Genomic DNA, 72,089 nt, shown 5'->3' with positions numbered 1-72,089 from the left:
AATATATTCAGTTTGCAACCTGATGGAGGTCTGTATAGACGGATTAATAGAACAAGTCCCACACACAGCTAGAAGCCCAATATTTTTTCAGAGGTAGATGCAGAAAAAAATATATTCAGTTTGCAACCTGATGGAGGTCAGTATAGATGGACTAATACAACAAGTCCCACACACAGCTAGAAGCCCAATATTTTTTCAGAGCTAGATGCAGAAAAAAATTATATTCAATTTGCAACCTGATGGAGATCAGTATAGATGGACTAATAGAATGATGCTATGCCCAAAAGATTTTACTTCACTAGGTGCAGAAAAAAAATTGGTATTCTATACACAGGTGGTATATCTTGCAACACAGATAGGCTACTCCACTGACTAACACACTCTGCAATAGGCCAAAAAGGATTAGCTTTGCTAGATTCAGCCAAATGCTGTGAAAAAAACTTGCACAGCACTGGCACAGACCTGCCTGGCAAAAACTGATAGGAACTGATGTAACCTAGTCCTGAAAAGGACTCCAATTACAATTAGTCTTTACTCCCACAACCTATCTATTTAAGAGCACAGACCTGCCTGATAAAAGTCATAGGAAATGCTGTAACCTAGTCCTTAAAAGGACTGCAATCACAACTATTCCCTACTCCCAAGCTATCTGTAGATTTGTGCGAAAATTGGCTTGAAATTAACAAGGTATAGCGCACACAGCAACAGCGGTGCCGTCTAACACGCAGCTGCAGCAGTGAGAAAATGGTGGCGACGGGGAAAATGGCTTGGTCTTATAGGGCAAGGACATGTGACATACACTGCCAATGACACATGCCCTTGCTTGTGTGAAAAAAAGCACTTCGCTCCGTGTGTGCGCTGCTGATAGGCTGACAGATTGCACCTCCCCACTGTAAATGCGGGAAAGAGAAAAAAAAAATGGAGATCTTCATTGTTCCTGCAGAGATCCATCCCCTGCCCCTCCCTCCACCCCGCTGTACACTCAAACTGCGTATTAACATTAATTTTCATCATTACTGAGAAAAAATCCAGTTATGATTTTGGTGCACGAACAGTTATCGAACATAACCTCGAACAGCCGAATTTTTCTCAAATTGTTAGTGTTCGCCGAACGGCTCGAACACCGCCCAAAACAGCTCGAATTTGAGATTGGCGAACAGTTCGAGTAGAACAACGCTCATCTCTACCCACAACAACATCCAAACAACTGCAGGCCTTACTTGCCTCTGTTAAGGTCAGTGTTCATGACTCCACAATAAGAAAGAGACTGGGCAAAAATGGCATGCATGGCAGAGTTCCAAGAAAAAAAACACTGCTGAGCAAAAAGAACATAAAGGCTTGTCTCAGTTTTGCCAGAAAACATCTTGGTGATCACCAAGACTTTTGGAAGAATACTCTGTGGACTGACAAGACAAAATTTGAACTTTTTGGAAGGTGTATGTGCCATTACATCTGGTGCAGAAGTAATACCTTTATCATGGAGGATCAGCCGCGTCCTGCTTGTGCTTTGGTAATCTGACCTGGTGTTGGTAAGGCTGTTTTTTTCTGTGATTTTTTTTTTAATTCTTGTCCTTTTCTGTGAGCTGTTTTTTATTTTAGCATAGAGACTCACAATTATGAGGACCCTTGGCTTTGGGTTGCGAGCTTGCGCATTTTGGCCAAAATATTGACCAATACCTCATGTAATGTATTTGTCTTATACATTATTTTTCATCTTTTTATTGCACATTTTTCATTTTTTACAGGATGCGGCCAGGCCCTTTATTGTTGGGTGGGTGAATTGGGCATCTGTCCTGTGTGGTGCACGTATATAGTGTCAGGCAGCCCGCTCGATTTAATATTATGGGCATCATTAATAGGCTGTAAGCCAGACACTGTCCACCACACCTATCTGTGTGACTGACGTACTACACAAGCTGCAGTTGTGTGCACTTCTAATACTGCACAGCCACTCGCATATCTGCCAATTCATGGAAGGGGTTGCTGTCGCATCAGTATTTTGCACCTGTGCTGCCCCCGCCTTTATCATGGGAGTCTGTCGCGTCCTGCTTGGTCTTTGATAATCTGACCTATTGTTGGTAAGGCTGTTTTTTTTCTGTGATATTTTTTTGAATTCTTATCCTTTTCTGTGAGCAGGCGTAGAAGTAACACAGCATTTCAGAAAAGGAACATCATACCAACAGTAAAATATGAGTGTGGTAGTGTGATAGTCTGGGGTTGTTTTGCTGCTTCAGGACCTGGAAGGTGTACTGTGGTAAATGGAACCATGAATTCTTCTGTCTACCAAAAAATCCTGAAGGAGAATGTCCGGCCATCTGTTTGTGACCTCAACCTGAAACGCACTTGAGTTATGCAGCAGGACAATGGTCCAAAACACACCATCAAGTCCACCTCTGAATGGCTTAAGAAAAACAAAATTAAGACTTTGGAGTGGCCTAGTCAAAGTCCTGATCTTAATCCAATTTTGCAAAGATGAGTGGGCCAGAATTCCTCCAGAGCTTTGAAAAAGACTCATTGCCAATTATCGCAAATGCTTGATTGCAGTTGTTGCTGCTAAGGGTGGCCCAACCAGTTATTAGGTTTAGGGGCAATAAATTTAATTTAAGTGTGACAAATATGCAAAAAAATAATAAATCAGGAAGGGGCAAACCCTTTTTCACACCACTGTACACAGCAACCTCATTATTTCCAGTTAAGCATTTTGTTAAGGGTAGGGGAGTTTTAAAATAACTCAACTTCCTTCCAAAATAAAAAAAAAGTGAAGAAGAATAAACACAGTGATACATGTTTTACTTCTTAACTCAATATTTCAATATTCCATTTTCACAACAGTACACCACATAACTATACTGTGATCTTTTGCAGCATTTTTAGGCAGTGTACCTACTTCCTAGCATTAATTTTTACCTGGTCTTTTTTGGCCAGAGGCAAGTCATATGTTTTAATCCAAAATTTGTAAATAAATTATTTCAGTAAATCAAGGCATGTAATTGTGCAGGCCTGTTTTAAAACACCTGCTTAAATTATCAAATTGGAGACACATGCTGTTCATTGATATTACTGGTAGGCTGTTGCTGAATTATCTTTTTTGTCCACTGTGAACAGTGCCTAGCATTTATTGTTCGTGTCATATTTTTATGGGGTTGGCTAAGTTGGTCAACAAAGTTTAGAAATTAATTAAACATTCTTGTGTCACAAATGTATGCTAAACCTCAATGTGGCACAGGCAAAGGACGTGGTAGGTCGATGGAGCAGAACCTAAGATAATGAATAAGAATATGCTAGCCGCTAGAAGCAGAGAGTGTAAAGCAGTATATGTTCCATCACTCAGCTCAATCACTGCAAAATGATGTAGCTACTGACAGCAACACCATCAACTGGAACCAATGTTCTGCCCAGTCCACCTCCTCCGCTGCCATAACACCTATTTCTGTTGTGTTTCATAGTCTCCTAACCCACAGCACTCTGGGGGCTATGAAAGATACGACATTTAAACAACTTCTTCCAATTGATTTTTTGGAAGATGACTAGTCAGCCTTTGTTCTTGGAAGATGTGGTGCAAGAGGAGATAGAGAACACAATTCTAATACCAAGATGTGTTTCAGTTTATGCAAGCAATAGTGGTAAGGAGTAAGGACACTCTCTGAGCCATTTGAAGTAACAACAAAATTTGTCAGTAAGGACTCCTGTGGAATCAACTATGTAATCCCTCTAATATTTATACTGGAAATAACATTCCCTAGCATACATGTGGGCATGGAGGGAGAGCAACAATTTGCACCTGTTCAGTGTCGGCCTGTGTCTGTTGGCAACTCTGAAGGTTCATGTTACATGCTGAAGGATTATGATGAGGAGAAGAAGTAGGAGAAAAAAGGTGATTATCAGCCAGTGGATGTGGCCAGGGGACATGGACTTGGAGCAGACAGGGAACAAGGCAGACAGAGTGAAGATGATGATGACTACTATGATGGCCATGACAACCTACCATCACAGTGGGTTGATGACACTGACACAACAGGGTCCTTGGTCATGCTGGGGAATATGACAAGCTGTATGCTGCAAAGCTTATGGGAAGACAGCCATATTGTCCTCCCATAAGGGCTAATTTTTAAAAGGCTTGGTGTAAACAAGTCATAAACTTTTGAAAACAGTACTCTTGATAAATCTACCATAAAAAGTAGATAATTTTTAAATGGCATGAGAAAAAGATTTCCAAATTGGTAATTGTGTCATCATTTTTTGTACTAGAAAAACTTTTTCACTCATAGTTGAGAAACCATAAATTCATCACATTCAAAACAGTGCGTATGTTTTTTCTTTGGAAAAAAGGACATCATTTTAGACTGGCTTCATGAAAAGCCTTTGTAATTGCCTAATAATTTTGTGATTAGAAACCTAGTTGCGGACCCTAAAAGGGATAATTTTTCACTCCTAGTTGGCCAACAATAACTTTTTAATGTTCAAAAAGTACACCTGTTTGTCTCCCTAATAGTGTTGAGCAATACCTTCCGATATCAGGAAATATCGGATCGGATTGGATCGGGCCGATACCCAAAAAGTATCGGATATCACCGATTCGGATACCGGAAACCAAAGCAAGTCAATGGGACACAAATATCGGAATGAAAATAAACCCTTTATTTCCTTGTAGGTTAATTCTACACGAAGGAAAACAACTAACAATTATGTAGAATGTATTGGGGGAGGTGGTTGCCCAAATCGATGGGAACAGTGCTCACAGTGAAACATGAAAAGCCTGCAATTCAGCAGCGGCATACACCGGTACCCGACAATTTATAACAGAAAGAATAGAGCTTCACACATAGATTAGATAGATAGAAACATGTCAGTCATATATATATGAAGTACAGTGACAGTGTTGCTTACTGAAATTGTCATTTAGTGTAAAGGATTTATTAAAAAAAATATTAATGTTTTCATGCACCGTCTCTTTAAAAAAGCCAGCCGGCAATTCAGCAGCGGTACCCGACAATTTAGAATAGAAAGAATAGAGAATCACACATAGATTAGATAGATAGAAACATGTCAGTCACATATATATGAAGTACAGTAACAATGTTGCTTACTGTACTTGTCATTTAGTGTAAAGGATTTATTTAAAAAAATATTAGTGCTTTCATGCACCGTCTCTTTAAAAAAGCCGGACGGCAATTCAGCAGCGGTACCCGACAATTTAGAATAGAAAGAATAGAGAATCACACATAGATTAGATAGATAGAAACATGTCAGTCACATATATAAGAAGTACAGTGATAGTGTTGATTACTGTACTTGTCATTTAGTGTTAAAATAAAGGATTTATTAAAAAAAAAATTGGCGTGGGGCTCCCCCCTAATTTTAGTCTTTAGCGGAGGTTAAGCAGACGGCTGGGGCAGATGTTTGAAGCCTGGGAAGGGGGTAATACCCACGGAGCTTCCCAGGCTACTAATATCAGCCCCCAGCTGAATACCTAGCCTTTACTAGCTATTAAAATGGGGGACCCCCCCAAAAAAAATGACGTGGGGTTCCCCCTATTTTAATAGCTAGCAAAGGCTAGGCAGACAGCTGGGGGCTGATATTAATAGCCCAGGAAGGGTGCCATGAATATTGGCCCCCTCCCAGGCTAGAAACACCAGCTGTCAGCCGCCCCAGAAATGGCACATCCATAGGATGCGCTAATTCTGGCACTTAGCCTCGCTCTTCCACGCTGCCCTGGTGCGGTGGCAGGGGGTAATAGTGGTGGGGTTCATGTCAGCGCAAGCTGCCATGAAGCCCAGGTTAGTAATGATGGGCGTCAATAAGACACCCCCATTACTAACCTACAAAGTGTTAAAAAGAAAAAACACACTACACCCAGAAAAAAATAATTTATTAGAAACAAAACACACCATTTTATTTAATTCTTAGTTTGCTAAAAAAAAATAGTTACCTGTCCACGTTCCTGCGCTGATCTCCCATGCACAGCTGTCACATCTGGAGATGGTGACAGCTGTGCATGGCTGCTGTAAGCTCACGCTGCCGGGAACACGTCCGCTCCCGGCAGCGGGAGCCACTGACTGAGGTCACCGGAGTGCATTCAGTCAGCGCAGCTCCGGAGACCTCCTTTACGGCACTGCTGTACCGTGGGAATTTCTCACGATACAGCAGGGCCGTAAAGGAGCTAACCGGAGCAGCGCTGCATGAACTCCGGCGAACCCGCTTATGCAGTGACGGGGCTGCTTTACGGCCCCGTCATTCTAGCGGCGGCAGCGGTTCAGAGCGGTCACATTCTGTGTGACTGCTCTAAACTGGAGATCTTCGTGGGACACTCGTGGACTACTACGGAGGGGTAATTATAAGGTTGTGGTTTATTATTTTATATTTTATTACAGGAGATCGATGGCTTCGGGGAATTAGGTGTCTAGGTGAGTATAGGTGTATTTTTTTATTTTTTACTTTATTTTAGGAGGCAATCGGCGGGGACAGGTAATATATTAACTAATTTATTGTAGGTAACCACTGGCCACCAATGACATGTATTTAAAATTTATTGGGGACCAAAAACAAAAAAAAATATATGGGGGCCTAAAAGAATAAAAGATGTATAGGGGCAAAAATAACATATGGGGCAGTTTAAATAGCAGGATCAGGCTGATGGGAACTACCGCTCCCATCGAGCTGATCCTGCTGGCACGAGTGGACGGGGGACAGACATAGGCCGATGGGAGTAGTAGTGTCACATCGGCCTATGTCTGCCTACACGCACACACCCCCCAGACATCGCACAGACACCGCGCACACCCGCACACACATGCAGACATCACACAGAAACCGCGCACACACCCGCAGACATCGCACAGACACCGCGCACACACCCGCAGACATCACACAGACACCGCGTACACACCCGCAGACATCGCACAGACACCGCGCACACACCCGCAGACATCGCACAGACACCGCGCACACACCGCACACACCCGCAGACATCGCACAGATACCGCACACACCTGCAGACATCACACAGACACAGCACACACACTAATCATGACGGGTGTGATGGTCTGCGAGGTGTGGCTGACCTGTGCGGCCGTGGGAAAGTTCATGTGAGTTCATGCAATGCAGTCAAGCATGAACTCACATGAACCCTCTGAGGGCATTGCGGCTACTTCAAATGAACAGCTGATCAGCATCACCTGATACCTCAGCTGTTCATTTGAAATAACCGGCGGGAAAGCGCAGCACAGAACGGGAAAGCCGGCGGTGAAGTCTTTTCACTGCCGGCATCCCCGCCAGGGTCCTTTGCTCCCCACTCCTTGGTGCTGCGCTCCCCGCCCTGTCCTAACTTATGATCGGGATGAGAGGTGGCGAGGGAGCGGAGGGGAAGCAGTATGGGGCTGTGTGATTGTTTAAAAGCCGGCGGCTTTTTACCGCCCGCCGGCTTTTAAACAATCAGGAGAATTCTCTCACGCTGGGATGGCATTCTGATGACAGGCTGGATCGCAGCTGAGCGCTGCCATCCAGCTTGTCATCCTTCAGAGACACTGCAGAGCGCAGGCATTATGGGAATTTCCGATTCCGGTATTCGATATTGTAAAAGTATCGGAATTAAGTATCGGAATTCCGATACCGCGAATATCGGCCGATACCCGATATTTCAGTATCGGAATGCTCAACACTACTCCCTAATTAATGGAGTAAATATTGGAAAGCTATCGCTCTTGATGCTACTCAAACAGGAACCGATTTTGCACACAATCATGTAAAAATGCCACACCTCTTCCATTTCCACTTCCTGTCTAAATAACAGCAAGAAATGCATCTGCCCCCAAAAAGGGATATTTTTTAAACCGTTTATACAATATAAATCATCTAAAAAACTCTGAAACTGCAGTGTGTGGTTAAATTGGTAGCTTGTTACCAAAATTTACCATCGGTTTTCCTCTAGCCAGTTAGATTGATGTCACCATTTCGTGACGCATCAGAGCTGTGGGTATAATGTCTTTTTGCATATCTTTTTACTTTGGCCATCACAGATCAGCGTTTCCTAGTGGTGCACAGTTCATATTACAGAGTCGTTTTCCATCTCCAGAGTCACAAGGTAAGTCTATCTCTCCTGTAGAGTGTAAGCTTTTAAGGTCAGCAAGCTCCTCTCTTTATCCTATAGTGTGTAAGCTTCTATGATCAGAGGGGGGTCATTGGGTTTCTCCTCTCCTTCATGTGCATTTTCTGAGAAATTACAAACTTTCTAATATTGAGATGCCGTCGTATTTATTCGCTGCAAAGCTAATGTTGGGGGAAAATTCGGCGAAGCCAGCAAATTAGAATTTCAAAATATCTGCTCATGTTTAGAAGTGACTCAACTATGCATGTAATCATAGGAACTAAAGTGCAACAAAATATCAGTAGGTGGTTTGGACATTTGGTTCAAATTTGAAATATTTTTTACTGTAGCAGAAGGCAGTTTTTGTGCTGAAAGGCCGGAGAGTGGAAGAATAATGAGTGTCTTCAGCTAATAGTGAAGTATGGTGGAAGTTGCTTGCAGGTTTGGGGCTGCACTTCAGCAAAAGGAGCTGAGAATTTGGTACATATTAATAGTGTTCTCTATGCTGAGAAATATAGGCAATCACTTATACATCATGCAGTCAGAGAAGTGTCTGATTAGCTCCATATTTATTCTATGGCAAGACAACTACCTAAACATACAGACAATATCATTAAATGGTTATTCCCACAATATTGATCATAGCTCCGTGGCTTAAAATTCTGAAATGAATAAAGCTGTCAAATGCAATTCCCAATGTGCTCACTTCGCCAAATAACACCCTCTGAAAGCCTGCATGTCAAAGACTTTTGCTTACATGGTTGCCCATGGATATGACTTGCTAGCGTGATGGGTTGTAGAAGGAGAGTTTGGTTAGTTTTGCACCTAGATTAAAATCTAAAGGAATGATATTTTTTTTAACCCCCCCCTCCTCATTCAGATTCTATAACAAAACTGGAATCTTTGTTAAGGAGGGAAGGAGGCTGCCTTAATTTCTATTTATATCTTTAAATGTGAAAACAAATTAATCTTCAAGTGCTATGGCACCTCCAGGGTGAGTGGAGCTCCAAGCCTCCAAGCACTTCACAATGCTGAAGCAAGATGAGGTCACCATGATGATAAGTCATCACTGAAGAGAACCACAGAAGAGAAGTAGCCACCAGAGCGGGGAGCAGGTAAGAGCTCATGTAGCAAAAGGTAAGGGTGGCTTTGATTGGAAACTGAGGATTATGGTGGCCTTTACTGGGTTAATGAGGGTTAAAGAGTGTGGGATACTGCAAGGGACAGTACTGAGGGGGGACAGTGTGGAGCTAATATGTAGAAGGAGCAGCAGGGAGGCTCAGTATGGAGAACAGGCAGCATGAGGGGCTCAGTAAGTAGAAAGGACAGCATGACAAGGGTCAGTATTCAGAAGTGGCAGCATGGGGGCATAGTATGGAGAAGGGACAAAATGAGGGGATCAGCATGATGAGAGGGCAGCATAGAGGGCTCAGTATGTAGAAGGGGCAGTAAGTTGGTGATCAGTGTGGAGAGGGGACAGTATGAAGGGCTCAATATGGAGAGGGGGCAGCAAGAAGGGCTCAGTATGGAGAAGTGTTAGCAGGGTGGGCTTAATATGGAAAAAGAGACAGCATGCAGAGTGATTAAGCAGAGGCAGTAGTATGGAGAAGGGCCATAATTGCAGGCTCAGTATAAATATGGGGCATCATGGGGGCTCAATATGGAGAAGGGGAAGCAATTAGGGCCCAGTATGGAGAGGGGGCAATGTGGAGGGCTCAGTGTGAAGAAGGAACAGGGTGGGGAAGCTCAGTGTAAAGAAGGGACAACATGGAATGCTCAAAATAAGAGGCAGAACTGGGACTCAGCATGTAGAATAGGAAGCATTGAAGCCTGAGTATGGAGAAGGGGAAACATGGGGGCTTAGTATGAAGAGAGGGCAGCATGTTGAGATGATTAAACATGGTGGACTCAGTATGGAGAAAATGCAGCATTGAGTCACAGTATGGATAATGGACAGCATGGGAATGCCAAAATTGAGAGAAAGCAGCAATGTAGGTTCAGTATGAAGAGGGGCAGAATGGGGGGAACAGTGTGAAGAGTTTGTTCAGTATGGAATGGGTGCAGTGTGGAGATCATAGATCATAAGTGAGGAAGGTAAAATTCATTAAGGAGGACTTTGTGGCAGTTTTAGTTTATAAAGAGGAAACGTGGCATTCATAAGGTGGACCATGTGGTGGTTAGAGTATATTAAGGGGATGCTGGTGCAGTTATAGCATATAAGGGTGAGGTTTGGTGGAAATATTTTATAGGAGTGGATACCGTGAAGTCAATATACCATAAAAGGGACAGTGTGGTGGTCACTTTTAGCACAGAAAACACAGAAGCAATAATTTATTCACAGCGTAAGGCTTATTTGGGGCACAGCGTTGGTGGATATTTTTATTCAGGTGGAATTATAATGACATAATTAATTTTAAGGTCACTTAGCTGTCATATTGTCAAGGTAAAATATATATATTATAGAAAATCAATTAGTTTCTTTTAATAGATTACCTAATCAGTGTGAATTAATAAAGAGATGATGGAATAATCTATGTGTATGTATGTATGCAAATGTGTATATGCACATGGATTATGTTAGTAGTTAATGAATATATAACTAACAGCTTCTATTCTTATTGTAGACATGAACAACTAAATGATTTCCTAAAAATGACGTATGCATGTGCATGGCTGATAACAGAGAGATTCATGTCGAATTCGTAAAAATGGCGCTGAGAAATGAACTCACCCCACCCATCAGAATTCCTAAGGCATTACTGAGGCCAAAAGATACATGGATGAGCAAATTGCAGCATGCCAAGTTATCAGAAAAGAGCAATAATTTTACTAATCCCACCTGGGAGTGGAATACTATATAACCCCATGTCTATGTAATAAAGTATGCCATTTTGCGTGGTTCAGTCTCTGAGTGAAGTTTTTTAACCAGATTAGCAGATTTGGATAATTATCTTCTCTGCATGCACTCAGACATCATTAATTTGGAGGAGAGCAGTTACCTAGTGTATCTTAAATTGGTGAAACCTTCACAATATAATTTCTCCAGCAAATTCCTGCCTTCTATTCAACTATTTTCAAATACAGTGGATATAAAAAGTCTCAAAAAATGCCACCCCTCAAAAAATGCCACATTTTTTGATGTAAAGAATTATACTAACTTTTCCACCTTTAATGTCACCTATAATCTGTACAATTCAATTGAAAAACAGACTGAAATATTTTCAGTTGGAAAAAGAAAAAATAAAGAACTAAAATAATATGCACACCCTTAAACAAATACCTTGTTGAAGTACCCTTTGAATTTATGGCGGCACTTAGTAATTTGGGTAGGAGTCCATCAGAATGGCACATCAAGAATTGACAATCTTAACAATTCTTCCTAGCTGTAGTGTTCCCAATCTGTCAGACTGCAAGGACATCTCCTGTATACCACCCCTTTTAGGTCTACCCACAATTGAATTCAGGTCCGGGCTTTGGCTGGGCCATTACTAAACTTTGATCTTCTTCTGACTAAGCCATTATTTTGTTGATTTGGAGATACTGTATGCTTACCATAAGAGCTTACACACTGTAGAAAAGAGATAGAGATGACCCCACTGATCATAAGAGCTTACACTCTACAGGAGAGAAAGGAGACCTCGTTCATCACTGAAACATAAACTTTACAGAAGAGCGAGATTTACCCATTGACTCTTGAGAGGAAAACAACACTGCAGTACAAATTGTGATCCACTGAGAACAGCTGATATCCACTGATATTTGATGGCCCAGGTACTGACGACCACTGTATGATAATCCATTAGATGTCACAGCTGCAGGGTGTTATGGGGAAGCCAGCATAGCCAAACAGAAAGCATTAGCTTGCTTTTGTCAAACTGCAAATAGAATCTTAATTATTTTTGAATTTGCGGGAGAACAGAAATTTCAGGAAATTCAACACAAACTCGATTTACTGAATAGTGATCTGCTCATCTCTACTGTTTATGGACCATGGCTTTTACTGTAAAATGAAACTAAGAAAATGTCTTGAAAATCATACTAGAACAGCTAAACTTTATATGGAAATTAAATTATGTTAGCTGTATACTAATTACTATGTAACATGATTTTAAATGTGACTGGCTATTTCTGAACACACAATCAAAAAAGAAACCGTGTGCTAGGACAAAATATAGTAATGCATATTACCAAAAAAGAATATTAAACGTTATTGAAATCTAATTATTAAAAAACACTGAAGCGTCTATTGTTTCAGCAATACAGACAAAGGCTAAAATTAGTGGGTGAGCCAAAGTTATCAGTATAGATCACGTGATACTATATTATATATAATAATATTCTGAAAGCAATATGTTTAAATATAAATACATAGTTAATAATATATAGACAAAGATACATACAGTCATGGCCAAAAGTATTGAGAATGAGACAAATAGTAATTTTTCCAAAGTTTACTGCTTCATTTTTTGTAATGGTAATTTGCATATTCTCCTGAATGTCAAAGAGTGATCAGCTTAACAGCAATTACTGTACTTGCAAAGTCAATATTTGCCCAGAAAATGAACTTTAACCCCCAAAACACATTTCAACATCATTGCAGTCCTGCCTTAAAAGGACCAGCTAACATCGTTTTAGTGATTGATCCATTAACACAGGTGTGGGTGTTGATGAGGACAGGGCTGGCGATCAATCAGTCATGATTAAGTAAGAATGACATCACTGGACACTTTAAAAGGAGGCTGGTTCTTGGTATCATTGTTTCTCTTCAGTTAACCATGGTTATCTCTAAAGAAACACGTGCAGCCATCATTGCACTGCACAAAAATTGCCTAACAGGGAAGAGTATCGCAGCTACAAAGATTGCACTTCAGTCAACAATCTATCGCATCATCAAGAACTTCAAGGAGAGAGCTTCCATTGTTGTCAAAAAGGCTCCAGGGCGCCCAAGAAAGACCAGCAAGCGCCAGGACCGTATCTTAAAACTGTTTCAGCTGCGGGATCGGACTACCAGCAGTGCCGAGCTTGCTCAGGAATGGCAGCAGGCTGGTGTGAGTGCTTCTGCGCGCACTGTGAGGCGGAGACTCTTTGAGCAAGGGCTGGTTTCAAGGAGGGCAGCAAAGAAGCCACTTCTCTCCAGAAAAAACATCAGGGACCGATTGATATTGTGCAAAAGGTACAGGGAGTGGACTGCTGAGGACTGGGGCAAAGTCATTTTCTCTGATGAATCCCCTTTTCGATTGTTTGGGACATCTGGAAAACAGCTTATTCGGAGAAGAAGAGGTGAGCGCTACCACCAGTCTTGTCTCATGCCAACTGTAAAGCATCCTGAAACCATTCATGTGTGGGGTTGCTTCTCAGCCAAGGGAATCGGCTCACTCACAGTCTTGCCTAAAAACACAGCCATGAATAAAGAATGGTACCAGAATGTCCTCCAAGAGCAACTTCTCCCAACCGTCCAAGAGCAGTTTGGCGCCCAACAATGCCTTTTTCAGCATGATGGAGCACCTTGTCATAAAGCAAAGGTGATAACTAAATGGCTCATGGAACAAAACATAGAGATTTGGGGTCCATGGCCTGGAAACTCCCCAGATCTTAATCCCATTGAGAATTTGTGGTCAATCATCAAGAGACGGGTGATCAAACGAAAACCAACAAATTCTGGCAAAATGCAAGCATTGATTATGCAAGAATGGACTGCTATCAGTCAGGATTTGGTCCAAAAGTTGATTGAGAGCATGCCAGGGAGAATTACAGAGGTCTTGAAGAAGAAGGGGCAACACTGCAAATATTGACTTGCTGCATTAACTCATTCTAACTGTCAATATAACCTATTGGTACTCATAATATGATTGCAATTATATTTCTGTATGTGATATAAACATCAGACAAACACTAATAAAAACCAGAGGCCAGCAAATCATGTGAAAATATAATTTTGGTGTCATTCTCAAAACTTTTGGCCATGACTGTACAGGAGTGTCTATAAAAATAAGTCAGCAATAAATTAGCCCATAATAATTATAAACAGTAATGAAAATAAATAGTCAATAACAGATGGGCTCAACCACCAAGTACTTGATGCGCGTTTCACTGTTGTTTTGTCAGGGGTGGTTGTTTCCCACAACAAAAAGTTAATTTTAAAGTTGGGATGCTTATGAAATATTTACCAATTTGGTAAATATCACAATTGGATGTGTTTGAAAAGAAATGTTCCTGTGCTGAGATAATCTTATAAATGTGCCCCTGCAATGTACTGGCGGTGTCTAACCATACAGGAACATGGTTTAATCATATCACAGCTCCTTGGCAGAGGAGGAAGCAAAAGAGGTTATACAGATAACACAACATGGGATCACAGCTGATTCTTTTTTGTGCGGAAAAATATTTCCCTGCCTGTTTTAAAACATGTTTTACCTCAAAGGAAGAATTATTTGCAATCCCATGCTGTAATATCTGTATACTCTTTTTCTTCCTCCCCTGCCCAGGAGCTGACCATGTTCCTGCATGGTCATACACAGCCATTAGACAGTACATGGCTGGGGCACATTTATAAGATCATCCAATTGTGGAAATCATTACTAATCCAAAATCTATTAATTAAAATGACTGATGTCTGATGTATAGATCATCTCTTTCTTCCCATGGACATAGGATTATGGGTGAGAGCATTCTAATTTTTTCTCTCTCTCTATGCCTAGTATATATTGCATAAGTTAGGCTGTACATGTGACCACTGTGACCAGACATAACATCAGCATTGTTTATTACTATTTAGTGTGCACTGACATGTTTGTTGGTTTGTTTGTCTTTTTGTCTTTTTTCTTTTGCTACTATAGTTGTACCTGGATATTGGTAATATTTGTTGATGTTTTTATTCTATAATAAAGGTAGTAATAAAGTAATAAAAAGTTAGACTTTAACAATCTTACTCAGTGCTAGTTAATCGATATTGTGAGATAAGGAGTGATTTTTGGGCAATCAATATTTGCTGTTTTTCTTGAATTTTGTTCATGGGTCAACCCCTTTAAAGAAGGAATGGCCAATTAAATAAGTGTAAGGTAATATAAACAGGTGAAAGTAATACAGACATCAGAGTGAACACTTACATACAATGGAAATATAACACATGGACACGGTGGATGCACAAAGGAGCATAGGGGAAGCTAATAGAAATGCTGATATATGCAGGAAAAAATGAAACAGTGGGCTGATCCAGTCAGTGGCTGGGTAGCAGCAGGCTAACCTAATCAGAATAGCAGACATAGTAGGGGAGGGATTCAGTCAGTGATACGACATTAGAGGTGGAAAAAGTTCTGAAATGATTCTTCTTGGTATGACTTTATTAACATTACAAAAAACTAGCATTTTAACAAGGCATGTAAACGTTTTCTTATCACTGCACACAGTATCCAGTTTGCCTATTCATCACTGCTACCCAGCGGTTAGCCAGTTGCCTGCTTTAAATTCCTGATTGCTTACATCTCTGCTGTTTAACATGTGTCTATACATCTGCTATTCCTGTGTGTAGCCACACTCCTGTCTGTTCTCCATCTGTTTATTCCTGCTCCATTTGTCTGTCTGCCCTCCTGCATATCCTGCTGTCCTGGTCCTCGTTGATCCATTTACTGACTGTTAAGACCCACTCTGCTGCACTGTTCATTGCTGTTCATCCTAACCTAAGGCTTAGAGAATGTTCCTCACCAGGTGAGCCCATAACAAAGTCCTTAAAACTGGATTCAAAAGTTAGGTTACTCAACCTTGTTGTTATTGAAAATAGAGGACTTACTGTATCTGGACTTGGTATGCCTCTTGCTATAAGCCAACAGGAGATAATGTAGTCTGTATATGACCTCTTAGTCAAAATGAACACACTGCATCAAACTCCTGCTGTTACACCTCTGGCTCTTCAACACTTGACACAGCCAACTGCTTATTTGGAACATTATTCTTGGTGAACATTCTTCTTGGGTAATATTTGCCTATGCCTGCCTGTTTTGATGGAGGTACTAAGAGATCCTTTGTGAACCAATGCACCATATATTTTGAACTTTGTTCCTAACAATTCTTTTCTAAGAGGTCATAAGTTGCATATAGTTTTTTTTTTTTTTCTGGGTATGCCTTGGCTTGCCTTCAATTTCCGAATACTCTTTTATGAATTGACCTGGAAAAATGACACTCTCCTGGCTATCTTTTTCACCTGCCTATCCAGTTGGATCAAAGAGAAACTATCTGGTAGTGATTTCCCATGGATAACCATCTGCCTATTACAACTTTCTGATTGCATACGTATCTGCCATCAACCATCTTCTGCAAGTCCTGATTGCCTTTCGTCTCTGCCATTAACCATTTGTCTAGTGCAAGTCTGAGATTTTCTATTTATCTATTCTTCCTGTTCTCCTGGCATTGCTTCTGTACTTTCTGCTCTGCTTGTCTGTCAATTGTTCTACAAATCTTGCTGTGCTGGTCCTTGCTGAGCCACGTGTTGGCTGTTTAGGCCCACTCCGCTGCACTATCACTTCTGGCTCATGATGCACACCCTGACCTACACTTTAGAAAATCCATCTTACCAGGTGAGTCCATAACAAAGCTGCTGCCAAACACCTCTAGCATTGGCATACTCTCTTAAAAGCAAAAGGATCAGTCATTGAACTTTCAACTGTTAGATTCTTCTCTCCTTTGACTTCATCTAACAAAGAAGAGTCCTGATGAAAACTCTGGGCACAGCTGCATTTCAACAAACGCGTATGGCAGCCTTAACGTTGTTCTGTTAGATATGATCAACAATAAAATTAGATTAATGGAAGCCATTAATGTACAGGTCAGATAAATTCCATAACTGTGACTTCTTAAATCTTAGGTCAAGAAACAATAATACATATTATCAACAGTTTTAGTGCTGAGCTTCATGAACTTAAGGGAGTATACTGGCGTATGCAAGTTATAAATATTAAAACAGTGAAGTTCCTACTTGTGATGGGTGAACCTGTTACTGTTCGGGTTCGGCTAATATAGCCGAACACCAAACAGTTTTTTGAAAGTTTGGGTTTGGGTACCCGAACCCCGAGCCCGAACACGGACTCCATTCATGTGAAAGGGGGACCAGAATTTACCTGGTTTCCCACTTTGTCATTTACGTGACAGCGCAGGAAACACAGGCTCTGATCGCGGTAATTGCATTACCATGGTCAGAGCGCTGTGACATCATGCTGACAGGTGTCAGGTGTCCAGAGGAAGTCTGTGTTCGGGGTTCGGGACCGAACAGTAGATGTTCGGTACGGACGCCGAACTTTACTGCTCTGGTTCGCCCATCCCAATTCTCCTCTAATTGTTTTTTGCTACATTCTTGCATTTATTTGTAACACCAATATATTAAAGTCAAATACCCTGCAGATGCCCAAAGATTACTGAGTACTGAATTTTGCTTGATATCTTTGCCAGTGTTCACCAGTCCATTCCACTACTCCTGGCAGTGGTCTTACAGCCAGGAGAGACCAAGGGATGCAACTCCATTGTTATCATCGATAGAGTGGATAAGTGATCATTTGTTTACACTGGAATTCCATTGTTTAGAAAATTAATTTTCAAATACCCTTCACAGAAATTTGATTCATATTTGAATATTTAATTAGTAGATTACAGTCCCTCTTCAGAATCCTTATCTAAATAAGAATCAGATAAAATGAGTGTTTCTCATTCAGGTGGACCAACTGTAATATGAAATTTGACATCTACTTTTAAAAGGGCTTAACTGGCCAGGTATGGCCAGCAGGTTCAATAGAACACTCTAGTTTTGACCCTGTCAACCTTATACAGAAATCTGGCCTTCACTGGACACCCAACTAGATTGCATCCACAGATGCACAGTAGCTGCTGGATGATGATGTAAAGTTGACAATTGGATGATCAACAAGTCAAGTGAATACTAGAGGAACTGGGACAATGACAGAATAAGGAGGAAAGTGTAGCATCAGCGTCTCTGCCCCTTGCTAGGCAGAGATGCCGTCCCTCTCACCTCCCCGCTCCTGGTGCGGCGTCCTCTAGCGCTTCTCTCCCCGCTGCTTTCGGCACGCGTTCCTTTTCCGGCTGTGTGCTTAGGGCGCGCGCGCGCTCCCCCTCTCTTAAAGGGACCGCGTGCGCCGTCCTAAGGAGTCCCCGGCCAATTGCCGGAGGACCTCCCATATATAAGGCACCTCCTCCAAAATGGAGGTGCCCGAGCAAAGTTGTTTGCACTGTGTCTGATCTGTGCTTCAGCCCTCAGGTCCCGCTGCTAGCCTGACTTCTCATCCTGCCTGCCAGCCTGTTATCTGCCCGTTACCTGCCGAGCCTGCCAGCCTGCTCACCTGGAGCGCTCACCTGTTACCTGCCTTGGCTATCAGTCCACTCACCTGGGAGCATCCGCCTGCCTTGTCTGTCAGACCGCTCACCTGGGAGCGCCCACCAGTTACCTGCCAGTTACCTGCCTCGTCTGTCTGCCCGCTCACCTGGGAGCACCCACCTGTTACCTGCTGTGTCCGTCAGTCCACTCACATGGGAGCACCCGACTGTTACCTGCCTCGTCTGTCTGCCCGCTCACCTGGGAGAGCCCACCTGTTACCTGCCAGTTACCGGCCTCATCTGTCTGTCCGCTCACCTGGGAGCACCTGCCGTCACTTGCTGTGACCACCTTCCTGGTAAACCTAAAGACTGCTACTTACCCTGCTTTCTCGAACTGTGACCACCTGTCTGCTACCAGAGACTTCCGCCTGCTTGCCGTGTCCATCCGCCATACCGGTCAATCCCAGTCATCTGACCCGTGGGAGCACCTGCTCTCTTACAAGGTCGTCCCCAGAGTAGCACCTGGTCCCTCAGCCCGGATCCTCCCTGGTCACGGTGTTGTCAGCTGCCGTACGACCGGGGTCGGTTCGGGTGGATACTTAGTCACGCCCCTCTGGGTCTCTCCTTGCACCTCGGCACAGAGGTTCCACCACCCGGACCCGTAACAGTTTGCTCGGGCCATGGAACCCGGTGGCACCCAAGCTCCCTCCCTCTCTGACCAATACCAGGAAGTCTCCCGTCAGAGATCCCAGCAGGAGTCCATCCTGAACCACCTGCGGAATGTCAACTCCTGCCTGGAGACACTAGCTGCTCCACCAGCAACCACCGCTAGTCGCGCGACTCGCACCCCGGCAGTGCCGCTGCCCACCAATACCATGGCATCCTGCCCCGGACCCCGGCTTTCTGCACCTCCTCGTTTCGGAGGCGACCCCGCTCAAGCTCGGGGCTTCATAAACCAGTGCACCCTGCACTTTGAACTCTTGGCTCACCAGTTTATCTCCGACCGGGCCAAAGTGGCATTCATCATGTCTAGTGTTGAGCCACCCCCGTAGTGTTCGAGTTCGGTTCGGTTCGTCGAACACCCGTGTGTTCGCCGAACTGTTCGTCGAACACCTTCGAACACCGTTAAAACCAATGGCAGGCAAACAAAAACACATAGAAACACATAGAAAACACCTTCAAAGGTGTCCAAAAGCTGACAAACTGCTCAGAAGACACAACTAACACATGGAAAAGTGACAAGTACATATAGTCATGCGAAAAGAAAAGAGGTGGAGGAGTAAAAGGAGGGGGAGACACAGATATAGGCATGTCATGCCCTTCTAAAATCCAAAAAGTGAGAAGCCGAGACGGCCAGTCCGCTCCTGCCCGTGCCACCTCCGTGTCGCCGGGTTTGTGCCAGAGCCGCGGTGAACCCTGACGGCCAGCCCCCCTCTCCCAATACTGGTGCCTGTCCGCTGGTGGGTCGAGAGAGCCCCCCTGTGGTGGAGGCAGCTCTAAGCTTTTTAATTTAAATTGTCCCTCTAATTTGAATGAATACACTTTAAATCCATTTACAAGGATCTATTGGAGGGCAAGTCTCATGCCAGCAGCCGCGTAATTCCAGCTCCAGTAGCGTCCACTAAAGCTGCTGCAGTTAAAAAGCTTTTATAAGGATCGAGCTCGGCTGTCCACCGCAAGGCATCCTAGTGCCAGTCCCAGCCCCTATGCCTTGGGGTGCCTCCTGATGCTCTTCACTAAGTATCCCGTGGTCCCGAAGCATTTCCTTTGAAAAAATTAAGTGTCCAAACTACAGGTGGTGTAGCTTGCTTAACAGCCGGGATAATCCGCTGACTAGCAGACACTGCTACTAGGCACAAAGTATTTCCTGGGCTAGATGCAGTTAAAAATTTGTAAGTAGATACTCTCGTTGGATGCTGAGAAAGCATTCCATAGAGTCTCCTGGCACGCCATATATGATTCTCTTAAAAAGCTTGGGGTAGGGGTCTAGGGGACCCTTTTATAGCCAAAATCACGGCCCTGTATCACAATACGTCACCTAGGCTGAAGATAAATGGAACTGTAGCACCGAGGGCTCGGTTGCTACAGACGTATTGCACCTCACCCAGAGGTGTGATATCTCACTCTCAGATAAGGATGGAGTGTGGATCAGGACCCGACACCTGCATGCATTACACCACATTGCCGTGGGGCAGGGCGACCAATATGCCCCTGAGATGGGCACGACAGTCCCTGTCCCTGGCTGGAGTGGGGGGAGGGAACACTGAGGAAGGGGAACCCTGCAGTGCAGGAGCAGGGAGGAAGCAGTTCCTGGGTGCATTGAGAAGGGAGTATAAAAGGTGGGCAGCATCTTAGTTCAGTGCAGAGAAGTCTGAGCAGAAGTGGCAGGGAGCAGGGGCTCTGCATGAGCTCTGCTCCGGAGGCGGGCCTAGTAACAGAGGCCCAGGCCTGCAAGAGGGAGAAGGAAGGAAGAGGAGCGGAGAAGGCTCCAGGAACGAGGAATGAAGGGATCCCAGGGGTGCGGACGGGCGAGTCGCCACCGCACGCCCGAATCCACCTGCGTGGAGGGGTCAGGCCAAAGGGGGAGACCGGTCCCCGAACTAGTGGAGGCAGGAAACGACCCTCAGCTAGAAACCGGAGGCTCTGACATTTTATGTGGCGCAGCCCCTTGCTCCACCCGCTAGGAAGGCACCACATAGGGTCAGGGAAACTGGCGCCAAGTTTACCAAGAGGAGGCCCGAGGCAGCCGGACAGAAGTGTTGGTAAGAAAGGCCAGACAAAGGACACACAAAGGGGGTCCTGTGAAGCGCTCCAAAGTTATCTGGGAGTTGTCTGAGCCCCTCACCTGGTGAGCACAGTACGACGTGGGCAGTCGTTACCTGCAGACGTGGTCTGGATAATAAGAACTGTGAGTAAAGGCCCTGAACTGCATCACTGACTCCGTGTCGTTATTGCTGCTGCCCTGCACCATCACCCCCATCCTCCGCATACACTGCCCTGAGGCTATACTCCTCCCGTGGGGAGTTATGCTACGCTCTGCTGCACCCACAACACCAGCCTTAGCGGTCTGCCCTGTAGCGGCGGTTCACTCTGACCGCAATCCACGGGTGGCGTAGTCGGACATTTAAACATCAAAACCACATAAATAGTTCCGCCACTGGTTTGACCGCCCTGAGCCACGGAACCGGATCGCCACCACGAAGACTACAACCACCAGCATCCACCAAAAAGGGTCCGGCTCCGGGTGTCCCAAGGCCCAGGGGGTGCGTCAGAACATTTTCATCACCTTTCACAATCACCAATGGGACAAGGCAGGGATGTCCTCTGTCCCCTCTCTTATACATCCTAGTGACGGAGCACCTGCTCTCATCAATTCGCCATAACCCCAATATTAGGTGGATTGAGGTGGGAGGCACCGAGTACAAGTGCTCTCTATTTGCTGATGATGTCCTAGTATATATCACTCAATCACATATATCCATCCCTGCTGTTATGGCTGAAATAGATCACTTTGTTACATGGTAAAATTTTAAAATCAATGCAGCGAAGTCTGAGGCCCTCGATGTCTCCCTCCCTAAATCCATATAGGATTCCATCCAGTCCAACTTTCCCTTTGCCTGGCCCTCACAGGGTATCAAATACTTAGGAATTCCTATTCATAGAGACCTCTCCCATCTATGTTATCTTAATTTTGGGCCCTTTATTGAACAATTCCATACAGACCACGGTTGGCAAGTTAGAACTGTAAGATTCACTACGTGAACCACTGGTGTTTTGTGGAAAAGCACATGTACACCGCGTTCCAAATTATTATGCAAAAAGTGTTTAGGAGTGATAAGGGAAGAATTTGTTTGTTTGTCAGTTAAACTCATTGATGGTGATGTGTGTCAGGGCTCTTTATATCACTGTAAGCAATTGCAGACACCTGTGCTAATTAGTTTGGCAGGTGTGTCCAATGAAAGGCAAGACTACTTAAGAAGGCTCTCTCACATTATTAAGCAGCCTACATTTTCTGCCAAAATGGGAAAGAAAAAGGATGTGTCGGCTGCTGAGAAGCAACAAATTGTGGAGTGTTTAGGTCAAGGCATGACTACAATCAACATTGTGCGATGATCAGGATGAAGTGTCTTGGCAATCAAGAAGTATGTAGCTGATTCACAGTACACACGTGTGCGTGCTGATAAGGGCAAATTGAGGACTCTTTCCTACAGGCAATTACGTCAGGTTGAAAGAGCAGCGGCAAAAAAGCCTTGTCATAGCAGCAGACAAGTTTTTGAAGCTGCTTGTGCCTCCAACGTCCCCCGAACAACAAGATGCAGGGTCCTTCAGAGGTTTGCAGCTGTGCATACGCCATCCTGTCGACCTCCTCTATCCACTTCACACAAGCAGAAACGGCTCCAGTGGGCCAAACATTACATGAAGACTGATTTCAAAACTGTTTTGTTCACGGATGAGTGCCATGCAGCGCTCGATGGTCCAGATGAATGGAGTGGAGGATGGCTGGTTGATGGACACCCCACGCAAACACGGCTACAGCGCCAACAAGGAGGAGGTGGAGTAATGTTTTGGGCTGGAATCATGGGGAGAGAGATTGTCGGCCCCTTTAGGATCTCTGAAGGCGCTAAAGATGAACTCCATAATGTATGTGGATTTTCTCAAACAGCACTTCCTGCCATGGTTCAAGAAGAAGAACCGTGTATTTCACAGCAAGATCATTTTTCTGCATGATAATGCACCATCTCATGCTGCACATAAAACATCTGCATCTCTGGCTGATATGGGCATAAAAGGGGACAAACTTATGGTGTGACCCCCATGCTCCCCTGACCTCTACCCCATTCAGAACCTTTGGAGCATCATTAAAAGGAGTGTCTATGATGGCGGGAGGCAGTTCACATCTAAGCAACGAGGGTATTCTGTCCTCATGCAAAACAATTGAAGCAGAAACCATCCAAAACCTGACAAATTCAATGGACGAGAGAGTTCAGAAGCTCCTTTCGAACAAGGGGTCCTATGTGAAAATGTAACATCACCTAGAATAAAGTTTTGAGTTGAAAACTGTTTGATTTCAGTTTCTAACAACCTGCTAATGCTTATAATTTCAAAAATGACCATTTTTTTGGTCTTTATTAAAATGAAAAGGTTGATCGAAAAGTTTGGGGGATCTAAGAGTGTGGCAACCCAGTAGTCATGATTACTTCGAATTCTGACAATATGAGGGTCATGCTGCAGGTAGTGCAGCAAGAAGGCACTTATGTGTCTTGCGCATCTCGGAGCCCCAAAATTATTTTCCGGGCTAGATGCAGCTAAAAATTATTTTTAATTTTAAATCTGGTGAAGCTTATTATAGATGGCCTAATAGGATCAGTGCTGCACACTGCTACAAAGCCCAAATTATTTTCCAGTCAAGATACAGATAAACATGATTAGTAATTTGAAAGCTTAAAACGGTTGGTAGGGTGATTTTAACCAATCATCAAGCTTTTACTCTCCCCAGGATGACACAGGGGTAGAAAAGTCGTTTCGGATCCATGATTTGTTCATCTTTATGAACGTGAGTCTGTCTACATTATCAGTGGAGAGCCGCGTGCGCTTATCTGTCAGCACACCACCAGCAGCGCTGAACACACGTTCAGACAGAACGCTGGCTGCGGGGCATGACAAGATCTCCAAGGCGTAAGTGGCTAGCTCCGGCCATTTATCCAGATTGGAAGCCCAAAAAGAGCAAGGGTCCAGTGACACAGTCGTGGCTTCAATGTTTACTTGGAGATAGTCCTGTACCATCGTCTCTAGGCGTTGACTATGTGTCAGACTTCTTGTCTCCTGTGGCCTTGCAAAGGATGGGCTAAAAAAGTGGTGAAATGATTCCGCAAAATTGATGTTACCAACAGATACTGTGGTTCTGTTACGGTTTGAGTGCTGAACACTTGACGGTCCCACGGTTGGCAAGTTGGAACTGTGAGATTCACTACGTGCACCACTGGTATTTTGTGGAAAAGCACATGTAAGATTCAGCAACAGTCTCTGCTGATACTCCTGCATGCGTGCATCCCTTTCTATGGCAGGAATAATTTCTGCAAATTTACTTTTGTACCGGGGATCTAACAGTGTGGCAACCCAGTAGTCAGGATTATTTCTAATTCTCACAATTCGAGGGTCATGTTGCAGGTAGTGCAGCAAGAAGGCACTCATGTGTGTTGCGCATCCAGGAGCACCAAGTCCCTGTTGTGTTGGTGGCGAGGTAACAATCATGCTTCCTTCCTCTGTCCTCTCCCCCCAACCTCGCACAACAGAAATGTGATCAAGGTCTCCCTCATCTGATGAGTCTTCCATCAGTTCGTCCTCCACTTCTTCCTGGGCTCCTGCACCTTCCTCACTAGTTTGGCTGCTACCATGCGCCCTGGTAAAATCAGCTCCCCCACCCTCACATGCCTGCCGCCTTGGTGCTGCCGACCGTCTGGACCTTGCAGATGTTAGCCCTTTCCCATACAACTCCTCCTCCTCTACTTCCTCCACCTCCTCTTGTGCCACCACCTGACTCCGAATTCTGTTTAACATGTGCTCCAGCATGTAAATCACCGGAATAGTCATGCTGATAATGTCATCGTCAGCACTAAACATCTTCGTCGCCATTTCAAAACTGTGCAGAAGGGTGCATAGGTCCCTGATCTGAGACCACTCCTCCAGCGTGATTTGCCCCACCTCTGAATCTCGTTGGCCCAGGCTATACGTCAGAACGTATTGCACCAGGGCTTGTCGGTGCTGCCACAGTCGCAGGCCCAACGACTTCTGTAGAGATGTAAGTCGCTGAGCTGCGGGATGCGAACGGCGGAAGTGAGCACACAGCGACCGTGCCCTCTGCAGAAGGCCATCTAGTCTGGGATAGTGGGCTAAAAATTGCTGGACAACCAGGTTCAACACGTGAGCCATACAAGGCACGTGTGTGACATTGCCCCGGCGAAGGGCCGCACCCAGGTTTGCAGCATTGTCGCACACGGCCTTCCCTGGTTTCAGGTCCAGTGGAGACAACCATTCATGAAATTGGTTCTCCAGAGCTGACCACAACTCCTCAGCTGTGTGACTCACATTTCCCAGACATTTCAATGTAAAAACCGCCTGATGACGTTGAGCCCTTCTGCCAGCATAGTAAGGAGGTGTGCAGGATCCCTTCTGCGCAGTTAGAAAGCTTGTGGCATGACCAGACAGGCTTTGGGTGCAGGTGGAAGACCGAGAGGAAGTTGAGGAGGCAGAAGCAGTGGAGGAACTTTGACATAAAGAGGATTGACGCACAACTCGTGGGGACGGCAAGACTTGGACAGTAGCCCCTTGTCCTGCTGTCACCATAGTTACCCAGTGCCCAGTCAGCGACATGTAACGCCCCTGTCCATGCCTACTCGTCCAAGTGTCTGTGGTGAAATGCACCCTGTCACACACAGAGTTTCTCAAAGAAGCGGTGATGTTGTGTGCGACATGCTGGTGGAGCGCAGGCACACCTTTCTTTGAGAAGTAGTGCCGACTGGGCATCTGGTACTGGGGCACTGCGACGGACATAAGGTCTCGAAAATCCTCTGTGTCCACCAGGCGGAAAGGCAGCATTTCTGTAGCCAAGAGCTTGCAGATGGTGAAATTCAACCTCTTAGCTTTCTCATGGCTAGGAGGAAATGGTCTTTTACTTGTCCACATCTGAGGGACCGAGGGCTGGCTATTGTGCTTAGACGGGGTTGATAAGGGTGTCCCCGGCAAACTGCCGGTCTGTGAGGAAGATGCAGGCGGACATGTTAGGTTGCCTTGATCCAAAGGTGGTGCTATTGATGTCGGACAGCGCTCAAGACCAGCTGGTGTTACCACCTCCAAAGAAAATAATGACCTGCCAATCACGCTGGCTGTTGCGGGTAAAGAGGTGGCAGGTCTGCGCCCCAAAACAGGTGTGACTGCTGTCCCCCCAGTCACAGAGGATGAAGAGGCCGCGGATGCACAACATATGGCAGACGGTGGTTGGCCCGGCCGGCTAGGCCGCATTGTAGCACACTGAGCTTCCCACTGCAACTTATGCTTCATGTCCATGTGCCGGTTCATGCATGAAGTACTCAAACTATGTATTTTTTGGCCTCTACTTAGCTTTTGCTGACAAATGTTACAGATAACACGAGTTGGGTCATCTTTATCGATCTGAAAAAATGCCCAGGCTATGCAAGGCTTAGCACCCATGCGACCTGAAGAGCCACCACGACTTGTGGTGAGAGGCAGAGTTGTGTTTGAGGATGCAGTTGTTGACGTGCTTCCAGTACTACGTCTCTGTCCAGGAAGGCGCAACCTGACCTCGTCGTCACTAGCATCTTCCTCCACCTCCTCTGCTGACCTCATCTCTTGGCTGACTGTGGGTTGACAGTAAGTGGGATCTCCGACCTCATCATCATCACCCTGTGCGTTATCACACCCGTCGTCCTCAGAGCCAACCTGTTCCTGCCCTGACAAAAAACTAAAGTTGTCGCTCCAATCACGTATTTGAGTCTTATCATCGTCTTCCTCATTGTCTCCACCAACAGGAGTTACAGTTTGGGAATGAGGGTCTACATTATGGTCAGAACCTTCTGCGTCTGGTCCTGGATCCGACTCATAAAGATTCTGGGCATCAGTGCAGATCATTTCCTCGTCTGGATTCACAGAAGCGCTGGAGTCGACCTCTGATTCCCAGGCTATAGTATGAGTAAACAGCTCTGCAGACTCAACCATCTGTTCTACCTCATACTCAGACGGGCAGCTGGAGATTTGGGAGCTGTGAGGAAGCAAGTGCGATTTGGGTGACACCTTTGAGGACTGGAGTATTTGTGATGTTGAAGTTGATGTGGAGGAGAGCCCACTTAAAGGAGCACTTGATATCCGTTGAAGCACCTGCTGTTTTTGTGCCTCATCTGGAATTTGTAGCGATTGGCGTGGCCGTAAGAAAGGGATCTTATCACATTGTCCGCTAAAAGAAGTAGACATTTTAGTTTGGCTGGAAGATGGTCTTTCTTCTGCACCTACCCCACGGACACAACCTTTTTTCCCCTTCCCAACACGCCTATTCCCCTTTCCACCAGCAGCAGGCCTTTTTCCACTCATTTTGGTGGTTAACTAATTCACAACTCTGGAGTTGTTTGCACAAAAAAACAATGGATGGTAACCGAGCAGAGCTGAGTGGCCAAACTGTGGTATTAGGCCAAAACTATTGGCTGGGTTAGATGCAGAAAAAAATTATTTTTAATTTGCAACCTGATGGAGGTCAGTATAGATGGACTAATAGAACAAGTCCCACACGCTGCTAGAAGCCCAAATATTTTTTCAGAGATAAATGAAGAAAAAAATTATTTTTAATTTGCAACCTGATGGAGGTCAGTATAGATGGACTAATAGACCAAGTCCCACACACTGCTAGAAGCCCAAATATTTTTTCAGAGCTAGATGCAGAAAAAAATTATTTTTAATTTGCAACCTGATGGAGGTCAGTATAGATGGACTAATAGAATGATGCTATGCCCAAAAGATTTTACTTCACTAGGTGCAGTAAAAAAATTGGTATTCTATACACAGGTGGTATATCTTGCAACACAGATAGGCTACTCCACTGACTAACACACTCTGCAATAGGCCAAAAAGGATTAGCTTTGCTAGATTCAGCCAAATGCTGTGAAAAACTTGCACAGCACTGGCACAGACCTGCCTGGCAAAAACTGATAGGAACTGATGTAACCTAGTCCTGAAAAGGACTCCAATTACAATTAGTCTTTACTCCCACAATCTATCTATTTAAGAGCACAGACCTGCTTGATAAAAGTCGTAGGAAATGCTGTAACCTAGTCCTTAAAAGGACTGCAATCACAACTATTCCCTACTCCCAAGCTATCTGTATATTTGTGCGAAAATTGGCTTGAAATTAACAAGGTATAGCGCACACAGCAACAGCGGTGCCGTCTAACACGCAGCTGCAGCAGTGAGAAAATGGTGGCAACGGGGAAAATGGCTTGGTCTTATAGGGCAAGGACATGTGACATACACTGCCAATCACACATGCCCTTGCTTGTGTGAAAAAAAGCACTTCGCTCCGTGTGTGCGCTGCTGATAGGCTGACAGATTGCACCTCCCCACTGCAAATGCGGGAAAGAGAAAAAAAAATGGAGATCTTCATTGTTCCTGCAGAGATCCATCCCCTGCCCCTCCCCCCGCCCCGCTGTACACTCAAACTGCGTATTAACATTAATTTTCATCATTACTGAGAAAAAATCCAGTTATGATTTTGGTGCACGAACAGTTATCGAACATAACCTCGAACAGCCGAATTTTTCTCAAATTGTTCGTGTTCGCCGACCGGCTCGAACACCGCCCAAAACAGCTCGAATTTGAGATTGGCGAACAGTTCGAGTAGAACAACGCTCATCTCTAATCATGTCCCATCTCACTGGAGAGGCACTGGCATGGCTTAACCCCCTGTGGGAGAGAGGGGACCCCCTGGTGTCCGACCTGTCGTCTTTCCTCACTGCTTTCCGGAGAGTCTTTGATGAACCGGGATGAAAGACCTCATCTGCCTCCTCTCTGCTATGTCTCCGCCAAGGGAGTCTCACCGTGGGCCAATATGCCATACGGTTCCGCACCCTCGCTTCTGAGCTTGCCTGGGATAACGAGGCCCTGGTGTCCGTCTTCTGGCAGGGTCTTTCCGGTCGGATTAAAGATGAGCTCGCTGGTCGGGACATTCCTACCACCCTGGATGACCTGGTGTCGCTGGCTACCCGGATTGACATCCGGTTTCATGAACGCACCAAAGAGACCACCCGTGAGAGAAGGTTTCCCCGCCTAGCTCCTACTTTCCAGAGACCTGTCTCCTCTTCTGTCACTCCCCGGGTGCACTCACCCGAGCCCATGCAGATTGACTAGACCAAGATGGTCAAATCTCACCAAGAATCACGCCGAGCCGAGGGGAGCTGTCTCTATTGTGGCAGTAAGGAGCACCTGATCCGTTCCTGCCCGGAGAGGCTGGGAAACTCCAGTGTCAAGGACCGCTCGGAGAGGTCGCCCTAGACAAAAGTAAGTCCTCTCCAACCCTGACTTTGTCTGTATCTATCTCCTGGGGAGAGAACCTTCACTTTGAACTCGCCCACCTGGATTCTAGATCCGCTGGAAACCTCATCTCCCAATCCCTGGTTGAGAAATACCGTATTCCCACCAAGTCTCTGGCTGAAACTTTGTCAGTTGCCTCCGTGGATGGAAGACTCCTTCCAGTGACCATCCTGCTCGTCACTGAACCCTTAACTCTGCAGGTGGGAATGCTGCACTCAGAGAAGATCTCCTTCCATGTGCTATCCGGACTCTCTCACTCCCTGTTGCTAGGTCTACCTTGGCTCCAGACACATTTACCCGTATTGAACTGGCGATCCAATGAAGTAATCCGGTGGGGTCCAGACTGCCATAAGACCTGCCTTGTTCCCGTCCGCCAGCTCGCTCTCCGTCTACTCCGGCTAATTATCCCGGTCTTCCGGCTCCTTACTGGCCCTATGCTGACGTCTTCGGTAAAAAGGAAGCAGAGATATTGCCACCTCATAGGCCATATGATTGCCCGATCGACCTGGTAACTGGCGCCACTCCACCCCGTGGGCGTATTTATCCGTTGTCTGCGGCTGAAACCCGGGCCATGTCTGAGTACATAGAGGAGAATCTGGCCAGGGGATTCATCCGGAAGTCTACTTCCCCGGCTGGAGCCAGATTCTTCTTTGTCAAAAAAAAAGATGGCTTGCTACGCCCCTGTATTGACTATAGAGGACTCAATCAGATCACGGTTAAAAATAAATACCCCCTTCCGCTCATCTCTGAGTTATTTGATCGCCTTAAAGGCGCCAGGATCTTTTCCAAGCTGGATCTACGTGGAGCGTATAACCTGGTCCGTATCCGTCAAGGGGACGAGTGGAAAACAGCATTTAATACCCGGGACAGACACTATGAGTACCTTGTGATGCCCTTCGGCCTCTGCAATGCTCCCACCGTCTTCCAAGAACTGGTCAACGACATCTTCCGTGACCTTCTTTACTCCTGCGTGGTGGTATACGTGGACGACATCTTGGTCTTCTCTCCGGATCTTCCCACGCATCGGAGGGATGTTCGTCAGGTCCTGATTAGGCTCAGGCAGAACCACCTCTATGCTAAATACGAGAAGTGCCTTTTTGAGTAGACCTCTCTTCCATTCCTGGGCTATGTTATCTCCCAGACAGGCTTGCGAATGGATTCCGAGAAGCTCTCTGCTGTCCTAAAGTGGCCCCATCCGGAGGGCTTGAAGGCAATACAGCGATTCCTGGGCTTCGCTAATTACTATCGTCTCTTCATTCCTCACTTCTCGTCTCGGACTGCTCCCATATCTGCGCTCACCCGTAAGGGAGCAAATCCCAAGGTATGGCCACCCGAAGCTGAGGAGGCCTTCCTTTCCCTGATGCAAGCCTTCTCCTCTGCCCCTGTGCTGCACCGTCCGGACTGCAACAAACAGTTCTACCTGGAGGTTGATGCTTCCTTCTCTGGAGCCGGAGCGGTGCTTACCCAAAAGTCTTCATCCAGGAGAATGGTAACTTGCGGCTTTTTCTCCAAAATCTTATCCTCCTCTGAGCGCAATTACTCCAAAGGAGACCGAGAACTGCTGGCCGTCAAATTGGCGCTGGATGAGTGGCGCTATCTGCTTGAAGGGGCTCTATACCCGGTGATCATCTACACGGATCACAAAAACCAGGCATATCTCCAAAATGCCCAGAGACTTAATCCACGTCAGGCCCGGTGGTCTTTGTTTTTTGCCCGCTTCGATTTCATCCTTCATTTCCGCCCGGCGGACAAGAATGTCAAAGCTGATGCCTTGTCCCGATCCTTCCTGTCCTCTGACCAAGAGGAGGAGCCTATGCACATTATCGACCCCTCCAAGGTGATGAATGTGGCCCCCTTGGATTTGACTCGTCTTCCACCCGGCAAGACATTCATGGCGGCTCCTGACCGTGAGAAGGTTCTTTGCTGGGGTCATTCTTCTAAACTAGCCGGCCATGCTGGCCAAAAGAAGACCTTCCTACTCATTTCCCGGCATTACTGGTGGTCTACCCTGTGTAAGGATGTGGTAGACTTCGTCTCTGCCTGTTCATCTTGTGGCCGCAACAAAGTTCCCAGACACTTACCAGCTGGTCATCTCTTGCCGCTTCCCATACCTGTTGCCCCGTGGCAACACATCGCTATGGACTTCATTACCGATCTCCCTGTTTCTGCCGGGTGTACTGTCATTTGGGTGGTCGCGGACCGCTTTTCTAAAATGGCCCACTTCATTCCCCTGCCTGGTCTCCCGTCTGCACCTGAGCTGGCTAAGGACTTTATCCACCATATCTTCCGTTTCCATGGCCTACCCCTCCACATCGTGTCAGATCGAGGGGTTCAGTTCACCTCACGATTCTGGAGAGCCACATGTAAACTGCTGGACGTCACCCTGGATTTCTCCTCCGCTTACCACCCTCAGTCCAATGGTCAAGTGGAGCGGATCAATCAGATCCTTACCAGCTATCTCCGGCACTTTGTTAATGCCCACCATTCTGATTGGGTGGACCTCCTTCCTTGGGCCGAATTCTCTTATAATAACCACAAGAGCGAATCCTCTTCCAAGTCCCCGTTCTTTATTGTCTATGGCCAGCACCCCCGGATTCCATTTCCCGTCTCCACCTCTGTGGACAACCCTGCCGCACAGTCTCTTGTCAGCGAGTTTTCTACCATTTGGGAGAGTACTAGGTCCGCACTTCTTCAGTCCTCTGAGCGGATGAAGAGATATGCTGATAAGAGATGTCTGGATCCGCCTCAATTCCGTCCGGGAGACAAGGTTTGGCTCTCCTCCAAACATGTAGGGCTCAAGATACCCTCCTACAAGTTAGGTCCTCGCTTCATCGGCCCTTTCGAAATCCTCAGGCAAATTAATCCAGTGGCCTACAAATTAAAACTCCCGGCCACCTTACGGATTCCCAACTCCTTCCACGTATCTCTCCTCAAACCCGTTGTCTTTAACTCTTTTTCCAACAATCCAGGTACTCCCCCTGCTCCGGTTTCTGCTGAAGACGTCTTTGAGGTAGAGAGCATTCGGGCCACCAAGAGGGTAAGAGGAAAGACCTTTTTTCTGGTAGATTGGAAGGGGTTTGGTCCTGAGGAGAGAACTTGGGAACCCAGGGAGAACATCAACGCCCCGCTTCTCCTTGAAAAATTTCTTTCTGGCCTAAAAAAGAGGGGGCCTAAAGGGGGGGTACTGTAGCATCGGCGTCTCTGCCCCTTGCTAGGCAGAGACGCCGTCCCTCTCACCTCCCTGCTCCTGGCGCGGCGTCCTCTAGCGCTTCTCTCCCCGCTGCTTCCGGCACGCGCTCCTTCCCCGGCTGTGTGCTTAGGGCTCGCGCGCGCGTGCTCCCCCTCTCTTAAAGGGACCGCGCACGCCGTCCTAAGGAGTCCCTGGCCAATTGCCGGAGGACCTCCCATATATAAGGCACCTCCTCCAAAATGGAGGTGCCCGAGCAAAGTTGTTTGCACTGTGTCTGATCTGTGCTTCAGCCCTCAGGTCCCGCTGCTAGCCTGACTTCTCGTCCTGCCTGCCAGCCTGTTATCTGCCCGTTACCTGCCGAGCCTGCCAGCCTGCTCACCTGGAACGCTCGCCTGTTACCTGCCTTGGCTATCTGTCCGCTCACCTGGGAGCATCAGCCTGCCTTGTCTGTCAGACCGCTCACCTGGGAGCGCCCACCAGTTACCTGCCAGTTACCTGCCTCGTCTGTCTGCCCGCTCACCTGGGAGCACCCGCCTGTTACCTGCTGTGTCCGTCAGCCCGCTCACCTGGGAGCACCCGCCTGTTTCCTGCCTCGTCTGTCTGCCCGCTCACCTGGGAGCGCCCACTTGTTACCTGCCAGTTACCTGCCTCGTCTGTCTGCCCGCTCACCTGGGAGCACCTGCCTGTTTCCTGCCAGCCTGCTTGGAGTCCCTGCCGTCACTTGCTGTGACCACCTTCCTGGTAAACCTAAAGACTGCTGCTTACCCTGCTTTCTCGAACTGTGACCACCTGTCTGCTACCAGAGACTTCCACCTACTTGCCGTGTCCATCCGCCATACCAGTCAGTCCCAGTCATCTGACCCGTGGGAGCCACCTGCTCTCTTACAAGGTCGTCCTCAGAGTAGCACCTGGTCCCTCAGCCCAGATCCTCCCTGGTCACGGTGTCGTCAGCTGCCGTACGACCAGGGTCGGTTCGGGTGGATACTTAGTCACGCCCCTCTGGGTCCCTCCTTGCACCTCGGCACAGAGGTTCCACCACCCGGACCCATAACAGCAAGCTAGAGTCAAGTCCAGGAACTGAGGCAAAAACTATAGGCAAAAGGGGTCAAAAAGTCCAGGGTCATGTCCAAATAAGCATCCGGAGGTTAAGCAGAAGTCTTGAAGTTCAAAAGACAGGTCAAAATTCAGGATAAAAATGAGGACATAGTGCATCAGGAACAATAGTAATAAAGCAATTGGAACAAAACTGACATCAGACAGATTCCAAATGAAGATTTGAATAGGGTGCTGTGCACCCTTATTGGTTGCCAACCCTGCCATTAATATACAAAAATGGCTCAGGTTCTGGCTGGTCTGCCTAACTAATGTAGTTCTTCTGATTTTCTATGTTACTTACCCCATGTGCAGGGCATTGCCGTAGCTTAGGTATCCATGGTTATGATCACTCATATAGTGATAGTTAGTTGTTAGTGGTCATAACCATAGATACCTAAGCTACTGCAATGCCCTGCACATGAGGTAAGAGAAAGAGAATCAGAAGAACTATACTACATTTATAATTGGAGGTATTTGCTAATATTATTATAATTATTAAACCTATTACATATTGGCATAGGATCTTGGAGATGGGAACTAACAGATGGTAACGGTTCTGTTGCTTAGTCACATACACTAACTGTACAGTATAAACTGAACTTTTTTTCCCTATCTCTGTTGCTAAACTGTGAACTGTGACATCCTTTTGCTGACCAAAATCACCACAAAGATGTTGCTGTGCTGAATTCCTTGCCTCGGCTTTTATACAGACTATGTGCTAAACTGTATGATGAACTGGAATGTGTGATGTGCTATGCCATGTGATATGATAGTTGCAAGGCATTATTGGGAAGCCCTTCTCTAGCTGATGCAATCTTTTGCATTTTGTTAAATAGCGGTGGGCATTTTTGGCAATTCAATCGAATCAAATCATAAATTGATCGAATTCACAAAGTTCAGTGAATTTGCTAAAGTTTGAAATTAATTTGATTTGCATCAAATTAATTTGCTCATCTCAAAATCAAAGCAATGGGGATGATTGTTCTGCCGTCAGTTGTTTTCTTATTATATAGTTTTCAGTTCTAACTTCAATATGAGGATTCACCGGTGATGTATGCAACATGCATACACCTGGGCAGAAGCCGTCTAATAGGCGTGGCCTTGCTCCCTACAATTGCCTTTGGTGGATGGCATTGCCTGTTAAGCCGTTGTTTTTGGTGGATGGCATTGCCTTTTAAGCAGTTGTCTTCATTACACTAACAAATAAAGTAACACTCTGCAACACTATGGAAACAAGAAATATATGAAATTGCAATAGCATCACTGCTCTAGAAAACAGAACATTTTCTGTTTATATGTATAGGCTCTCTGACAGTTTTAATTGCAAAAGATCTTGCCTTCCCATACACATGCAGACTTTGGTCTCTTAGAGAGGAGTTCACATTGGCAGGGTACTGGTATCGAGAAACGCCTTATCGTGGCTAACAGATACACATGAATTGGCAATTTATGCTCCAATGCTGTTCAGATTTCATATATTTCATCTTCGCATACTTAGCGTTGCAGAGTGCTACTTAATTTGTTAGTTGTATATGGAAGTAGCTGCTCCTAGTAAGCACCTGTACACACCAATTTCTTGTTTTGGATGTGCTGGTCAGTTTTTTCTGTCTTCATTACATTAATAGTGCAGGGATTCTTGTTATTCAGATCCTATCATCCATGTCAGTGTGGGGGAGTAGCGGAGAAACTTTATTGTCACGACTGGTATAATGGTGCTTTATGCATTACTTCTATTCCCTGCGGGGTCCTGTACAGGAGATGCTGGGTCTGTGTGACACAAGGAGTTGATGGGATTTAGGCAGAGTTACAGGTTTGTGCTCACTGCTGGCTTGCAGCCCAGCTCAAGGAATCGTCTTGTAAGAGGAATCTGAAGTGAAAGTGATTGATATGACAACAAAACTGTCAATCGGGCACAGGAAGCGAAGCAAAAAGGCATAAAACAGCATGAAACTTGGCAGAAAAGGTATGTGGGGATATTTAGGGGCATTATCCTTAAGCATTCATGCCAAATCAAGTAACTGAGTCAGGGTAGTGGACAGCCTCTTTAATGTTTGTTGAAAGAACACTAAACATTGAAAACACACAATCTGATGTGGCCTTTTATGTCGAATATATTTCGAAAAATGTTCAACCAACACCACAGCTAAAAAATAAATCATGAATCTCATAAACACTTCTAATGAATTAACTGCAATAGAGAAGCAATTTCATTACTCTGACCTCAAACCTTTTCCTCATCCCTGACAGAACATTTTACAGTTGTCTGTCACATTTAAAAAGAATATAACTAGAAATGACAAAGTTGTTATTCTCGGTAAGTTTTTTTCAAACTTTTAAATGCATCAAAAAATGTTTGTATAGAAATGTTTTATACACTGCACAGCTTAAAAGATCAAAGTCAAGCTTCTTTTTTTCAAATTTTTATTTTTATAAAAGTAATGAAACATTACTTTATGTTTGGCTTCCAAAAGGGCATAAACTTTTAGCAAGAATCAATAAAATCTATGTTATCTCTTCCTTCATCAAATGCGACGATTTTTTACTTAAAAATAAAAAATAGTAGTAATTGCCAAATTCAACTGAAAGAATTTTCAAAATCTATTTAAACTGAAAAGTGTGAATCAGTTTACTTTGTGGCTTAAAACGCAACCTCAATTTTAGAATTAAGTTCAATGTGAATTAAATAGCAGCTTGATTTTACTTCTACTAGAGATAAGCAGATAAATTCATGGGACTCTGGGTCAGTGGTACCTGACAGCTACATGGGAAAAACATCTAAGACATCGAAGAAAAATGAAGATGGAAGTAGCTGGAAGAATTTGCAACCCAAGGCACCATCTGGGTGCAATGTTTTAGTATTTAGTGTTTTAGTATTAGGGGACGTCTCTTCCTGCTACCTCCATCTCCATTTTTCTCTGGTGAATAGAGATGAGCGTTGTTCTACTCGAACTGTTCGCCAATCTCAAATTCGAGCTGTTTTGGGCGGTGTTCGAGCCGTTCGGCGAACACGAACGATTTGAGAAAAATTCGGCTGTTCGAGGTTATGTTCGATAACTGTTCGTGCACCAAAATCATAACTGGATTTTTTCTCAGTAATGATGAAAATTAATGTTAATACGCAGTTTGAGTGTACAGCGGGGTGGGGGGAGGGGCAGGGGATGGATCTCTGCAGGAATAATGAAGATCTCCATTTTTTTTTCTCTTTCCCGCATTTACAGTGGGGATGTGCAATCTGTCAGCCTATCAGCAGCGCACACATGGAGCGAAGTGCTTTTTTTCACACAAGCAAGGGCATGTGTCATTGGCAGTGTATGTCACATGTCCTTGCCCTATAAGACCAAGCCATTTTCCCCGTCGCCACCATTTTCTCACTGCTGCAGCTGCGTGTTAGACGGCACCGCTGTTGCTGTGTGCGCTATACCTTGTTAATTTCAAGCCAATTTTCGCACAAATCTACAGATAGCTTGGGAGTAGGGAATAGTTGTGATTGCAGTCCTTTTAAGAACTAGGTTACAGCATTTCCTACGACTTTTACCAGGCAGGTCTGTGCTCTTAAATAGATAGATTGTGGGAGTAAAGACTAATTGTAATTGCAGTCCTTTTCAGGACTAGGTTACATCAGTTCCTATCAGTTTTTGCCAGGCAGGTCTGTGCAAGTTTTTTTCACAGCATTTGGCTGAATCTAGCAAAGCTAATCCTTTTTGGCCTATTGCAGAGTGTGTTAGTCAGTGGATTAGCCTATCTGTGTTGCAAGATATACCACCTGTGTATAGAATACCAATTTTTTTACTGCACCTAGTGAAGTAAAATCTTTTGGGCATAGCATCATTCTATTAGTCCATCTATACTGACCTCCATCAGGTTGCAAATTGAATATAATTTTTTTCTGCATCTAGCTCTGAAAAAATATTTGGGCTTCTAGCAGTGTGTGGGACTTGTTCTATTAGTCCATCTATACTGACCTCCATCAGGTTGCAAACTGAATATAATTTTTTTCTGCATCTAGCTCTGAAAAAATATTTGGCCTTCTAGCAGTGTGTGGGACTTTCTCTATTAGTCCATCTATACAGACCTCCATCAGGTTGCAAACTGAATATAATTTTTTTCTGCATCTACCTCTGAAAAAATATTTGGGCTTCTAGCTGTGTGTGGGACTTGTTCTATTAGTCCATCTATACTGACATCCATCAGGTTGCAAATTAAAAATAATTTTTATCTGCATCTACCTCTGAAAAAATATTTGGGCTTCTAGCTGTGTGTGGGACTTTTTCTATTAGTCCATCTATACTGACCTCCATCAGGTTGCAAACTGAATATAATTTTTTTCTGCATCTAGCTCTGAAAAAATATTTGGCCTTCTAGCAGTGTGTGGGACTTGTTCTATTAATCCATCTATACAGACCTCCATCAGGTTGCAAACTGAATATAATTTTTTTCTGCATCTACCTCTGAAAAAATATTTGGGCTTCTAGCTGTGTGTGGGACTTGTTCTATTAGTCCATCTATACAGACCTCCATCAGGTTGCAAACTGAATATAATTTTTTTCTGCATCTACCTCTGAAAAAATATTTGGGCTTCTAGCTGTGTGTGGGACTTTCTCTATTAGTCCATCTATACTGACCTCCATCAGGTTGCAAATTAAAAATAATTTTTTGTCTGCATCTAGCTCTGAAAAAATATTTGGCCTTCTAGCAGTGTGTGGGACTTTCTCTATTAGTCCATCTATACTGACCTCCATCAGGTTGCAAACTGAATATATTTTTTTTCTGCATCTACCTCTGAAAAAATATTGGGCTTCTAGCTGTGTGTGGGACTTGTTCTATTAATCCATCTATACAGACCTCCATCAGGTTACAAACTGAATATAATTTTTTTCTGCATCTACCTCTGAAAAAATATTTGGGCTTCTAGCTGTGTGTGGGACTTGTTCTATTAGTCTATCTATACTGACCTCCATCAGGTTGCAAACTGAATATATTTTTTTTCTGCATCTAGCTCTGAAAAAATATTTGGCCTTCTAGCAGTGTGTGGGACTTTCTCTATTAGTCCATCTATACTGACCTCCATCAGGTTGCAAATTAAAAATAATTTTTATCTGCATCCAGCTCTGAAAAAATATTTGGCCTTCTAGCAGTGTGTGGGACTTTCTCTATTAGTCCATCTATACTGACCTCCATCAGGTTGCAAATTCAAAATAATTTTTTGTCTGCATCTAGCTCTGAAAAAATATTTGGGCTTCTAGCAGTGTGTGGGACTTTCTCTATTACTCCATCTATACTGACCTCCATCAGGTTGCAAATTAAAAATAATTTTTATCTGCATCTAGCTCTGAAAAAATATTTGGCCTTCTAGCAGTGTGTGGGACTCAATGTATTAGTCCATCTATACCAAGCTCCACCAGCTTTTAAATTAATAATAATTTTTAGCTGCATCTAGCCCTGAAAATAATTTTTCTTCCCAATAGTGGTAGCAATAGAAATATGGGGCACGCGCCTGGCTTACAAAAATATACGCTTCATAACAAAAAACACCAGCCTAGCGCACTGCATTAATAAGATGGCATCATCGTCTCCCCCAGTGCTAGGCCTACTACCCAGGCTAGCTTTCTTGTGCCTAAAACACAATGTATGGGTCCGCGCTAGCCACTATGCTGAGGGGTCTAAAGCTGCTGCTAACGCTTTATAACAATTCAATTGGCAGATTTTCACAGAGCGCTTCCACAACGCCCACCCATCGGGCAACAGTTGCCCACCTTCCCTATGGGATCTAGTGGCGAATAGTTGATGCCATTAATCAGAGCATCAGTTGCCCCGTCGACGTGGCAAGCATACGGTAAGGCATGGGAAGAGTGGACACAACTAGTAGCAGGCAGACGGGTTGACCAATGTGAACAAGCCAGATCACAAGTCACCATAGAATTTCTCCACCAGCTAATTATGAGGGGCATATCAGGGGCGTCAGCGCAGCGGTGTCTGACCGGAGTAGCATTTCACTTCCAACTACTGAATTGGGGAGATGTGACAAAGGTTCATCATCAGACAATCCATAAAAGGGTGGAAAAGGGGTCAGCCAAGTCAGAAGTGTAGACGTCCCGTCCCGTGTCACTAAAACTGATTTCTCACATCATATCCCTAACACCATTAACATGACACTCACAATTTGAAGCAACACTACTGTCTACTGCATTTGTGATCGCCTTCTTCGGGGCGCTATGCATAAGCGAATTAGTCCCTCAATCCAAAATTACCACCAGTGGAGGCTTATTACACCAGGACGTAGTCATAGCCAATAATGCAATACGTCTACGCATACACAAATCGAAAACGGTTCCAGCGGGCTGGGGCACTTGGGTACTTCTACAACCCACAAACGGTACACTGAGTTGGGTAACAATAGTAAAAACATATCTAACTATCAGATCACAAAGTAATTTCTTCCTATCACACATTGATGGAATGCCATTATCAAGATACCAGTTCCAAGCTATATTTAATAAATGCATAACATCGGCCGGGAACCACCCCAAAGATTACGGGACACACTGATTCCGCATAGGCGCGGCCACGGAAGCAGCAAGAGCAGGACTGTCAGAAACGGAAGTTCAGAGGATAGGGAGATGGCGATCCACGTGTTTGGCAAGATACATAAGACCGGACTTGTTATCCTAACGTGGTTTGTTTCTTTTACAGGTGACGCTAAGCCAACAGTGTGGGTGATAGGCCACTCGTATATGTATTGGGCAGAAAAAAGGGCGAAAGTCTGCCCAGGCGGGAGGAAATTAGAGTTTCATAACACATATTTCAACTAGAGAGGTATTAGAGGCCTGCTATGGCCACAGGTACTAATGGAGGTAATCAAGGTAGGGAGAGAGGCAAGATGTCCGGTAATCTTAGTTATACAGGCCGGGGGAAACAACCTAGGTCATCATAACAGTGCATAACTAATGGCAATAATGAAACTAGACACTGAGCGCTTCAGAGAATTTTTCACAAAACTAGCGATAGTATAGTCAGAGATTGTGCCGATAGCGGTATGGCAAGGTGCGAGAGACATCACGGCCATCGAACGGACAAGGCGGGTAATAAATATTCGGATGGCAAAATTTAGAAGAGACAGAGGCGGTGTAGTGGTACGACACCGACAACTGGAAGGAGATAAAGCAGGCCTCATACGGCCCGACGTTGTTCACTTAATGAATATTGAACTGGACATATTCCTGTCAGGACTCCAGGACGGAGTGGAACAAGCGTTAAGAGTGATGGGTGGGGGTCAGAGTCCTGCATACAAGTACGCAGGATCCTCCGTGGCCTGGAAATAGAAAGGACATGTTGGAGAGTTACACTTGTTGGCCAACTTGCCAGAGTGGAGACCCAGGGCATGCTGCAACAAGCTGAATTATTTTAGAAATAAAATGCCTTTCTAATGGAATGAGTATAAAGAGTTAATAAAGCTGTGACTGATCCTCACCCATCCAGTTGTAAGAGTTACATTATTGTATTGTCAAGGAAAGGGGGGCGGTAGGGGGGCTGAGCATCTGGGTTTGGTTGGGGGTCCCCACAGTCTGCCTAGGCTAGATGCATTTAAAAATTCTTATTAGATACACAGGCGGTGTAGCTTGCTTCGCAGCTGGGCTACTACGCCCAAAGTATTGCCTAGGCTAGATGCAGTTAAAAATTCTACGCTGACTAGCAGACACTGAAGATTTGGAGCAGACCTCTGAGCTCTTCAGACTCAACCATCTGTGTTACCCCAAGCCATAGCGTATCTAGTTTCTTACAGTTAAAAAGGGGGGGGAGCGACCCAACCCACCTGGAATTGACGATGCCAACGTCACGTAAGACACAGCAAGGGGACTCCAAAAAGAGTCTCCATTTTTTCCCAAAATTGTGGCACAGACACCACTTAACCCTAGAACGCATACCTGGGGCCTCGCAGGCCCGCCCTGTTAATTGTTTTCTATTTTCTGCAAGATTACTTTAGTTAGAATTTTGAAACTCTAGGTATTCTTCATGTATATATTGTCATTTGAGTTTGAGTTATTCCATGTTATTTGCACACGAGCCTAAAAGGCCCCAGGTATATGAAAGTGTAGATTTTTATGGTCATGCGTTCTAGGGTTAAGTGGCATCAATTTCTTAAAACGGTTGGTGAGGTGATTTTACCAAATCCTCAAGGTTTTAGTCTCCCAAGGATAACACAGGGGTAGAAAAGTCCTTGCGAATCCATGATTTGTTCATCTTTATGAACGTGAGTCTGTCTACATTCTCAGTGGACAGACGCGTGCGCTTATCTGTCAGCACACCACCAGCAGCGCTGAACACACGTTCAGAGAGAACACTGGCTGCAGGGCATGACAAGATCTCCAAGGCGTGAGTGGCGAGCTCCGGCCATTTTTCCAGATTGGAATACCAAAATGAGCAAGGGTCCAGTGACACAGTCATGGCACAGTCATGGCTTCGATGTTCACTTGGAGATACTCCTGCACCATCCTCTCTAGGCGTTGACTATGTGTCAGACTTCTTGTCTCCTGTGGCCTTGCAAAGGATGGTCTGAAAAAGTGGTGAAACGATTCCACAAAATTGCTGTTACCAGCAGATACTGTGTTACTGTTACGGTTTGAGTGATGAAGACTCGACAGTCCCACGGTTGGCAAGTCAGAACTGTGAGATTCACTACGTGCACCACTGGTGTTTTGTGGAAAAGCACATGTAAGATTCTGCAACAACGTCTGCAGATACTCCTGCATGCGTCAATCCCTTTTTATGGCAGGAATTATTTCGGCAAATTTACTTTTGTACCGGGGATCTAAGAGTGTGGCAACCCAGTAGTCGGGATTACTTCGAATTCTGACAATCTGAGGGTCATGTTGCAGGTAGTGCAGCAAGAAGGCACTTATGAGTCTTGCGCATCCAGGAGGACCAAGTCCTTGTTGTGTTGGTAGCGAGGTAAGAATCATGCTTCCTTCCTCTGCCCTCTCCCCTCAAACTCGCACAACAGAAATGTGATCAAGGTCTCCCTCATCTGATGAGTCTTCCATGCCCATCGCCAGTTCGTCCTCCACTTCTTCCTCGGCTCCTGCACCTTCCTCAACAGTTTGGCTGCTACCATGCGCCCTGGTTAATCCCTCTCCCCCACCCTCCCATGCCTGCCGCCTTGGTGCTGCCAACCGTCTGGACCTTGGAGATGTTATCCCTTCCGCATACGACTCCTCCTCTACTTCCTCCACCTCCTCTTGTCCCACCACCTGACTCTGAATTCTGTTTAGTGTGTGCTCCAGCATGTAAATCACCGGAATAGTCATGCTGATAATGGCATCGTCGTCAGCACTAAACATCTTCGTCGCCATTTCAAAACTGTGCAGAAGGGTGTGTGGCGCCCCTGAGGGTTCAGTCGCCACAGAGTTACTGCATCTCACCCAGAGGTGTGGTATCTCACCCTCAGGTAAGGAAGGCATATGGCTCGGGACCCTAACACCTGCATCCAACACATACCCACAGTGGGGGTAGGGCAAGATTGCTCCTAAGGGAGAGCACAGTCCCAGGTCCCTAGCTGGTGGAAGGGTCCTATGTAGTGGGTGCTTAGGGGAGCAGCTAAGCGGAGCACATGACAGGGAAAGTATAAATAGGAAGCTATCTTAGAAAGAGCAAGCCAGTCAGAGGAGGAAAAGTGACAGGAGCAGAGGCTCGGCATGAGCTCTGCTCCAGAGGCGGGCCTAGCCTGGGAGGCCCAGGACTGAAGGAGAGAAGAGAGGAGTGGGAGCAGGAAGGCTCCAGGAACCGAAGGGACCCTAGGGCTATGGGCCGTGCAGAAGGCCACCCGTACTCCTGCTGCTACCAGGAGGTAGAGGGGTCAGACCAGATAAGGGGAACCGGTCGCTCAACTAGCGGAGAAACAGCAAGGCTCAACTAGAAACCGGAGGCTGCAGCATTTCATGTACTGCAGGTAAAAGTCCACACCAGTCTCACTAAGAAGGTAGCCACATAGGACCCAGGTGACGGAACACAAGTCGCCCGCCAAGGCCCGAGGATACCGGATAGAAGTGTCACTGGGTGTGAGGTGCAGGTAGAAGGCCAGAGAAAGGACACACAGAAGGGGGTCCTGCTAAGTACTCCGGAGCTATCTGGGGGTGGACTGAGCCCCTCACTGAGTACGCACAGCACGACGGGTGAGATTGCTCTGGTACCTGTAATCTGGACTGCAACAACTGTGAGTAAAGATCTTGGGACTGCATCACACGGACTCTGTGTTCATTACTGACTCCCTGCACTACAACCACCATCACACACCCACACTGCCCTCAAGCTACACTATTCCTGTGGTGAGTAATAATACCATTGCTGCAAAACCACCAGCTTCAGAGGACTGTTCCTCAGCGGCGGCCCCTTTTGCCCCACTCCAGAGGTGGCGTAGTCGGACATTATAAAACCCATATATACAAATTACCCTTGGATTGACCGCCCTGGATCACGGACCGGGTCACCGCCACAGTGACTACAACCCCCAGCGTCTACCGGCCCGGCTCAGGGTACCCCATGGCCCAGGGGGCGCGTCAACTTCATAGGTCCCTGATCTGAGACCACCCCTGCAGCGTGATTTGCCCCACCTCTGGATCTCGTTGGCCCAGGCTATACGTCAGAACGTATTGCACCAGGGCTTGTCGGTGCTGCCACAGTCGCTGCAACATGGTCAGAGTTGAATTCCACCGTGTCGGCACATCGCATTTCAGCCGGTGAACTGGCAGGCCCAACGACTTCTGTAGAGATGTAAGTCATTGAGCTGCGGGATGCGAATGGCGGAAGTGAGCACACAGCGACCGTGCCCCCTGCAGAAGGCCATCTAGTCCGGTATAGTGGGCTAACAATTTATGGACAACCAGGTTCAACACGTGAGCCATACAAGACACGTGTGTGACATTGCCCCAGCGATGCAGCATTGTCGCACACGGCCTTCCCTGGTTGCAGGTCCAGTGGAGACAACCATTCATGAAACTGGGTCTCCAGAGCTGACCACAACTCCTCAGCTGTGTGACTCACATTTCCCAGACATTTCAAAGTAAACACTGATGCCTTGAGCCCTGCTGCCAGCATAGTAAGGAGGTGTGCAGGATTCCTTCTGCGCAGTTAGAATGCAGGTGGCATTACCAGACAGGCTTTGGGTGCAGGTGGAGGACCGAGAGGAGGTTGAGGAGGCAGAAGCAGTGGAGGAACTTCGAGATAAAGAGGATTGACGCACAACTCGTGGGGACGGTAAGACTTGGACAGCAGCCCCTTGTCCTGCTGTCACCATAGTTACCCAGTGCCCAGTCAGCGACATGTAACGCCCCTGTCCATGCCTACTCGTCCAAGTGTCTGTGGTGAAATGCACCCTGTCACACACAGAGTTTCTCAAAGAAGCGGTGATGTTGTGTGCGACATGCTGGTGGAGCGCAGGCACACCTTTCTTTGAGAAGTAGTGCCGACTGAGCATCTGGTACTGGGGCACTGAGACGGACATAAGGTCTCGAAAATCCACTGTGTCCTCCAGGCGGAAATGCAGCATTTCTGTAGCCAAGAGCTTGCAGATGGTGAAATTCAACCTCTTAGCTTTCTCATGGCTAGGAGGAAATGGTCTTTTACTTTTCCACATCTGAGGGACCGAGGGCTGGCTGTTGTGCTTAGACGGGGTTGAGTAGGATGTCCCCGGCAAACTGCCGGTCTGTGAGGAAGATGCAGGCGGACATGTTAGATTGCCTTGATCCAAAGCTGGTGCTCTCGATGTCAGAGAGCGCTCAACACCAGCAGGTGTTTCCACTTCCCAATGAACTGATGACCTGCCAATCACACTGGCTGTTGCAGTTAAAGAGGTGGCAGGTCTGCGTCCAAAAACATGTGTGACTGCTGTCCCCCCAGTCACAGAGGATGAAGAGGCCGCGGATGCACAAGATGGGGCAGACGGTGGTTGGCCCAGCCTGCTAGGCTGCATTGTAGCACAGTGAGCTTCCCACTGCAACTTATGCTTCATATCCATGTGCCGGTTCATGCATGAAGTACTCAAACTATAGATTTTTTGGCCTCTACTTATATTTTGGTTACAAATATTGCAGATAACACGAGTTGGGTCATCCTTATCATTCTGAATAAATGCCCAGGCTATGCAAGGCTTAGAGCCCATGCGACCTGAAGAGCCACTACGACTTGTGGTCAGAGGCAGAGTTGTGGTTGAGGATGCAGTTGTTGACGTGCTTCCAGTACTCCATCTGTGTCCAGGAAGGCGCAACCTAACCTCGTCGTCAATAGCATCTGTGATGCCCCGCTGTGCTTGGTATCACATATCCTAGAAGAGTGTATTGATGGAATCCTCCACAAGAGGCCCCCATAAACATTCACACATCTCCACCTTCCACCTCAGACCAGCAGAGGGAGCCCGTTAGGGATATAAATAGGGAAGGTGGAGCTAGGCAGTTCAGTTCCTCTGAAGAGTTCCTTCAGTAGAGAAGCCTAAGAGAGGTCAGTCTGCAGTGGAGCTCAGTCTAGTCTAGAGAACTCAGTTAATAGTTCAGCAGTGGAGCACGAGGCTCCTGCTAACTAGATTCAGTAAGGCATAACCGGAATCCCTGGAGAACTACAAGTCCCAGGATGGCTAAGGTGCTGATACGTAACAGAGCCAGGAGACGCTTAGGCCCCGCATAGTGGGAGCGTAAACTCCAAGAGAAGGCCCTACCACAAGGTCAGCCAGCGCAGGACAGAGACAAAGTTAGGCCTAGCTCCAGGCAGGTCAGAAACTTACTACGTAGAGGCAAGAAACAGGAGGCCCTACACCCGCTCATTGGGAAGGATCCTGATATTCACCCTTCACCCTACAGTGCTCCGGGATGTGCCTGAATTTCCTCCAGTAAAAGGTACTGAAGTGACTACCGTGTCTGTTCCCGTTCTTGCTCTGACCCAGCTGGGTCTCGCCTGTCCTGCATTCCCCCTGCATACGCTGCCCTGAGACCTAGCTCCACCTGTGGGGAGCTATACCATCGAGCAGCCTTATCTCGGGTCTCAGTGGACTGCTGCAGCGCTGGTGCTTCTCACCAGATACCACAGGTGGCGTCACAAACTCTTATAAAATTAACAATTATCCACTCTTTTAAAGAGTGACCCCAGGGTACGGGCCAGGGAGCCGACCACCGCGACATCCCCAAGGCCAGGCAAAGGCCCGGGTACCGAGTCATCCCAATCCCCTGGGCTAGTCACATCCTCCTCCACCTCCTCCGTTGACCTCATCTACTGGCTGACTGTGGGTTGACAGTAAGTGGGATCTCCAACCTTGTCATCATCACCCTGTGTGTTCTCACACCCGTCGTCCTCAAAGCCAACCCCTTCCTGCCCTGACCGAAAAGTCAAGTTGTCGCTCCAATCAAGTATTTGAGTCTCATCATCGTCTTCATCATTGTCTCCACCAACAGGAGTGACAGTTTGGGAACGAGGGTCTACATTATGCTCAGAACCTTCTTCATCTGGTCCTGGATCCGACTTATAAAGATTCTGGGCATCAGTGCAGATCATTTCCTCGTCTGGATTAACAGAAGCTCTGGAGCAGACTTACGTTTCCCAGGCTATAGTATGAGTAAACAGCTCTGCAGACTCAACCATCTGTGTTACCCCATACTCAGACGGGCAGCTGGAGACTTGGGAGCTGTGAGGAAGCAAGTGCGATTGGGGTGACACCTCTGAGGACTGGAATATTTGTGATGTTGAAATTGAGGTGGAGGAAAGCCCACTTGAAGGAGCACTTGATATCCGCTGAAACACCTGCTGTTTTTGTGCCTCATCTGGAAGTTGTAGCGATGGGCGTGTCCGTAAGAAAGGGATCGTATCACATTGTCCACGAAAAGAAGTCGACATCTTAGCTTGGCTGGAAGATGGTCTTTCTTCTGCAGATGTTACCCCCCCCCCCCACTGCGGGGGGGCTCGACCCACCAGCGGACAGGCACCAGTATTGGGCGAGGGGGGCTGGCCGTCAGGGTCCACCGCGGCTCTGGCACAAACCCGGCGACACGGAGGTGGCACGGGCAGGAACGAACTGGCTGTGTCGGCTTCTCACTTTTTGGATTTTAGAAGGGCTTGACATGCCTATATCTGTGTCTCCCCCTCCTTTTACTCCTCCACCTCTTTTCTTTTCGCATGACTATATGTACTTGTCACTTTTCCATGTGTTAGTTATGTCTTCTGAGCAGTTTGTCAGCTTTTGGACACCTTTGAAGGTGTTTTCTATGTGTTTCTATGTGTTTTTGTTTGCCTGCCATTGGTTTTAACGGTGTTCGAAGGTGTTCGATGAACAGTTCGACGAACAGTTCGGCGAACACACGGGTGTTCGACGAACCGAACCGAACTCGAACACTACGGGGGTGGCTCAAGACTACTGGTGAATCTTGTTTGGAAGGGATTACGATCTTCCATTTGACTCAGTCAATGTTGCCTAATTGGGGTAAATATTTTACTTTCCGTTTCTGCACTTCAGAGCATGTTTTTATTAAAATATGGCGATAAAAAGATATTGAAGGAAAATGTTTTCTGCATTGTATGTTTTGCTATTTTTTGAGTCTCATAGATTTACACCAAAATTGGCTTCTGGTCCACACAGAAGGCGCTGTGTGAGCCATCTGGTCACACTTGCAGTGACGTGATGGAGAGGACTGAAACAGCACTGGAATCTACAGAATACATATGATGGCAAGTGTGTACATAGAAATCATGGGGCACCATAGCAACAGTCCTAATTTGGCCCCCCTTCATTCTCTGCCCCCCTCTCTCTTAAAAAAGAAATTGCCAGAGTAAGATGGTTCACATAGGCACAGTCATAGAAGAGCATACCTCCCATCTTTTAAAAACAGGGAGAGGGACATGTATTGAGGCACTTACAAAGTATTTTTGTCCTATTGAAGCCCCTTAGCTCTATAAGAAGAAGGCACAGCGCCGAAACGTGCGTAGGGGTGACGGTACTTGGACTGACACACTGACAATTACACATGTGAGTAATATTATATCTTTATTTATCTCTGAGTGCTAATGGACTTACCTTTTTATTACTTATTTATGCACTGTGCACCTTAGCATCTCAATGGAGTTTTTTGATACCTTATACGCTTGTAGCTGGGTTATGGCATATGATTGACATACCCATATCCTTACCTACTCCAATTATTGATTCTTAAATTTTCTACTATGTGGTTGTTCAGTTCATGGTATCTCTCTTATAAGCTTACTACCAATGTATTCATGACATTTTTTCATTATGTATGTTTTTTTATATTTTTCACTAATAATAAACTTTGAACCTTTTTGCATATGTATGTATACGTCATTTTTTTTTATGAGTTCCCCTTAGCTCTGTAGCAGTCTTGTGGTCTGCAGCTGTTAGCGGTATGCCACTGTTTCATAAAATGATTTTTGCTGGCTCTGATATGCTGATATTTTTTCATATTGTTGATGTATATCAGTTAAAGGGTACTTGTCAAGTGATTTAAGCTGCCCAAGACACAGGCAGCATGAAACGCAACCTGGCTGCACGATTGTAGCCAGGCATATAATTCCCTAAAACACATTCATTTTTCAGAAAAATATATTTAGAATATCTAGTTAGAAACAATAGTTGGAAACTAGACTAGTCTGGATCCTACCATGGCCAGCGATTCCCAGCACTGCAGCAAGTGATTGACAGGTATCTTGTATCACTGGGAGAAGACAGTGCAGAGCATGGGGGGCACCGAACTAGACTTATCTCTGGCTACTGCTCCTAGCCAGATTTCTAAAGTATATATTTTTGGAAACTCACTGTTTCAGAGAATAATATATATGGCTGCAATTGTGCAGCCAGGATGTGATTCAAGCGGCCTGTGGTTTGGGCATCATGAGTTATCTGACAGGTTCCCTTTAAGCACCTCTTTTCCTAGGGTCAACAAAACATCTGAGGGAAAAGTGATAATAGAAGCAAAAAATACTTTTTTTCTATTTTTGTGAAAATTGAACACCCATACACGTTAGCTATCTGTCATCTGAACTATGTTCTGGCTGATTGTTGGAAAGCTGTCTCGAACATCTCTCCCATGCACAAGATTACTCGCTCTGCTGCTCTTGTCTCTATGAGATGAGAAAGAGACATTGCCATACTTTTCTGATGCCACCTTATTTCTCGAGAACTAAAAGATTGGCCGTCCAAAATTGGTCATTCCAAGTCGTTATCACTCCCAACAGAATCATATGCATTATATACTGTACATATTGTCTGTGACATTGTTGCAACAGGAAAACCCACAGGAGCAGTTACAAAGCATCTCAGTGTGTCATGTACATTGCATACAATGCACAGACTAGAAAGGAGAGGTGCATGTATGAACACCGTCCAATTTTTAAAAAAAATTGCAAATACAATATTACAAGAATGTATTTTGAGTGTGTGACTCTATGTATATATAGATATATAAAGGGGGAAATAAGTATTGAACACGGCACCGATTTTCTAAGTAAATATATTTCTCAAGGTGTTATTGAAATGGAATTCTCACCAAATTGTCAGTAACAACTCATCCAATCCACACAGGCAAAGAAATCAAATCATAGATGTCCATAAATTACGTTATGAGTATTAATGATAAATGACACAGGGAAAAAGTACTGAAAACGCTTACTGACATTTATTTAATAGTTCATACAAAAGCCTTTGTTGATGATGACAGCTTCAAGATGCCTCCTGTATAGAGAAACTAGTGGCATTAGGTGTGAATTTGGCCCATTCTTCCTCATAAACACTTTTCAAATTTAGGTGATTACAGTTCAAAGACTGAATGTTCTGGGTGAAGGCATCTACAGCATTGCAAACACAGTCTGAAGGCATGGATGAGCTTGCTAAGCAACTGGTCCAGGTCAATATACAGGGGAAGCAACAGCAGGCCCAACATGAAACCAACAAACTCCTGATTCAGCAGTTGCAAAAGCGGCAGAAGCCGCAATAGCAGTAGCATCAGCAGCATATGGCTCTCTTGGGAGTAACCAAAGTGACGGCAACCGCGGGAGGTGAACAGTATGGGAGGCCTTGAAGAAAATGACGATAGATGACGATGTTGAGGCATTCCTGACTGTGTTTGAAAGGGTGGCAGACAGGGAGAAACTTTCCCCAAAACGATGGGCTGGGGTCCTCACTCCATACCTTACTGAGGAACTGCAGAAAGCATACTACGACCTTGCTCTGCGGGATGCCAAGGAATATGGCAAGCTAAAGGCAGAGATTATGGCTCTTTTGGGCTTAGCCCTGGCAGTCAGGGCGCAACAGGTGCACCTCTGGCACTACCAAAGGGACAAACCTCCCCGGTCCCATATGTTCGATCTCTTACACCTGGTGCAAAAATGGCTGCTGCCTGAGACCTGCTCTCTGGCGCAGATGGTGGAAAAAGTGGCAGTGGACTGATTTTTCCTCTCACTACCTATATCTGTGCAAAGCTGGGTTTCCCAAGGAGATCCCCAGTATGCAGATGACCTTGTGAGCCTCATGAAAATATACTTGGCTGTTGAGCACTCCCTGAGCAATCAAGGGAGCCTGAGGTCACCTTTCTGGGATATGCAAAAGAAGGGGCCCAAGACAATCCCTACTGTTTCACACTGCTCCAGGTTCCATCCACTATATCCAGTTCAGTTGTACCTTCCTGCACCAACGCATCAAGTCAGTATGGACTTCCAAAACTATTGCTTAGTGAATCCACCTCACAATTTGAATCTTAAAAAAATACTGAGGCAATGAATGCCAAAGGTGCAGCTTCAACGTGTCTACTGAATAATGCTGAAAATGTTTCTAAATTAGTAATGCAACTGGCTGTGAATCAATGGGAAATCATTCACTTTGCTAGACTTCTGAGTCTGGATGGATGCATTAACTCATACTTCTGTCTCTTCATTCTCTGCTTTGCAACAATTGTCTCAATTCCTCTAACACATATGCCTCACACTTCTTAAAGATCAACTTCTAACTTACATACTCTGGCCCATTTTTATATTATTTCAGAGAACTGCCAAGGGTCTGTGAACCAATGTACTGTACACTTTGAAATTAGTCCACAACCGTTCTTGACTGAATTGTCTAAAGTGGCCTATATTTTTTGTTACTTTCAGGAGAAGCCTTGGCCTAGGCAACCTCACTATAGGAATTTATGATGTATTCCCTACTGTCTTTCTTCTCTGCCTTGTGCCAATTTTATATGTTTTTTAATAGAATAATAAAAAAAATTAGTTCTCATCAGCTCACCAGATCCAGTAATTGAATAATTCTTGCAGTGTGTCGACCATGGACAAAGACCATGGTCCAGTTCCCATGTAAGAACAACTATGTATAAAGGTAAGTTTTCAGCAACCACAGGGAAATTATTTATAAAAACATATTTCATTAATTAGCTTTTAAAAATATATACAGGGAGGATTAAAAATAGAAACACTCTGCATACGCATTTCGAGCACTAATGTTGCTGGAAACCTACTTTTCTACACAGTTGGCTAATGTTACATGCACGCCGCATACGTTCATATAGGGGCAAGAACGGTTACATGAATTCATTGGAATCCTGGAGGAACAGTTATTCTGGGTGACCATAGGCTGCAGCTTCTCTCAGGCACAGGACAGATTCAATTTTTGACCAGACACATTTGACAAGAGTGCTCATAAACGGTAGAACAGTAACATTTAATGAGGCACGGCCAATGCAATGTAAATATCTCATTGAGCAACAGGCTCCAGTAATAACAGTACAATCTCCTTTGCAGCACAGCAGTACGCAGTCTATTATCCTGTAGCACAGTACAGCACAGTTTTAATGTATACACAACCACATGCTTTTCCTTCACAAGGACTCAATTGTACACAACATTCTTAATCTTGCATGGAGATGGAGGGGGGAAGGTTTGATGAGGGAGATGATCTCTGTGACACAATTCCTTCCAGTCCTTATCTTTCTGCCCATTGATAGACTTCCTAAACTAACTGTGCAGGGTATCTGACTTGTTTTGAGCTTCACCCTGGACTTGAATCCTGTTCTCTTTCCTGCACTTCTGTGAGATACAGATCACACACACCACTTCTCCCTTTGGCTGCAGCCAGAATAGTAAACAAGTTCCCCACAATCCCCCTGGGGCTCTGCTAAAACACTCTCCTTCTCCTGTAACTGTGTTAACCCCTCTAGTTGCTGGATGCTTCTGGAGCACAACACTTCTTGTCTCCTGTGCTTGTATTACTTCTAACAGTTGCTGAATGCTTTTAAAGCAATAGCACTACTTCTGCATGTCACACTTTGCAACAGCACTACTTCTGCATGTCACACTAATATTAATAACTATTTTTGGCAACAATATGAATTATCCTTCATTTTTAATAAATTTAACCTTAGGTAGATTTTATCTCCTATTTTCAGTTTTAGAGTATCTGCAATGGTGTCTGACATTCACAGAACGCAGAACAGCAGGAATTCATCACTGTAGCACATAAACTGAAGAAGAAGCAGCATAGAGTACATTGTACAGCAGTACTAAGCAGTGTGTCTGCATGTCAAGAAAAATCTATTGACGTGAAATAAATTAAGTAGAAGTTAAAGCATTATTTGTCTGTGTCTTCATATGCTTAGTTTCTCACAGTGCTGAGCAATCCTCAACTCTCCTTCCCCTTCCCTCTTCATAAAGATTGATAGACTCTGTAATCTGACATCCGAGTAAGCTGAGAGTATGTCTTTTCATGGACCATGATGGATTTGAGCTGTTTTTTAAAGTGAGCCAATAATGAGTTCAGGAGGCAGCGAGAAGAAGTGGTTCATAAGTGGAGAAAGAAACAAATTTCTCTCAAAATATATGTTTCACTGTTACTTAGATGTACATGTACTATCGATTCATGAAAAGTTTGTTGAAATGACAGTGACCATTTAACCTAGCAATTCTTATTCTCTTCATAAATCATATTCATTTAATTTTTAATTCAGGCTATGGACACCTTTGACATGGAAAAGGTATGTATATATAGGTTAGTGAAATTTTGTTAACTGAAGGTAAGCACTTGCAGAGGAATACATAGAAATCATGGAGCCCTATATCAGCCCTTTATTCTCCCTAAAAAGATATTCTGTGGAATAGGCAGGCTAAAGGAATAGAGGCATAATGACAGAAGAGCATGCTTCAAATTTTAAACGCAAAGTGGGGCATGTATTGTGGCACATAGTGTTCTCACCCACTACAATACCCCTTTCATAGCCCTATACAATATGATTTCCCCCAAAATTCTCCATACAGTATAATACCCTACAGTGAATTTCCCCACACACTATGATGCCTCAGAGTTCCCTCAGCAGTATGATGCCCCCACATTGACTTCCCCACAGGTAAAATGCCTGCATTGTGACACCCCTAAAATATGATGCTCCCAGAGTTCCTCCACAGAGTTATGCCCCTATATTGACCAACCGACAGTAAGAATTTCTCATAGTCTCCCCACACAGTATGATGGACCCCACAAAGTATGGTGGACCCCACAAAGTATGGTGGCCCCCACCATCTCTCAACACAGTATGATGAGCCCCACAGTCTTCGCTACAGTATTATGGTGACCATAGCCCCACACACAGTATGATGTCCCCACAGGCCCCACACAGAATGATGCTCCCACAGTACTCACAAGTAATGAAAATTAATAACAAATAATTCACCCAAGTTCACCTGGAGCACTGCTCTGGTCTGGCCATTATGTGGACTGAGGCTCCGCACAGGAGGTACAATGTAGTGATATCATCATGCCTGTTGCGCTGAGACTCTGATCTCAGATGCACTGGCAGAAAAGGGATACTGGGAACTGTTTTCAATGGTATGTGCCTTCTCAGGATTCACATACCATTGAATACAGTTCCCTCAGGCTCATTGGCCCCATAATGGTAATGTGGTCTGCTGCTACATGAAGTGCACCCTTTTATGTGCTCATATCTCGTGACGTAACTTGAGTCCAACGGGCCCCGATGCAAAGTTTAGACCTGGACCCCCTGCATGTTCCTCATATGTATGGACCCTTGTAGTGTTCTAAATCCTATAAAAACATATGTATTCATCCTCCCTTTTCATTATGTAGTAATGTCCCCCTCCATGTACTAATGTCTGGTATCCTGATATATATGTCCTACATCCTGGACCACTTCCTGGTATAAATGTCCTCAATCCTGGGCCACTTTCTAGTATATATGTCCCCCATCCTGGTATATCAGTCTCCTATTCTGGTATATATGTCCCCCATCCTGGTATATATGTCTCCCATGCTGGGCCCATCCTGGTATATATGTACCCCATCCTGGTATATATTTCCCAATCCTGGTATATATGTCCCCCATGCCAGTATATATCTTTCCCATCCTGATATATATGTCCCCTATCCTGGTATATATGTCCCCTTATTGTCCATTCTGGTATATATCTCCCATCCTGGTCCCATCCTGGTAAATACTTCCCCCATCCTGGTATATATGTCTTCCATCCTGGTAAATATATCCCTCATCCTGGTATATATGTCCCCCATCCTGGTCCTCTTTCTGCTATATATGTTTCTCGTTTTGTATAAAAAAGAGAAACAAAAAACTCCATTCTTCTTACCTTCCTCCGTTTCCTCTACGTGTGAAGTCCTCTTTGTTGTCCTCTTCTTAGCCAGTGCGGGAGGGGATCCCACTTACCCCAGCATCTACTTCAACTGGATGTGCATCTGAGGAGCCCTGCACCACAATACACATCACCAGGAAATCAGAGACCAACAGCTGACATCGGTGTGCCTGCTGTTATGATGCATGACATCATTTCCATAAAACGCACTTCAGCTAAATGTACAGTTTCACACATCAAACATTTGCTGTCCAAGTATGGACCAATATGTCTGGACTGGCCACTAGTCTCCTTACTCAAACTCAACAGCCTTATAAATTTCTATATATGAGCCCGGTCCTGAATGTGTAGTCAGTACTTGGACTTTGCATTTTGGACATGTGAAGCTAGCCTAACACTAAGAAAAGGGAGGGAGAAAACTGAGCAGGAGCTCTGATGGATTTAGAAATATGATGAGTGGATATTTTGAAATTTGCCAGCTTTGTCAAATTTTACCCAAAAATTTGATTCAAGGCCAATAAATGCTCGAATTCCAATACTAGAAATCTTGTTTTGAAAGGACCTGTGGTGATGTCATTTAGTCAGCTGACAGGTCACGCGACCACTGACGTCAGTGGTCGAGTGACCATCACATGACTAAATGACATCACCGCAGGTCCTTTCAGAACACCGAAGTACGCCGAGGACAGAGGACGCTACCGTAGAGAAGACCGGGGGCCGCTGGAAAGGTAAGTATAATGTTTTTTTTATTTTTTACGTTTTAATTCTTTTTAAACTAATGGTACCCAGGTCTGGAGGAGGGTCTCCTCTTCTCCAGACTCTGGAACCATCCGCGCATTGAACCACATAACATCCGCATACATGTATGCATGCGGATGTTATGCGGTTCAATGCAAGTCAATGGCGGCGATTTTGCCGCCATTACGCACAAGAAATGGTTGTGCTACGGATTTTTCCGCTGCGGAAATTTCCGCAGCATGTGCACAGCACATGCGGATTATCATTGGAAAGCATGACAGACAACTTAACAAGCGTTTTTAATGCATTTTCGCAGCTGAAATGGCGCATTAAATCCGCATCGTGGGCACACAGCCTTAAAGTGAGGTTCAGGAAACTGGAATCTGATTTGATTCAAACTGAATTCTCCACGAGTCTGTCCTCTCATCTCTGTTTTTAACCTTTTTTGTACTCTGGTAGAAAATTGTTAATGAAGACTGTTCAGAAAAGTTGCTAAACCTGGCATTTAAAAAGCAAATAAGCAATAAAAATATGCAAAGGTGTACATAGCTTCTAAAGTTATGGACAATTTGTATTTTTGTAAGAAATGTGCTCTATTGTAAAAGATTTGAACATCATATACGTAATTTCACAAAACTGATAATTTGATCTATGGAGCATTGTCTTTTTTGTCACAGCTTTATTTATCCAGTATAATGGAAAATTCCATTGGTAAAAATTAATTTGTGTCTACTAGCACAAAGAGAAATATAAAGATAAAAATAAACCATTAGCACAAGATGGAAATTAACCAACAAATAATGCTAGGAAAGCATGCAAAAGACCAAATAATAGAAAAAGATTCATGAAAAATATGTTTTACTCAGTGCATAGTTCATGGTTTTATTAGTAGAAAAAAATGACAGGTATACATTCCCTTTGATTATAACAATACTTGCATGTTGCTGTGTGCATTTGATAGACATAATAAGAAGTAGATCAATATATATCAGCAATAAATGTGTATTTAAATGGTACTGATATTATCACTGCAGTAATTTATACACAATATTATAAACAGTATTTTTTCCCCAAAGTCATTTACTAGAAAATATGGGGAAAATTTCTCAAGGCTGGAGTTTTGCATGTCGGTCTTGAATTTATAATCCACTGGAGTAAGGTACTCCACACTTATTAAGAGGTGCAGATTTTAGCTAAAATGTGAGCCAATTTTTTGGAGTACATTATAGATGTGTCGGACTACTGAAGGCGATGTCTCCTTTTGCTTAGCACTGATCAGTTGTTTTGTTGCAAAGGGAGAAAAGTCCCAACATTTTGCACAAAATATAACTGGCAACAAATTTTGCAACTTTTTTTATGTTAATTTTTTTGGCATAGAGAAGATGGTAAATTCCCCCTATGTACATTGGGATTTCAGTCTTCAGTGTACCTCTGTTGCACAAAATATTGTTAAATATACAAGATGAAAAACACAATGACAGGGGCTTTCTCTACTCTCATTTCTGAAAGATAATATATGTATCAATCTAACAAAGCAATTTTACAATGTACAATAGCATCAGAATGAATTTCTTTCATCTCGCCTGTAGAACAATTCAATTATTGTGACTGTACAGGGACCGAGACAAGGCTGGCATGTGTGTACTGAAGGATGCAAGGCTTCTCACATGAGTCAGCATTATATTCTAAAGGCACTATAGTTTACATTTATAGCCAAAGGGTACTGTGATCTATAATCAAAGTGTTACCCATTATTGGCTCAGGTACTCACTTGTTTGTGACTAATGATATTAGTATCTAATGATACATTTTAAAATGTTATATGCAAATATGTCCTTACTGGATTTGGAAATAATTTTCATTTTTATTAATGATCTTTTAATATAAATATTTAGAATTAATTGTTATTCAGATTTTACACTGCCGTCTCAATGATATGATGCAGCAGAAATTAACTATTTCTACTTCTGTATTACAGTATAAAACACCTATAAAAATAAGAAGAATGTATTTATATAAATAAAAATACCAGTTCCATGTTAATTAATTAATGTAAGCAGCTTTACATATCCCAATGTATTTTTTTTTTTTAAAGAAAATAAAATCATCTGTCAAGTAGATAGATAGATAGATAGATAGATAGATAGATAGATTAGATGTCATTTAACTAGGCAGGATTCATGCATTGTGTGTCCTATTGCATTTTCTGTGGATTGATATAAAGTAATGCATAATTAAAACTTAGAAAAGGCTTTTAAACCCTGTTTACTTCAATGACTACTGGGAAACAAATGTTTCTTTCTCCTGGCATCGCCCACCCACAGAATGGGAACAGAACAAAGATGGTTCTGTCAGGCCTCTTAGCACTAGAAAAAACGCCTTGAGAGGCCAGAATGTATTAGAGCCCCGCTGAGCTCATTCAACTTCACATAACAACTCATACACACCGTACAACTAATTACATGTCAGATTAGCAATTTCTTTATTACGGCACCACCACTAATTAAAATTGCATTGAATATTCCTCAAGTACTTTTATTTGTTTACATGGTTATTTCACTTTACATGGTGAAAATCATCTTTAACAGATAGCAGGAAAGCCATTGTGTTCTATTTCATTGTCTTAAAGTCGAAGTGTTTCAGAAGAAAATGCTTCGCAAACAAACTTAAACTATAAAACACTCGCTGAGGAAAGCACTTTTACCCCCTCAAAAGTGATCAATTAATTCCCATATTCATCGCCATTAAAGGAAGCTGTAATAAAAAGGGTTACATCATTTTAATCAGCATGCTTTACATTTTTTTTTTTTTTTTTGTCAAACGGAACAAAGTAGCACTATACTTTTATGATATTTGATTAATGAGGGCAGGAAATCTGAAGTTTTTGCAATGAAACTATCAAAAAAAAATCAACAGACGTTTTTTATTTTTCCCCTTATGATTTTAATTTAATGGCTCATGTTTTCATTACTGCAGAGGCTGTACACTTTAGCTTGCAATTATGTCCCATCTGTGAAGCAGTGTGTTATTACAGTTTATTCTAGTAGCTTTTCAATCACTTTTGAGTTGTGCTTTACAAGTATTCTTGCAGCAGGTGGGCTTACTGGCATGGGACCAGAAATACACAAAGCGCAAAGCTGGAGTTTAATGGCAGCCATATGCATGTGGCACAGAGCGCCAGCCTTCCCCCATATGCTGCTAAGCAGCCTCTTCAGCCTGCCAGTCACTCTTCTTACTGACTACAGTCTCTAAGTAGTTTTCTGCCAGGGAAAAATATACCAAGGCAGCAAATTTCTCCAGTGCACCATCCTTATTACTGAGACAACCCTGTCATTAGCAAAAGCACAATGAACCTGATCTGGAGATGCATACCAATTAGGTTGCATGGAGCACTTTTCCTTCTTATCTCTATGGAAACTCGGGCCTCCCCGGCTGCAGTGGACAATCAGTAATGTTTCATCCACCCATATGTCAACTAGTTAACACTGTGCACCTTTATATCAACCATAAATTTGTTGTCCCCCCTTGGCAAAACCTACCACCAGACCTGAAAACTAAGGAGAAAAAAAAAAAAGCATTTATGGTGCCACGTCTTAATCTGTTAACTCACATTTGTTAGATGTATTCATATGGCAACAGCAACTGATTACATATCATAAGCATTTCTCAGAAACAAAGTATATTTTTAAGAATCATCAAGCACATATTCATTGCAAACAAAGAATAGGTGGAACCAGACATTGCCTTGGTTCCTGCGATTTACTGTAAAATGGATCATTTACATAACAGAATATTGCCCATTCTCTTACAGATGCTGTTTTACACTGCGTCCATGTTGATGCTTTGCTTCACAATATGTTTTGAGAAGCCGACAGATAGCCATGTGGCAAGCTACTAGATTAGCTCAATCACAAAACACTTTTTGTTTACGTTATATTAACATTTTAGAATTTTGTGATGATAAATTATGTACAAAACAATGAAAATAAAGGACACATTAGGCTGAAACATTTTACATTAACCAGATGGCTTATTCACACACTTTCACTTGTACTGTAAGGTAAAATAGAAATATAGAATATAACAGCAAACACTAACCACGCGGACATCTAAGCTGCACTGGATATTTCTTTATTTCTACAATTATGTATCTGGATTATCGATTTCGTTCTGAGTTACAACGAATATTGAATATTGATTGATTATTCTACATCTAAACTATTGAATACAATTTTGACAAGTTTCTGATTATAGAATTTTTTTTTTGTAACTCTTTATATTAAAATTTAAGGTATTTGTCATTTCTGAGTGCTGTAAAATAATATTTTTTTACTTCTGGATATTCTTATTATTGCATATTTTGCCCACAGCGATAATAAAATGATCTTGTATGCAAAATATAATATCAGAGAAAGCAAGACATCATGCATGAGAAAAAGTAACAGATTCCCCGAATCTATATCAGAACTGTCACTAGCTTTCACAATACAAGTTACATTCATTATGAAATAAATCTCTTAGACCTGATGAGGCTTATATACTTTTTTGAAAATTCATATCTGCATGGTTGTATAATCCATTTTGAAAGTTTTGTTGCTTAATTTTAAATTGCCATTTTATGACTTCAGCCAGGGAGAATAGCTTTCAGATAAGAATAAACATGGATTTTCAAAGTAAGTATACCAGCTTCATCAGGGATAAAAAGAAAAGAAAATATTTAATGTATAGTTTATATTGTGCAATTTGGTGACAAATCCACTTTAATAATTGTTTGTGCCACTATTACCATTCATAAAATAATTGCAATCAAACCTATATTTTCATATCAGTGTTTCATATTTTTATTGAAGAATAATAGCCTGTATATGATTTAAGTCCCAACCATGTCAATATAATTTTTTCCTAATTTTTTTTTGGGTCGATTATTGCATTGATATACTGTGTGAGGTTTTCTTCATGTTATATTTTGCACTGAGATCTGAAATAATGTGGTACTTCACATATGCAAAAATATACCATACCTGAGGGAAACATGTGCTTCTGTAGTCTGTCCGAAATAATTGTAATTTTGTAATAGTTTAGTTTCCAATGTAAGATAAAGTGCATCTTTAACAATTTTAAACTGTGGTTTGCATGTATTATTTGGCTACATAAAACGTTAGGTATCTTTGTACATTCATTGGATTACTTATCTGGAATTGGTTATAAACTATAGCTTGCATTATAGCCTGCTGCCTCCGACAGTCCTGAGTAGATACCAATGCCTTAACTCCTTCACAATATAAGACGTGCAGTTACATCATATGCCAGGTCCTTAACTTTGATGCGAACTCACAAAGCAAGCCCACATCTTTCCCAGGAGATGATGGCTGTGTTATTCAGCCAACATCTGCCTCTAACAACCCCGGGTTGAGTGGAGCGCCGCTTACATCTGTTAATCTGTTAAATGCATGGTGGATCAGTGGTTAAAATTGCAATCTTGCAGGGCTGGGGTCCTGGGTTTAAATCACATCAAGGACAACATCTGCAAACAGTTTGTATGTTCTCACCATGTTTGTGTGGGTTTCCTCCCACACTCCAAAGACATACTGATAGGGAATCTAGATTGTGAGCCCCAATGGGAACAGTGCCGATAATGTCACAGGAGTAAAATAAATAAATAAATAAATGCCGCTCTCAATCTCAGCCGGCAGGGAGGAGCTTCATTCTATGTGACCAATGGTGACCCTGTGACCTGATCACGGGGGGCCGATGGGTTGCCATGACAGCCATGGGTTTGTAGAAGACTCCTGTGCTTTTCATGACAGTACTCCTGTGAAACCAACCTGTAGCTGGTGTTCACTGGTAGAGATGAGCGTTGTTCTACTCGAACTGTTCGCCAATCTCAAATTCGAGCTGTTTTGGGCGGTGTTCGAGCCGGTCGGCGAACACGAACAATTTGAGAAAAATTCGGCTGTTCGAGGTTATGTTCGATAACTGTTCGTGCACCAAAATCATAACTGGATTTTTTCTCAGTAATGATGAAAATTAATGTTAATACGCAGTTTGAGTGTACAGCGGGGCGGGGGGAGGGGGAGGGGCAGGGGATGGATCTCTGCAGGAACAATGAAGATCTCCATTTTTTTTTCTCTTTCCCGCATTTGCAGTGGGGAGGTGCAATCTGTCAGCCTATCAGCAGCGCACACACGGAGCGAAGTGCTTTTTTTCACACAAGCAAGGGCATGTGTGATTGGCAGTGTATGTCACATGTCCTTGCCCTATAAGACCAAGCCATTTTCCCCGTCGCCACCATTTTCTCACTGCTGCAGCTGCGTGTTAGACGGCTCCGCTGTTGCTGTGTGCGCTATATCTTGTTAATTTCAAGCCAATTTTCGCACAAATATACAGATAGCTTGGGAGTAGGGAATAGTTGTGATTGCAGTCCTTTTAAGGACTAGGTTACAGCATTTCCTACGACTTTTATCAAGCAGGTCTGTGCTCTTAAATAGATAGATTGTGGGAGTAAAGACTAATTGTAATTGGAGTCCTTTTCAGGACTAGGTTACATCAGTTCCTATCAGTTTTTGCCAGGCAGGTCTGTGCCAGTGCTGTGCAAGTTTTTTTCACAGAATTTGGCTGAATCTAGCAAAGCTAATCCTTTTTGGCCTATTGCAGAGTGTGTTAGTCAGTGGAGTAGCCTATCTGTGTTGCAAGATATACCACCTGTGTATAGAATACCAATTTTTTTACTGCACCTAGTGAAGTAAAATCTTTTGGGCATAGCATCATTCTATTAGTCCATCTATACTGACCTCCATCAGGTTGCAAATTAAAAATAATTTTTTTCTGCATCTAGCTCTGAAAAAATATTTGGGCTTCTAGCAGTGTGTGGGACTTGGTCTAATAGTCCATCTATACTGACCTCCATCAGGTTGCAAATTAAAAATAATTTTTTTCTTCATTTATCTCTGAAAAAATATTTGGGCTTCTAGCAGCGTGTGGGACTTGTTCTATTAGTCCATCTATACTGACCTCCATCAGGTTGCAAATTAAAAATAATTTTTTTCTGCATCTAGCTCTGAAAAAATATTTGGGCTTCTAGCAGTGTGTGGGACTTGGTCTATTAGTCCATCTATACTGACCTCCATCAGGTTGCAAATTAAAAATAATTTTTTTCTGCATCTAGCTCTGAAAAAATATTTGGGCTTCTAGCAGTGTGTGGGACTTGGTCTATTAGTCCATCTATACTGACCTCCATCAGGTTGCAAATTGAATAAAAAAAATTTCTGCATCTAGCTCTGAAAAAATATTTGGGCTTCTAACGGTGTGTGAGACTTGGTCTATTAGTCCATCTATACTGACCTCCATCAGGTTGCAAATTAAAAATAATTTTTTTCTGCATCTAGCTCTGAAAAAATATTTGGGCTTCTAGCAGTGTGTGGGACTTGGTCTATTAGTCCATCTATACTGACCTCCATCAGGTTGCAAATTAAAAATAATTTTTTTCTTCATTTAGCTCTGAAAAAATATTTGGGCTTCTAGCAGTGTGTGGGACTTGTTCTATTAGTCCTTCTATACTGACCTCCAGCAGGTTGCAAATTGAATATAATTTTTTTCTGCATCTAGCTCTGAAAAAATATTTGGGCTTCTAGCGGTGTGTGGGACTTGGTCTATTAGTCCATCTATACTGACCTCCATCAGGTTGCAAATTAAAAATATTTTTTTTCTGCATCTAGCTCTGAAAAAATATTTGGGCTTCTAGCAGTGTGTGGGACTTGGTCTATTAGTCCATCTATACTGACCTCCATCAGGTTGCAAATTAAAAATAATTTTTTTCTTCATTTATCTCTGAAAAAATATTTGGGCTTCTAGCAGCGTGTGGGACTTGTTCTATTAGTCCATCTATACTGACCTCCATCAGGTTGCAAATTAAAAATAATTTTTTTCTGCATCTAGCTCTGAAAAAATATTTGGGCTTCTAGCAGTGTGTGGGACTTGGTCTATTAGTCCATCTATACTGACCTCCATCAGGTTGCAAATTAAAAATAATTTTTTTCTTCATTTATCTCTGAAAAAATATTTGGGCTTCTAGCAGCGTGTGGGACTTGTTCTATTAGTCCATCTATACTGACCTCCATCAGGTTGCAAATTAAAAATAATTTTTTTCTGCATCTAGCTCTGAAAAAATATTTGGGCTTCTAGCAGTGTGTGGGACTTGGTCTATTAGTCCATCTATACTGACCTCCATCAGGTTGCAAATTAAAAATAATTTTTTTCTTCATTTAGCTCTGAAAAAATATTTGGGCTTCTAGCAGTGTGTGGGACTTGTTCTAGTAGTCCTTCTATACTGACCTCCAGCAGGTTGCAAGTTGAATATAATTTTTTTCTACATCTAGCTCTGAAAAAATATTTGGGCTTCTAGCGGTGTGTGGGACTTGGTCTATTAGTCCATCTATACTGACCTCCATCAGGTTGCAAATTAAAAATAATTTTTTTCTGCATCTGGCTCTGAAAAAATATTTGGGCTTCTAGCAGTGTGTGGGACTTGGTCTATTAGTCCATCTATACTGACCTCCATCAGGTTGCAAATTGAATAAAAAAATTTTCTGCATCTAGCTCTGAAAAAATATTTGGGCTTCTAGCGGTGTGTGGGACTTGGTCTATTAGTCCATCTATACTGACCTCCATCAGGTTGCAAATGAAAAATAATTGTTTTCTGCATCTAACCCAGCCAATAGTTTTGGCCTAATACCACAGTTTGGCCACTCAGCTCTGCTCGGTTACCATCCATTGTTTTTTTGTGCAAACAACTCCAGAGTTGTGAATTAGTTAACCACCAAAATGAGTGGAAAAAGGCCTGCTGCTGGTGGAAAGGGGAATAGGCGTGTTGGGAAGGGGAAAAAATCTTGTGTCCGTGGGGTAGGTGCAGAAGAAAGACCATCTTCCAGCCAAACTAAAATGTCTACTTCTTTTAGCGGACAATGTGATAAGATCCCTTTCTTACGGCCACGCCAATCGCTACAAATTCCAGATGAGGCACAAAAACAGCAGGTGCTTCAACGGATATCAAGTGCTCCTTTAAGTGGGCTCTCCTCCACATCAACTTCAACATCACAAATACTCCAGTCCTCAAAGGTGTCACCCAAATCGCACTTGCTTCCTCACAGCTCCCAAATCTCCAGCTGCCCGTCTGAGTATGAGGTAGAACAGATGGTTGAGTCTGCAGAGCTGTTTACTCATACTATAGCCTGGGAATCAGAGGTCGACTCCAGCGCTTCTGTGAATCCGGACGAGGAAATGATCTGCACTGATGCCCAGAATCTTTATGAGTCGGATCCAGGACCAGACGCAGAAGGTTCTGACCATAATGTAGACCCTCATTCCCAAACTGTAACTCCTGTTGGTGGAGACAATGAGGAAGACGATGATAAGACTCAAATACCTGATTGGAGCGACAACTTTAGTTTTTTGTCAGGGCAGGAACAGGTTGGCTCTGAGGACGACGGGTGTGATAACGCACAGGGTGATGATGATGAGGTCGGAGATCCCACTTACTGTCAACCCACAGTCAGCCAAGAGATGAGGTCAGCAGAGGAGGTGGAGGAAGATGCTAGTGACGACGAGGTCAGGTTGCGCCTTCCTGGACAGAGACGTAGTACTGGAAGCACGTCAACAACTGCATCCTCAAACACAACTCTGCCTCTCACCACAAGTCGTGGTGGCTCTTCAGGTCGCATGGGTGCTAAGCCTTGCATAGCCTGGGCATTTTTTCAGATCGATAAAGATGACCCAACTCGTGTTATCTGTAACATTTGTCAGCAAAAGCTAAGTAGAGGCCAAAAAATACATAGTTTGAGTACTTCATGCATGAACCGGCACATGGACATGAAGCATAAGTTGCAGTGGGAAGCTCAGTGTGCTACAATGCGGCCTAGCCGGCCGGGCCAACCACCGTCTGCCATATCTTGTGCATCCGCGGCCTCTTCATCCTCTGTGACTGGGGGGACAGCAGTCACACCTGTTTTGGGGCGCAGACCTGCCACCTCTTTACCCGCAACAGCCAGCGTGATTGGCAGGTCATCATTTTCTTTGGAGGTGGTAACACCAGCTGGTCTTGAGCGCTGTCCGACATCGATAGCACCACCTTTGGATCAAGGCAACCTAACATGTCCGCCTGCATCTTCCTCACAGACCGGCAGTTTGCCGGGGACACCCTTATCAACCCCGTCTAAGCACAATAGCCAGCCCTCGGTCCCTCAGATGTGGACAAGTAAAAGACCATTTCCTCCTAGCCATGAGAAAGCTAAGAGGTTGAATTTCACCATCTGCAAGCTCTTGGCTACAGAAATGCTGCCTTTCCGCCTGGTGGACACAGAGGATTTTCGAGACCTTATGTCCGTCGCAGTGCCCCAGTACCAGATGCCCAGTCGGCACTACTTCTCAAAGAAAGGTGTGCCTGCGCTCCACCAGCATGTCGCACACAACATCACCGCTTCTTTGAGAAACTCTGTGTGTGACAGGGTGCATTTCACCACAGACACTTGGACGAGTAGGCATGGACAGGGGCGTTACATGTCGCTGACTGGGCACTGGGTAACTATGGTGACAGCAGGACAAGGGGCTGCTGTCCAAGTCTTGCCGTCCCCACGAGTTGTGCGTCAATCCTCTTTATGTCAAAGTTCCTCTACTGCTTCTGCCTCCTCAACCTCCTCTCGTTCTTCCACCTGCACCCAAAGCCTGTCTGGTCATGCCACAAGCTTTCTAACTGCGCAGAAGGGATCCTGCACACCTCCTTACTATGCTGGCAGTAGGGCTCAACGTCATCAGACGGTTTTTACATTGAAATGTCTGGGAAATGTGAGTCACACAGCTGAGGAGTTGTGGTCAGCTCTGGAGAACCAATTTCATGAATGGTTGTCTCCACTGGACCTGAAACCAGGGAAGGCCGTGTGCGACAATGCTGCAAACCTGGGTGCGGCCCTTCGCCGGGGCAATGTCACACACGTGCCTTGTATGGCTCACGTGTTGAACCTGGTTGTCCAGCAATTTTTAGCCCACTATCCCAGACTAGATGGCCTTCTGCAGAGGGCACGGTCGCTGTGTGCTCACTTCCGCCGTTCGCATCCCGCAGCTCAGCGACTTACATCTCTACAGAAGTCGTTGGGCCTGCCACTTCACCGGCTAAAATGCGATGTGCCTACCCGGTGGAATTCAACTCTGCACATGTTGCAGCAACTGTGGCAGCACCGACAAGCCCTGGTGCAATACGTTCTGACGTATAGCCTGGGCCAACGAGATTCAGAGGTGGGGCAAATCACGCTGGAGGAGTGGTCTCAGATCAGGGACCTATGCACCCTTCTGCACAGTTTTGAAATGGCGACGAAGATGTTTAGTGCTGACGATGCCATTATCAGCATGACTATTCCAGTGATTTACATGCTGGAGCACATGTTAAACAGAATTCGGAGTCAGGTGGTGGCACAAGAGGAGGTGGAGGAAGTAGAGGAGGAGGAGTTGTATGCGGAAGGGCTAACATCTGCAAGGTCCAGACGGTCGGCAGCACCAAGGCGGCAGGCATGTGAGGGTGGGGGAGATGATTTTACCAGGGCGCATGGTAGCAGCCAAACTAGTGAGGAAGGTGCAGGAGCCCAGGAAGAAGTGGAGGACGAACTGATGGAAGACTCATCAGATGAGGGAGACCTTGATCACATTTCTGTTGTGCGAGGTTGGGGGGAGAGGACAGAGGAAGGAAGCATGATTGTTACCTCGCCACCAACACAACAGGGACTTGGTGCTTCTGGATGCGCAACACACATGAGTGCCTTCTTGCTGCACTACCTGCAACATGACCCTCGAATTGTGAGAATTAGAAATAATCCTGACTACTGGGTTGCCACACTGTTAGATCCCCGGTACAAAAGTAAATTTGCAGAAATTATTCCTGCCATAGAAAGGGATGCACGCATGCAAGAGTATCAGCAGAGACTGTTGCAGAATCTTACATGTGCTTTTCCACAAAATACCAGTGGTGCACGTAGTGAATCTCACAGTTCCAACTTGCCAACCGTGGGACCGTCAAGTGTTCAGCACTCAAACCGTAACAGAACCACAGTATCTGCTGGTAACATCAATTTTGCGGAATCATTTCACCACTTTTTTAGCCCATCCTTTGCAAGGCCACAGGAGACAAGAAGTCTGGCACATAGTCAACGCCTAGAGACGATGGTACAGGAGTATCTCCAAGTAAACATTGAAGCCACGACTGTGTCACTGGACCCTTGCTCTTTTTGGGCTTCCAATCTGGATAAATGGCCGGAGCTAGCCACTTACGCCTTGGAGATCTTGTCATGCCCCGCAGCCAGCGTTCTGTCTGAACGTGTGTTCAGCGCTGCTGGTGGTGTGCTGACAGATAAGCGCACGTGGCTCTCCACTGATAATGTAGACAGACTCACGTTCATAAAGATGAACAAATCATGGATCCGAAACGACTTTTCTACCCCTGTGTCATCCTGGGGAGAGTAAAAGCTTGATGATTGGTTAAAATAACCCTACCAACCGTTTTAAGCTTTCAAATTACTAATCATGTTTATCTGTATCTTGACTGGAAAATAATTTGGGCTTTGTAGCAGTGTGCAGCACTGATCCTATTAGGCCATCTATAATAAGCTTCACCAGATTTAAAATTAAAAATAATTTTTAGCTGCATCTAGCCCGGAAAATAATTTTGGGGCTCCAAGATGCGCAAGACACATAAGTGCCTTCTTGCTGCACTACCTGCAGCATGACCCTCATATTGTCAGAATTCGAAGTAATCATGACTACTGGGTTGCCACACTCTTAGATCCCCCAAACTTTTCGATCAACCTTTTCATTTTAATAAAGACCAAAAAAATGGTCATTTTTGAAATTATAAGCATTAGCAGGTTGTTAGAAACTGAAATCAAACAGTTTTCAACTCAAAACTTTATTCTAGGTGATGTTACATTTTCACATAGGACCCCTTGTTCGAAAGGAGCTTCTGAACTCTCTCGTCCATTGAATTTGTCAGGTTTTGGATGGTTTCTGCTTCAATTGTTTTGCATGAGGACAGAATACCCTCCCAGAGCTGTTGCTTAGATGTGAACTGCCTCCCGCCATCATAGACACTCCTTTTAATGATGCTCCAAAGGTTCTGAATGGGGTAGAGGTCAGGGGAGCATGGGGGTCACACCATAAGTTTGTCCCCTTTTATGCCCATATCAGCAAGAGATGCAGATGTTTTATGTGCAGCATGAGATGGTGCATTATCATGCAGAAAAATGATCTTGCTGTGAAATACACGGTTCTTCTTGAACCATGGCAGGAAGTGCTGTTTGAGAAAATCCACATACATTATGGAGTTCATCTTTAGCGCCTTCAGGGATCCTAAAGGGGCCGACAATCTCTCTCCCCATGATTCCAGCCCAAAACATTACTCCACCTCCTCCTTGTTGGCGCTGTAGCCGTGTTTGCGTGGGGTGTCCATCAACCAGCCATCCTCCACTCCATTCATCTGGACCATCGAGCGCTGCACGGCACTCATCCGTGAACAAAACAGTTTTGAAATCAGTCTTCATGTAATGTTTGGCCCACTGGAGCCGTTTCTGCTTGTGTGAAGTGGATAGAGGAGGTCGACAGGATGGCGTATGCACAGCTGCAAACCTCTGAAGGACCCTGCATCTTGTTGTTCGGGGGACGTTGGAGGCACAAGCAGCTTCAAAAACTTGTCTGCTGCTATGACAAGGCTTTTTTGCCGCTGCTCTTTCAACCTGACGTAATTGCCTGTAGGAAAGAGTCCTCAATTTGCCCTTATCAGCACGCACACGTGTGTACTGTGAATCAGCTACATACTTCTTGATTGCCAAGACACTTCATCCTGATCATCGCACAATGTTGATTGTAGTCATGCCTTGACCTAAACACTCCACAATTTGTTGCTTCTCAGCAGCCGACACATCCTTTTTCTTTCCCATTTTGGCAGAAAATGTAGGCTGCTTAATAATGTGAGAGAGCCTTCTTAAGTAGTCTTGCCTTTCATTGGACACACCTGCCAAACTAATTAGCACAGGTGTCTGCAATTGCTTACAGTGATATAAAGAGCCATGACACACATCACCATCAATGAGTTTAACTGACAAACAAACAAATTCTTCCCTTATCACTCCTAAACACTTTTTGCATAATAATTTGGAACGCGGTGTACATGTGCTTTTCCACAAAACACCAGTGGTTCACGTAGTGAATCTTACAGTTCTAACTTGCCAACTGTGGTCTGTATGGAATTGTTCAATAAAGGGCCCAAAATTAAGATAACATAGATGGGAGAGGTCTCTATGAATAGGAATTCCTAAGTATTTGATACCCTGTGAGGGCCAGGCAAAGGGAAAGTTGGACTGGATGGAATCCTATATGGATTTAGGGAGGGAGACATCGAGGGCCTCAGACTTCGCTGCATTGATTTTAAAATTTTACCATGTAACAAAGTGATCTATTTCAGCCATAACAGCAGGGATGGATATATGTGATTGAGTGATATATACTAGGACATCATCAGCAAATAGAGAGCACTTGTACTCGGTGCCTCCCACCTCAATCCACCTAATATTGGGGTTATGGCGAATTGATGAGAGCAGGTGCTCCGTCACTAGGATGTATAAGAGAGGGGACAGAGGACATCCCTGCCTTGTCCCATTGGTGATTGTGAAAGGTGATGAAAATGTTCTGACGCACCCCCTGGGCCTTGGGACACCCGGAGCCGGACCCTTTTTGGTGGATGCTGGTGGTTGTAGTCTTCGTGGTGGCGATCCGGTTCCGTGGCTCAGGGCGGTCAAACCAGTGGCGGAACTATTTATGTGGTTTTGATGTTTAAATGTCCGACTACGCCACCCGTGGATTGCGGTCAGAGTGAACCGCCGCTACAGGGCAGACCGCTAAGGCTGGTGTTGTGGGTGCAGCAGAGCGTAGCATAACTCCCCACGGGAGGAGTATAGCCTCAGGGCAGTGTATGCGCAGGATGGGGGTGATGGTGCAGGGCAGCAGCAGTAACGACACGGAGTCAGTGATGCAGTTCAGGGCCTTTACTCACAGTTCTTATTATCCAGACCACGTCTGCAGGTAACGGCTGCCCACGTCGTACTGTGCTCACCAGGTGAGGGGCTCAGACAACTCCCAGATAACTTTGGAGCACTTCACAGGACCCCCTTTGTATGTCCTTTGTCTGGCCTTTCTTACCAACACTTCTGTCCGGCTGCCTCGGGCCTCCTCTTGGTAAACTTGGCGCCAGTTTCCCTGACCCTATGTGGTGCCTTCCTAGCGGGTGGAGCAAGGGGCTGCGCCACATAAAATGTCAGAGCCTCCGGTTTCTAGCTGAGGGTCGTTTCCTGCCTCCACTAGTTCGGGGACCGGTCTCCCCCTTTGGCCTGACCCCTCCACGCAGGTGGATTCGGGCGTGCGGTGGCGACTCGCCCGTCCGCACCCCTGGGATCCCTTCATTCCTCGTTCCTGGAGCCTTCTCCGCTCCTCTTCCTTCCTTCTCCCTCTTGCAGGCCTGGGCCTCTGTTACTAGGCCCGCCTCCGGAGCAGAGCTCATGCAGAGCCCCTGCTCCCTGCCACTTCTGCTCAGACTTCTCTGCACTGAACTAAGATGGTGCCCACCTTTTATACTCCCTTCTCAATGCACCCAGGAACTGCTTCCTCCCTGCTCCTGCACTGCAGGGTTCCCCTTCCTCAGTGTTCCCTCCCCCCACTCCAGCCAGGGACAGGGACTGTCGTGCCCATCTCAGGGGCATATTGGTCGCCCTGCCCCACGGCAATGTGGTGTAATGCATGCAGGTGTCGGGTCCTGATCCACACTCCATCCTTATCTGAGAGTGAGATATCACACCTCTGGGTGAGGTGCAATACGTCTGTAGCAACCGAGCCCTCGGTGCTACAGTTCCATTTATCTTCAGCCTAGGT

Source organism: Phyllobates terribilis, unplaced genomic scaffold, assembly GCF_046119375.1.
Source record: "Phyllobates terribilis strain yellow unplaced genomic scaffold, ASM4611937v1 Scaffold_2__4_contigs__length_985480577, whole genome shotgun sequence".
NCBI classification, from domain to species: domain Eukaryota; kingdom Metazoa; phylum Chordata; class Amphibia; order Anura; family Dendrobatidae; genus Phyllobates; species Phyllobates terribilis.
This window is presented reverse-complemented; position numbering follows the sequence as displayed.